The 61,152-nt window shown below is 39.6% G+C and overlaps 1 protein-coding gene and 1 long non-coding RNA gene across 4 annotated transcripts; one reads left to right on the top strand and one right to left on the bottom strand.

The window, feature by feature from the left end:
• The first annotated feature begins 7,455 nt into the window (after positions 1-7,455).
• On the top strand, positions 7,456-47,599 carry RCAN1 (regulator of calcineurin 1). 2 transcript variants are annotated; one of them, XM_075771421.1, is made up of 4 exons: positions 7,456-7,869; positions 41,983-42,156; positions 43,163-43,322; positions 44,860-47,599. In XM_075771421.1, the coding sequence occupies exons 1-4, from the start codon at positions 7,519-7,521 to the stop codon at positions 45,021-45,023; spliced, it is 849 nt and encodes a 282-aa protein (XP_075627536.1). In that variant the 5' UTR covers positions 7,456-7,518; the 3' UTR covers positions 45,024-47,599. The 2 variants fall into 2 exon arrangements, with proteins under 2 accessions (XP_075627536.1, XP_010309944.1); XM_010311642.2 differs by lacking the exon at positions 7,456-7,869 and adding an exon at positions 39,648-39,899.
• LOC142604506 (uncharacterized) lies at positions 35,546-39,521 on the bottom strand. Of its 2 annotated transcripts, none has more exons than XR_012838367.1 (3): positions 39,297-39,521; positions 38,979-39,045; positions 35,546-38,167 (listed from the first exon to the last, which is right to left on the bottom strand). It is a non-coding gene; the product is annotated as an uncharacterized LOC142604506 (long non-coding RNA). The 2 variants fall into 2 exon arrangements; XR_012838368.1 differs by having other exon boundaries at positions 35,546-37,417.
• Positions 47,600-61,152: the final 13,553 nt, after the last annotated feature.

Raw genomic sequence — 61,152 nt, 5'->3', positions numbered from 1 at the left:
AATGCTGCTTTTCTCACATTGACCTGGTTTATGAAATTGCATATGAAGTCCTAATTACATCCATCAGAGCATTTTACTGTGGAACTTGGAAATAACTCAAAGCTTTTTCTAAGGTCCAAGAGATTTTCTTCACTTTTAATAAAGTGTCTAGATTTTCTTGAACTCTTTTATTAATTCCTATTACATTAAACTGTAATTTATTTTAAATTAGTTTCCTATTTTACTGTGCTTGTTGCATCTTGAAATAATTTCTTAAAATATAATCCCTAATCACAGCTCTTTTGATCTTTTTCACATTCTTGTTTGTTTTAAATTTCAGTTTAGCTTTCATAGCTCTTAACAGCTTTTTTTTTTTCATGTAAAACAGAGTGACATTCTGTACCATTTCCACTTTCTTTTAATACAATTCTTCTTTGCAAAACTCAGAGAGCTTTTAAAACTATTATAGCTTTAGAAATAATTATAGATTTTGAGAATAAACCTTAGAATATTTCAAAATAGTCATAAAATTATTTGAGTTAATAGCTAGCTGATATAAAGGTAAGTTACACATACATTCAAGATGTGCAGTGATCATGTCTTTTATTACCAGTCTTGTGGTATTTGCAGATTGACTGTTCACTTACTGTTAACTACTCACTTCATTAGAAAAACAGATCACATCTATATGTAGTTCTCTATAAATTAATACATAGCTTTCACTTCAGCAGAATTTTCTGAAATATTTTTATACACTGTAATAATAGCCTTGAAAATAGCTTTTCATATCATCAGTAAAGAAATCAATGTTTTTGCAGCCTTGTAGGGAGAGGCAGCAATAGGTGATCTCCAGAGGTCTCTTCAGTCCTACTTTCCTTATGTTTAATGCGAATGTGGAATTCCCATGACATCTATGCAGCTCTTTTTTTCTTTATTTATTTTTTCTTTTTTCTTTTCTTTCCTTTCTTCTCTTTCTTTCCTTCTTTCTCTTTCTTTCTTTCTCTTTCTTTGCCTTCTCTCTCTCACTTGTTTTTTGTTGTTATTTGAGGGGGTGTTTAATGAAGCTGGTTTTGGTGCATAATGCTCTGGAAGTGATGATAAAGGATAGGAAACTGTAGAAAAAGGCAAGCACCATCTGCCTTGGGATAGAATTACACACGGTTTGTTCTGTATGGGCCCAGGTTCATTTTTTACTAATGTTCATTGCATTTTATTTTATTTGCATGCAGGTTAATGCCACAATCTGTTTCTTTGTCTTTTTCTTTTCTTTTTTCTTTTTCTTTCTTTTTCTCTTTTTTCTCTTTTCTTTTTTTCACTTCTCTATTCTTTTTTCTTTTTCTCTTTTCTTTTTAACCTTTTCTTTTCCTCTTTTTTTCTCTTTTATTTTTTAATTTATTTTTCTTTCATTTATTTTCTTTCTCTTTTCCCAGCATTAGGAATCCAACTTTACTCTTTAATACTCTGTTAATAGACAGCTTTGACACAGTTTTTGTTGAAATTGCATTATATTTATTGTTCCTTTTCAAAAGTGCTTACTGACAAAACCCATTTGTTCTACAGCACTTGTAAATGAGCTCTACAGTCAATCAGTAACCAGGCTTATTACTGACTGCTCCTGAAATAAATGTCTCTTTTACTTCTACTATGTATTACTCTTTTCTACCTAATTTAGGAGCTGACTTACCAGAGCGTAGTTTAAAAATCGGTAAGAGGTACACAGTAACCTGCTGCGCTCCTGTAATGAAAAGCGTAACATTGTTAGATCTGGGGTGGCATCCAAAGGTGGCAGTGACCTTGGGAGTCCAGCCCTGCCAGGCACAAAGCAAATATAGGAAGACGCATTCCAGAGCAACGTACCATCTAACTGAGGACAGCATCCGGGAAGGAGCATAACGAACCATGGGAGAAGGGGGAGATACCGTAAAAGAGAAGAGATTGTGCCGATAGACATTGAACAAAGCAACTGATCTGAATCAGTTATGCGAACTTTGTACATTACCTACCACTTTAAAGACTCCTTAACAAGCCTTAGCTTCTGCACCTTGAGACTTTTATTTAGCCTCCTGCCAATACCAAGGCAAAGAAACCTTAGCTTCACTGTACTGATTTTATCTAACAGCATTTTATTTGTATGCTGCTTCTCTGCCCTGGGACAACTCCTGCTCTTCCAAATACTAGCAGTTCTTCTGAAAAACACTCCACCTAATCTTACCCCTTCTGTGGGTGCCAGGTCCTCCTACAAAAGACCCGTCTGCACAATATGGGATAGAGGCTATCACTCTGCTTTCTCATTCTCGCTGCTGTGGTTTTGAGACAAAGGGGATCAATCTGCACAAGTTAAAGAAGAAAAAAAGAAAAAACAAGTGTATTGTACCAGCAAATGCAGTGCACCAAACTGCTATCAGAAATAACCCTTTAGGTTGTGATGTTAAAGATTTTTTGCTATGAGGGCCAGAGCTATGAGATATTTTCAGTCAATACAGCTGGAAATAGCTAATATTGATGGTTGATATACAGGCTGTAGCAATTCCTTGAAAGCCGTTGGCTACAAAGACCAAAAAACATATAGAAAAGTGATCTACACAGAATGTTCTAAGCCACCAAAAAATCAAACCTGTGGTAATGGTGTTTTAAGCTGTATGTTTGCCTTGAGAATGCTTGGGGAAGGCTACCAAACTGGAGTAAGTGCGCTCAAGCCACCTGGTTAGTGTGGTTGCTGCAGCTATCAGCGGACAGAGGCCGAGCTAAGCAAGCAGCTGTGAAGATGGCAGGCATCCGGGGGGAAACGCTGGGGGAACACATGATGCTGCAGAGGCACGGCCGGAGCTTGGTGAGCAGCACTGGATAGCACGCAGACTTTTGCAGGGCAAGGGTGATGGTACTCTGAAAAGGGAATCCCTTGGGATGTCTGGATTAAGTCAAGGGAAGGAAAGGGAACATGATGGGAAGAAGTAGGGACCAGGCATGAAAGCATTTTCAGCAGCTCTGTGAGGAAAAACACTCTTGAGAGATTTGCAGGACTGGATCTGCTTAGCTGAACAAAAAGAAGAGTGAGGAGGGACTCCAACATAAAACATCAAGCACTGGGAGACTTTTTATTACAGTGGAGAAAAACATAACAAGAACAAATGGCTATTAGTGAGACCCAGGCAAATTTAAGCTAGAAATAAAACATAAATTCAACAACATTTAACATCAGAACAAACTTAAATAATGCTGGAGATTTTATTTTTATCTATTTTCTTTTGGAGGCATGTGCTTTGCTCACATTGAGTTTAAAGTAAAAGTAGTGAGGTTTTGTGTCCTTTATATACTCACTTTAAGATGACTGGCTTGCTTTGAAGAGGGTCAGACCTATGTCTGTCTATGAGAGGCTGTTTTAAGGGGAACAAGTCTATCTGTCAGAAATTAACCCAGAGGGGCTGTTTGGCAGATAATAAGCACTTGAAAGACGTAAATAGAAGACCTGACTGAGTAGAATTTTTAGTGAAACGTCCAAGAAAACAAGGCCTTTAGGATGGCTGTAGGCCATGTAGGAGCTAAAGCTCTTTGGGCAGACTGTGAAGGAGCCAGCACTGTGTGGAAAGGTCCTCCAGGCTCTGAGAAGGAACCAGGGATGGGCATTTTCCCTTCCAACAAAAGAACTGGATTGAAAAGTGACTGGCACACTTAAGGTATGCCCTTCCACATGGGAGTTTGAGAATCCCTTCCTTGAACCTTGTTAATAAAGAAGATCCCCACAAGTCAGTGATGTTGAACCAGTCAGGCTTTTATGAAGTTTGTATGGTCTAACAAGAGAAATGAAGTGAATATCTAAAATGCCGTATCATACACTGGTTTGCTGTGCTTGACTGTGGGGAAAGCATGAGTATGGATCAAGTTCTTTCGACCATCTTTGAGATTCAACTGGATGGTTGGGTTGCTTTGAGCTTTTAAGTGCATGTGTTGGACATTTGTTATCGTAAATCGAGGTGGTTATTTGGTTAAGGTTTAAGAAGTCAAGATTTTTGGTTACATATATATGCAAAAAACCTGATTGTACAAATATTGCAATATGAATGTAAGGAAGCAACTGAAGACATGCGCTTTTTTACTTGCAGGATGTGGGAGTAATTAGAGAAAATTTATTTTAATGAAAACAGTGTTACTGATATCCAAAATTAATCTGCAAAGTTAATAATGCATATTTTAGATATGCATATCCTTTGTTAAAGTCTGCAGCCAAGGAATGACTGCAGTGTGAATAGGCTTCCATGCAGGAAAAAACCTCAAAGTCTTTTGAAGTATTGTCACTGATACCAATGCCACGTGTTTAAACTGCTAACTACATCTGCCTACATGCAGCCATTAAATAGGTGCAATGAAAATCTATTCTGATGAATATTAAATAAGCCAGTGGTTTAAATAAGTGTTTAGGAAGTAAAGTTGCCTATAGGGCTGCATATTTGGCCTTTCTCCAAACATTTTCCATTTAGTTATAATCAAGTTCTGTGTAGTCTGATTTTTTTTTTTCATTCTACTACTATTCACTTGAGAACTGAGGATTTTTGTTGCAGATGCATCATGCAATAAAAGTAGCCCTTGAGATCCTTCCTGCTTTTCTTTCTACCACTAGATGGTAGTGTGTGTTGTTTAAAACATTTGAATGGCTCTGTTCTAGTTTGCATTTAGCGACTTATCTGCGTGTAAAGAAATCATTATCGTTAATCATTGTCACTTACATTGAAAGATACATTCTGTCCCCAAAGCTGAACATTGGGGTGAAGATCTATTTTTCTCTTGCCTTCCCAGCTCTTCCAGTCAAAAGTGTACATTGCATTCCCTTCAAATGTAACAAAAAGGAAGGATGAATCTGTCATTAAACCCTAAGATTAGTGAGATTCAGGTTTAATTTTTCTTCTGCTATGACTGAGTTAACACTGGGTGGGGGTGGAATTCAGAAAAAGCAATGCTTTCTTTCTCTGAGTTGTCTCTGAACTTTTAAGCTCTTCGGACAGAAAGGTCCTTCGGCTGTGGAGTACTGCAGTGCTTGGCAGGATGCGATAATGATCTCTCAGTTGAGCTTTAGGTGCTGTTATGATACACATATAATTCATAACTTATTTTCACCCACAAGTCTGACACCTGAGTTACAATAACCAGCTGGAGGGGGTGGCTTATGCCATTAGACCAGTAGTGGGTAGATGAATATTTTTCAATGGTTTTCATAATAGTGAGATGGCAGGCTGCAATTACAGGAATTTGTTGTCAGCAGGTTTTGCTTCCTGTCTTGAAGTTTTTAAATATATGTAACAGCAGATTTCCATTCAACTTCCTCAGGTGGGATTTCTGTAGGGGGCTAGAGGTCTTGATGAAGAGAATACAGACAGACAGCTTCTTCTCAAAGAGGCAAATGTCACCACTCCTGTGAGGAAGCAACTCTGAGGTCAAAGAATAAGGTTAAAAATGGCATTAGCTTGTCTGAAGGTTTTAATGTTAATTTAGCATTAAAAAGTTTCAGCTTGTTCATATGTGTGACTTTTCTTTTAAGATATTTGTCTGAATTTTTGTGAAGAATGCTGTGAGAACATACAGACGTGTGTCACTTAGCACAACTGATCATGAAAATATCCTAAATCTAAGAAAAGAGCTTCTCTCTCCAATAAAGGCTTAAATGGTTCAAAACAGATTAGAGAGTCTGAAGAAACCTCTTATAGAAGAGGAGGGAGAAGGCAAACAATTCTTTCTTCAAATGGTATTTTTCTCCTTCTTCGTGTATCCTGCAAGATCTCATTAAAATTGACTGAGATCAGTAATTCATCAGTTTCAAGCCTTTGATCTCTTGGAGGAAAAAGATCAGCAGTGCTAATTTAAGATAGGGCAACAGTAGTATCTCAAGGAGTGTGGCTGTTGCCTCTGCTGTAAACTTTGCACAGTGCAGATCAGTAGGAGGTACAGCATTTGCAACTGTCGAAATTAGTTTTTCACTTAGTTTAGTTTTTCATGTTGCTGCATATTGGAACAAAAGATCTGTAAGAGTATTTTACTTTGAACACCATTGAAAATATTTGCCATACCGAAGTGACCTGTCACAGCCTGCATCAGTATGTTTGTAGTCTGTACAAAATCCAATCCCATATTTGGCACAGTAATGTTTTCCAAGTGTGCACTAACATGTGTTAACTGCAAAAATACAGTTAAAAACCTGTGATGTAGAATACCAGACATTATGAAATTAAACAAATTTTTTTTTTCAGTCTGTGGATAGATGACACCTGAAGACAGGATCACTATGCACGATGAAACGTTCTTTCTTATGCAGCCTTGCAGGGGTAAGGTATTAGGTTAGTATTTTGCCAACTACTGCCCAGCATCCTCTCACTCCTTATGGTCTTTTACCATTCTGCATTATCCTTGTACTAGTATGGGACGTTTGAGATAGATGTGGGAATGTCAGAATAACTTCACAAAAAAAACCCGTGGCCTTTGAAGCTCACTTTTGGGCCTTCCCCTGGAAGGTGATGCTACGTATACATATGGAAGAAAAGTGTTTGTCTAGGTCACTTAGGTCGGACTAACCAGCTAAGCACATTAGGTAAACATTATTCTTCTATGTAGCAATGTCTGACACAAGGAGCTTCTCAAGTGTAGCGAGGGAAGACGCAGTTGTCTTTTACAGCCTTATTGACACAGGTGAAAAAGAAAGGTTGTAGGAAAATGTCTCCTTCATGTCCAAACTAAGGAGGAAAGGACAAAGACATTTCACAAATTTTAGTCGAAACACTTTTGGTCTTGGCCCAGCAACAGGATTTGTGACAAAAGTACAAAGGAAGGGTGAAGATTAGCTGTATCAATTGCCAGCAAGAGAGATAACTGTCCAAACAATGTAATGGCTTCCCCCCCCCCCCCCAAACTTCCTTTCTGTTGCCTGCTCAGTGTACCGTTTGCAGAACATCAAGGCTCGGTTGGCTTGTCCTTAGGGCAGATAAGGGATGCAAGACGTACAAAATGGCAACTTTTGACTGATTTATAAGTGTTTGAGTAAGGGGTTATTTTAATTCGTCTGCTTGTGGCATAACATACCTTGTCCTTTAAATCAAGACGTGTCGTTCCGTGCTCCAGCCGTGCTGCAAAACACAGCTGTGCCACTGCAGCAGGCCTTGGCCACTCACCTTGGCCCTGGGTTGCTGCCATCATACCTGACGGTCCAGCCGCGCTCACCAGCCGTGTGCCCAACCTCAGCTGCTGGAGGTCACCTCGCCCCCCCACCCCCGCTCTGATCGCCCGGCCGCCGCTCGTACCTCCCACGCGTGTGCCGCTGCCCCTCCACCCGCGGGCTCCCTCACACCCCGCAGCCACCCGTTTGCCCTCACTCAAGATGGCGGAAGCAGCGCCTGACTCGGGCAGGCCACCTGTTGCTGCTGCGGCGGCGGCTTCCTATTGGCCGACACGGCGCCGTGCACCCTGCGCACGGGGTGTGTGTGTGTCACAAAGGCGCCGGTTGAACCGGCGCGGGGGTTAAGGAAACAAAAAGGGCGAGGGGGGAGCTGTAAGTTTTGTATGCCCGCGCCAAGGCGGCGGGGGGAGGAGCGGGGGAAAACCGCCGCCGGCGCGAGGCGCTCGACGTCGCCTCAGCGGCCGCCGGGCCCCGCCCCGCGGGGCCTCCGCTCGCTCCCAGCCATGGAGAACGGCGGCGGCGGCGGGAGGGGCCCGGCGGGGCAGGAGGAGCCGCCGCTGTCGCCCGGGGAAGAGGAGGAGGAGGAGGAGGTGGCGCTGCTACTGCCGCCCGAGGCCGAGACGGACTGGAGCTTCGTTGACGGCGAGATGGAGGCGGTGGCGCTGCGGGACCTGCCCACCGCCACCATCGCCTGCAACCTAGACCCGCGCGTCTTCCAGGACGGCCCGTGCCGGGTGAGCAGGCCCGCCCCACGCGGGGGGACCGCGGGCAGGGCCGTGGGCCGGCTCCCTCTGCCGGCCAAGAGCCGCCGTCGCTCGGCATGGCCGCCTCCCGCCCGCCGGGGCCGCCTCAGGCTGCTCTTGTGGGGACCGGCGGTCCGCGGTGGGGGCGGGCGCCGCGGGCCGGCGCCGTGCGGCGGCGGGGGAGGGGAGGGGGTGAGAGGCAGGGGGCGGCCCGCCTCCGCCCGGGTCTCGGCGGACGCCTTGGTCTCCGTGGCCGCCCCCTCCCTTAGGCGGTGAGGGGGGCCGAGGCTGTGGCTTTGCCTCCCCGCCCGCTCTCCCGCTGTGGAGCGAGTGTTGGGAGGCGCGGTGGCTCTGCCCCGGCTGGCCGGTCCCTCCGCCGGCGTGGTGTGTAAAGCCTTCTCTCCGGTCCCTGTCCTCGGGTGTGTGATCCGGCGGCTCAGTCCGGCCGATCCCCCGAACCCGCCGGTGAGGGCGCGGAGGTACATAGACCAGAAGGGAAAAAACCACCTGCCCTCGGCCGCTCTGTTCAGGATGTTGCGGTTATGGTTTAGCGAGGAAGGAGGCGGAAGGCAGCGTTTGGAGAGCTGCGAGCCTGGCCGCCGGTGGGCAGGCAGGGCGCCGAGTGGAGGCAGAAACGGCCTGCGGGCAGGCAGAGGGGTTGTTGGGCAGCACACGCACGTCTGTAGCGCTTGTCTGAGCTGAGGACTGATTTGGTTAAAAAAAAATAAAATAAAAAAATCAAAATTACCAACCGTTGTTCCACTTGTACCTTTCTCTGGTAACAGCAGCTGTCAGGAATACTATAAACTGAAGTACACTGCAGCTCTTGCAGATATATGCAGTGATGTTTCAGAATTGCTTATGTTATCTGTGGCCTTCTTGATGAAGAAAGAATTCAAATCAATCTTAATTTTTCATCCCTCTTCTCAGCCCTGGCCAGAATGAAAGAATAAGTAAAGCCAACTTTTCTCTTGGTTTTTGTAGTTGGTTTTGCTATCAAGCTCTTATTTTCTAGTGACTTGGATACTGAAGGTGATGTTTAGTTTTTAAACAGATTGAAATTAAAGAGACTTGAAAAATTGGGCAATAATTGTGCTGATTTAAAGTCCTATTAAAATAATTGGCTGTCTCCTTGTGAAAAACAACTTAGAGTTGTAGTAGTAGTCCAACAGCTCAACCCTGCAAATAGTTATAATGCATTAAAATGAGCTGGAAATAGGAGATGTAGCTATATTATCTTCCAGTTACTTTCTAAGGTTATATAACTCTAAATGGCAAGATACTTTTGTATCGCTTTGGGCACCTGCAAGTGTGATGGGAACGGCAGCTTTATTGGGATGTACCGTATTTACTTGAATTCAAGTTCACTCCAAGTATGCTTAGGAAAACACCTATGATCAGTTCTATGTAGTGTCATCCGTTGCATGTAGTAATAGTATTTTTCTCAGATGGATTCTTGTGATCTTGAAGTGCAAAATAAAACCAAAATGTTCAGGTGTTTGGGACCTGATGTTTTATAACTGTGGTAGGTATACACAGACTTTTAATAGCTTGAAAAAACAGCTTAGACTTTTGCTAACTGAATCTCAGCCATTGAAATACATAATTAGGCTTCAGTTAATACAGTTATAGAGATAGCAAGAGCTAACTCTTTAAAGCTGGAAGTGTATGACTGCTGTGTAGGAAAACAGCAGATTGGTGGACTGGATACATTTTTAATGTGTGTTGGCCAAACATCAGGCAGTTGCAAAGAGAGAAAAGGTGGGATGAGGCACTAAGGCTGGATCTCAGACTCTTTGGATGTGTGAGAGGTGGCTTCAGAATACTGCTGTTGGATGGTATGAAAAGAACAAGGTTATATTAAAAGTAGGGAAAAGAGTACAGAGTCTTCCATGCATGCATCCAGTTTTACCTTAGCATTTACTGATTGTAGTATCCAAGAAAATGAAGGTGTTTTGATCTAGGGTGACAACTTAGCATCTGAAAATGATTCCGAGATAACAATTTTAACTCCCTAACGAAATGCAGCCTTTTAATTTTAAGAAAATTCACTTAGTTTACTATTGAGTATATACAGAAAAATAAAATTTGCTCTCATTAGTGTAGCAAACAATTGTGTGGAACTTTGTTTCTGTGAGGATAAAGGAATGAGTAAAGGTATTGTAAAATATAACATCACCAGACATAGTGTTTTATAAATATTCTATGAATTTTGGTGGGTGCAAAGTGTTTTCTTCTGTTTTGTGAACTTCCTACTTTTTCCAGTCTATGTAATACTCTTAAAATACCTTGTCTACATAGTTAGTGGTATGTTGTTTGTTGTTTTTTTTTCCTCTTCAGTAGGCCCCTTAATAATCCTGGATTGCCCTATTTGAGGAGGGTTGATCCAATCAAAGGTGAGATAGGACAGCTAGGGGATGGCTGACGACAGCTATTTCTATTTTGCCCTCCCCCTTCCCAAACAGTGATTTGCACTTGAAAAGTTGGTTGTCTGGGGTTTTTTATCTTTATTTTTATTGAGGTGTAGATGTCACAGTTGAGAAATCTGAATAAGTTTTATTAGGTTTGGGATCAATCTCTTAAAAATAGACCATCCTATCAAGTAAAGTAATAGTTCTAGTAAGTGACAGTTTATTCTCTACTTTATTCTCATAAGAAGAAAATCTGACTTGCTTAAATACCTCATGGCTAGTTTTTCAATGTCTGTTCCGTAATCTTCCAGAGAACGCTTAAATACTTACTCTCAAGTTGCACATTTTGGAGGAATACCTATAGATTCTGCATCCTCTCTTGTTTTCTCTGAAGTACAAGAAATTATCTTAAATGAAAACCCTTTATCTGATCTTCAGGTTGGCTAATTACCTTGGAAGACTGCTGTTCTGATTTCCTGAAATGTCTTCTACCTTTAACCCCCAGCTTTTTGGTAGTTTTAGTGTTGATTCTATGCTCGAGGAATTGTAATTCTTTCTTAGAGAAAAGCAGTATTTCTTCATACAACATGCAGATGAGTTTGATCTATTGTACCTGTATTCCTGTGCGCTCATTTAAAAAAAAAAAGTGTCAGTAGCTAATTACCAGAGCCAGCAATTATGCTTTCGCATATTTCCATCCTTCTCAACTGGTATTCAATTTTAAGAGCCTTTTTATGTCAGTAGATGACACTCGGGTTTTTTTATAGAACTTGTACTGTCAAATGGCAAGTCCAGTAGGTAATACGCTTGCTTGTATCTTGTAATCCTGAAGGGATGTGGCATACTTCAGTGATGACTTTGAAGTTCTGAGTATAGCCACAGGGGGGCTAAGTAACTTCATTTATGCCCTGGTAGTCTCTTGCTAAGTAGGTTACCTAGGTCTGTTCTAACCGTCAGGTTTCCATTTCAACTTAATTGTAGACAAGTATCACTCATTTTATTTGTGAAGAGTAAAAGAACATAAAAAGTATCTAGAAAGAATTCAATTTTGGGCTACTGAGAAAATAATTTTTTTTTAGGGCCAAGAGGTGAAAGATTTTTGATGCAGCTAATTTTCCTTAGAACAGGTCGAGTTCCTTAAATTACTTTAAAATATCTATAATTGCCTTAATCTGCTAAATTTTGCAAGTTACTGCAAACTAACAAATGTAACAGAAGATGGCCGGTAATTAACAAAAACTTATGTTCATAGATAAGTCTTGAAACAGGCTGTTATATCAGAGTAACAGTTTTTCTTTGGAGCTTGCTAGGGAAAACTTCACCAAAAGCTGGATTTTTAAAGAAACTTAGCTTGATTGCTTTTAGGTGCGTTAGGAGTGAGCCAGTCTCCTACAGTACTCTGTGTCCTCACATAACCTCCAGTGACAAGCAAAAGTAGAACTGGCTATGAAACAGTGTCTGTGATTATTTATTTAAAAAAAAAAAAAAAAAAAAGGAAGAAAGATTATAGCTGTGTTTGAAGATAAGGCCTAAATAAGATCAGAAATCTCTGTGGTAGTATAACCAAAAAAAAAAGCAGTCATGGCAGGTGTATTGCATCTTGTTAATGATTATCATAGCTTTAAAATTCTACTCTTCCTTTAGCTTTATATAGTTTCAGTATGGAAAAACTTGTTTGTGAACTGATCTGAAAATAAAGCCGTTGTTAAATGAGCCATGCTTTTAGAAAATTGTAATTGACTTACAGCCTACCAGAATAATCATGAGATGTTGAATGTATTTTATGTTTTTTAAATTCTTAGAGAATTACTTCTACTTTACAGGAAGTTTGTCAAATTTCTCAGGAGTATTTACAAAACTTTCTGTACAAAATAGTATTTGGATTTTTATGTTAATCTCTTCCTGTCTCAATCGCATGCCTCATTAATTCTTTTACTTAAAGTTTGTTAATCCTCTTAGATCACATTAAAAAAAAAAATTATAAGTAAATTTCAAAAGAGTGAGTGTTTTCACGTGTTTATATTTTTGTGACTACAGCTCTGTGTTTGGCAAAATGTTCCCTAATGGGAATGTAAAAGTTACTTAATGGCATCTGTACTTTTCTGCTTTCATTTTGAAGGTTTTCATTTTTTCTCTGTCAATGTCTTTCTCAAATAATTTTTCGTCACAATGTTAATAGTTCTTTTTATGCTATTGCTTTCCAAAAAGCCCAGGGTTAAGATTGTTATTCAAATTCATATCCCAATAACCTGTTTCCACACTGAACAGTAAAATGATTAAGGATGATTGAAGGAAAAAAAATTAAAAATCTTCCATTACGAACATTTTTGCAATAAAATTTTGGACTTATTTAGCTCCTGTACATTCAGACAATGCAGATTTCTTCTGCACTTATTAGGAGGTTAAGGCAGACTTTTGAGTGATTTGAAGTCTGGAAGCCATATAAATATAATGCTATGGCTGACGTAGTAATCTTTGACGTTACAGTAGAGCATAATACCATGCTAATGCAGTTTTATGGCTCCTGGGATCCATCCAGTCTGCCAAGTGCACAAGCAGAACTTGTTCATATCTCTGCACCTGAGGACAAACATGAACTCCTGTGGGTTGTCGGGATGCCTAACCTCCTCAGCTTCAGAAGGTCTTTGGAAAAAGTCTTCTTTGTCTAAAAAGATGCCATCATCTATGAATAATATGAAGAGTTGTAACACTTTATGCTGTGTATGCGTTCTGTATGGAAACAGGAATAGTCATGAAAGGGTGAAATATCCAGAGAGTGAAGTTAGAGTATTCATCACTTTGAAGACAAAAGCTATACACTTTACAGACTCAAAGTAAACAGAGATTTTAATGCTTGTAGTTTGCTTTGTGACAATGCTGTCCTGTTTTTATAGTCCATTCTTTCTATCCTAATGCCTTAATAAGAAAATGGAATTAAAATATGAGTAGTATTCTACATATTAACAAGTATTACAGTTGTATTCAATCTTAGTGTGTCTGTCTAGTTTAAGGATGGTGTCTTCAGTCTTCTCACTTGAGTACCTTTTTTTTGGCCTGTGAGCCCAGAGTAGGTTTTCTGGTTGCTCCTTCACAGTTCTCATGTGGGATGCTGAGAGGTGATTTGAATAAATTTCAAATAAATAATTCAATAAAATTCAAATAGCAAAGGTGATTTGAATAAATTTTGAGCTGAATACTCTATTTTCAGCCATAGTAGAAGGATTTGAAGAGACTGTACAGTATAAAAAAATTTTTGGTCAAGTAGTGCTTCACTGTTTTTTTTGAAATACTTAGACTTTGAGGCATTGAATAGTGATTTAGGTGGCTTCCTGTAACCATTGTCCACTTGTTATGCTTGTGGAAGTACAGATAATACCACAAAACTAGTAGAATGGCTGATTTCACAAGGGGAGGGAGAATTATTTGCATTTCTGTAGCTCTTCGTGCTTAGGGCATTTCAGCGTGTGTCATAACCAGTTGAAGCCTTGATAAAATAAGGTGCTAACAGAGAACCCTCATGCTGCAGCTTTGGGTGTATTGGCCTTGTTAATAGGAGGTATTTGAGAGCAAGTTCAGGTTTACATCACATTTGGACTCTGTGTAGGTGTTCTAGGTCAGGTAAAAATAATGAAATTCTTAATTCTGTGTCAAAAATCCACTACTATTTAAGTTCTTAAAGTGTGCTGATCATTCTTCAAGCAAGCAATGCAAATACCTTTATAAGTAGAAGTAAAATGGGAGTATATAATATTTATGTAGTATGCTAAGTCAAGTCATACTTAGGGGGTGAAAATAAAAGTCAAGTTTCTCATTGTTTAGAAACAATTTCAATAATGCTGCACATGATGGTTGTTAGGTGGCTTAAAATACCTAAAAATAAAACCAGATATTGTAAAATTGTCGTTAATAGCATAGATGTTGGAGATATTAACAAAAAATATTTCCATGTGATCCAATGTTCTAATCATTAGCTCAAAGTCATGAAAAAAGATCATCAGTAAGATCTGTACTACAAGAAGATTAAGAGCTTTAACCTTCCTGGAGAATCAAATGGAAACTTGGAAGAACTTTGTCTGGTTTAAATCACTGTGCTGTGGTCACACCAACAAGTCTAGTATACGTTGGAACGCTGTGGAGTGCATTTCCTTATATTCTTTGCTATCTGTCTTTTTTAGGAACAAATTTAGCTTTTTTTTCTCCCAGAATACTGGCACATACATACCCATGTAAAAAGAAAAATATGAAAATAACTACAGAAATTTAGATGTGATGCTAACTTGAAACTTACCCCAAACACCTCTCAGTAGCATAAGCAATGATTAAGATCAGCAATGACTCAACTGTCTTATGCAGAATAGGCTTAAAGTGATAACAAGACAGTCTTTTTGGCAGGAATAATATAGAAAGCTGAATTCTACAGCAGTTTGCTACTGAAAATGCTTATTCTGTTGGACAAGTTTTAATAAGCAATGTTTATAAACTTACATTTATAAGTAATATTGGTCATAAATAATATATTTTTTAGTCTCATAACAATGTCAGAAGAACTGAAAATGAAAAATGAGGAAAATAATGAAGTGGTCACACAATGTTCATATATGGTACATTAAATAGAAATTACATTGTAGTTTGCGTTTTGTTCTTATGTGTGTGAAAACACACTGGGGATCTGGATGTGTAGTTTTGTTTTTGTTGGATTTTAAAATGGTATTCTAACAAAAATGTGTCACCTACCTCGACAGGTATGTTAGGTGGTTTTAATTGAGGTTGACTTGGGTTTTTTTGTCTTGCTTGAAGTATGACCAGGTCCAGAGCATGGTTATATATTTCATACTTTTTATGAAGATGCTTCTTAAGTTAGTGAGGAAAACCTAAAATTTTTGTTGTTTCTGTTTCTATATCTGCTGATAAATAATCCAAGAGTTGTTTTGATGCCAGTGTGGCAGGTAAAACTGAATATGAAGAGTTGGTGAAGCTTGTTAATGTTTTCTTTGTACTAATTTATTAAAAAAAGTAAGAGAATTCAAAAGCCCTGCTTTTCATTGAAACTTCAGCTTGGTGAAACAAAAATCCCACAGCAATGACATGGAGACTGTGGGTGGTTTTGTGTCACTTTTTTTTTTTTCGTACCTCAAGACTTCGATACAGCTGATTATAGAAGTGTCTGAGGGATGGACCCAACTGAGACTTGTAAGGACTTAACTTTGTGACGAGGTTTCTAGGCACCTCTGGCCTAAAAACAACTGGGAATGACTTTGTAATTAGTGACATTTTTTTCCATTCAGATAGCCAGAACCTGTCTCTGTCTACCAAGGGAAACCATTTTTTAAGCCTGAAGAGATCAATCGTGCAGTTTGAATTATTGTAACCTAGTATGATGAAGGATTTTTCAGGCTTGGATTTTTTTTTTTTTAGAGTCTCAGGCTCCATCACATTCTACAAAAAAAGTTTGATGAATAAAGGATTGTCATTTCTATGAGAGAGGGCAGGTGTGGGAGTGAGCCAGTGTGAAGTGTTTGTACTCCTATTTTGCTCATAGAGTATGAGAATATGCTGGAAATGCATTAGTGAAGCTGAAATTTTTGCTGTCTTCAATGAACCTGAAGTTCATTGGAATGAGGTCTAAAATATGATATTTTTTTTTAATATGTGTAATACATAATTAAACTGTGGAAGCCATTGTCCTAGAATGTTTGGGAGTCCAGGAACCTAATATTAAAAAAGGGGTGGGACTGATTAATGAGTAGTATCTGTCAAGCACAATGATTAGGGTATAACTTAATCCTCAGAGTTTGTGAAGTGCTATTGCCAGGATTGGATGGGAGAAGGGTAGTCTATACGTACCTGGGTTTATACATTCTGTCTCTTCCTCTGAGCATTTGTTACTGCCAGAGATAACTAGAATGACTCTCTTCATTAACTGAGTCATTTATTACTGGTCCTACAGTAATAAAAGCAGAGCTATCAATACTCATAGTGTGTACAGTTGATTTCCTTTATTAAAATGTAACCTCATTGTCAAAGATAAACTTTCCTCTTCATTTTGCAGATTTTCAGATAGTTCAGAAGTTAATAGTTGCATTGGAATTCTTTTTCTTTTTTGAGGTTGTATTTTTTGGAGTTACTCTGATGTTGGCTGACTTCCTGGAAGGAAAATGCAATCTTAGCTATTGAGCTGACAGTACATTGCAAACCTAATGAGTTGGATTTTAGTTACTTCTTGTTCCTGAAGTACAAAAGGTATTATGAAAATACAACACACACCACAAACACCATAAACTGTGAGACAGTATATCTTTTTGATGCAACAGTAGTTTTAGGAGTGGTAAATGACCAAACTGCCCTAATATGAGAGTGACGTAGGAGGGAGTTGAAAGTACTGTGGTTACTTTTTCCTGTCTGTACTCAGCCTGGCTGAAGGATGTTTCTGACAGGATAAACTTGAGTCATTTGGCAGACGATTGGCAAGGAGAAGAATAAGGTGCTTTTGGCACTTCTCTCCTGCAAGCTACATTGTAGCTGCCCTGTGTTGAAGCTGCAGAGGGCTGTCTGGAGGCATACATAGAAACTGCGGTAAAAGCTTAATGCTGTAATAGGTGTATGTCCAGTTTTTTAGCTGTAAATATGCTGGATTGCTTGCTGGCTTTGAGTGGCGATTATGATGAGATGAGGATGGTTTGAAAATGGATTGAGATATATATGTGTGTGTATCACTCTTAAAAAAAATAATAAAAAAAATTGGTGTCCTTAAAAAAAAAAAAAAAGAAGTCAGACTTTGACTGTTAGAGGCTGTATAGGTGAGCAAAACAAAATCACTTTAATTTCTTTCATTGATGGAATACCATTCTGGAAGCTTCCGTGAAGGTTTGAGCCTGCTTTCAAAACAAGGGGCTGTCTGGATGAAAAAGCCTCTTAAAAATTGGGATGCTTTCCAAATAAAAACTGGCTGAAAGGCATGGAGAATTGTTTCTCTTTTTCCTAGAGGTACTGTTTCCTTTCCTTGTAGAGATAGGAAGCCAGTGTAGCTGAGCTGGTGAACTGCCAGAAGATGCAAGATGTATTGTTATAATAAATTAGTTTTTTCCTCTTTCCAGTTTTTGTAGATGAAGAAGCAGGTCATAATCCATATAGTTAAATAAAACACATCTGTGAACTTTGAGTGAAAACATGAGAAAGACAGGGTGTAACCCAACAAATGTAGATAACACATGCTATGAAATGTGTTAAGAACAACTCCTTTGATATTTCTTTATAGAATTTTGATAATTTATTCAGGGCTGGTAGTTTTGCTAGGAAGCTGCAGTACTAATATGAGCATTACTATAGAAACCTGAGGCTACTTTAAGTCCTGCTTTTTGTCTAGAAGTGAGAATATGTATGTTGCAGACTGGCTTGCCCAGTTCAGGGAGGAGAATGAAATTAAATATGGGCAAAAGATGAAAATATTAGATAAAAATTAAAATGTGTATTTCTTGCAAGTTGTGGTATTAAATAAGAAGAGATGTTTTCTTGTGTCAAGCAGAATATAAATACTTGTGAAGCATTGTGGAGAAATCTTGTGTGAGTGGCTTGTGTAAGCAAGAATTGGGATTTGTCCAACTTCTGAGGTATGTGGATGCTTCTTTGCAGGATGGATTATTTTTTTTAATCAATTTCCTGTAGTTAGACCACTTGGCACTTTGGCCATATCGCATCAAGCTGATAGCAAAGATCGGTTGGCTAATGGAAACAGTGATTAAGGGCTTGAATTTTCCTGAGGCTCCCGGGTGATAGTGAAACAGCTGCTGTTGCAGGCAGTGGAAAGTATGAATAACTCTTGCCTGGGGTTGTATAACCAAAAGAATAATCGGATCAGAGAGTAGGTTAAATCATTGTGTCTTCTATTAAAAACGCTGTTAGCCTATGTGTTCACGCCTCATTACAGCATATAATTTAAGGACACTAAATAGAAGCCACCTTAGGCATGAATAGATAAAGCCTTCACATCAGGAGTCAGATAGTTTTCTCTTGAGAAAGGAGTGGGGGAGGTTGTTTGCCTGAGAGATGTATAATAACTTTGAACACATTTTAAAAGTTTTTTTTTTTTCTTTGATATATGCCAAACAAACTTTAAGAGCAATTTTAGGAACCTAGCCCATAGCAGATTAAGTGCAGTAGTTCTTCACAGGAGACAATTTCAGGAGAGATTGTTCCTTAATTAACTACTTGAGATGCAGCTATGTCTTGTGTTTCTTCCTTAGTTGCCAAAATAAAGCTCTGTTCTTGTCAATATTAGACTGTAACAATGAAGTTTTCATCTCCCCTGCTGAAAAAAATGAAAACCAAAATTTTCTATAGGAAGGGTGGGGGAAGCAGAAGATAGAATGAAATGCATAACTGTATTGGTTTTCAGCAATGTTAATTGAAGCATAAGTTCATAAACAAAAACTGTTGCCTTGAATATTCAGGAAGTTATAATGGTTTCAGGAGTTATTTTCTAGTAGTGACCTTTTTTCCCCTTCAATCAAAACAGATGTGTTCTTGCCATATGAACAAATTAAATGCATCCTGAAAGGTCTACTGTTAAGTACCTCAAAAGCTTTAAATGCCAGTGGTTTTTGTTACCAGTAGTGTTTCAACAGCAAAATTACCCTGAGGCATCTCCGCTTAGGTCAGATGGTCATATGTCTATTTTGCTGGAGGTTTTTTAATACCAAGATATTTCCACTAGCTTTTGAAGTAATTCAGCCCTTGTGTTGCTATTGTGTGGCTACTGCATCAAAAGGGTTAGTTACATAGAAAGCCTCACAAACTTTGCAGACAGGCTATTCGAGTGTTAAAAAGCTCTAACTGATTATATTGTACTACATCTTCAAATACAGGTTATGTAATTTATCACAGTATGTAGTATGTCACTGAACATACCTGAGAAAATCATAGTATATTAGACATTACCATTACCAAAAATGCATGTGATTTAGGATAAAATCCAAACTCTTTGGTGGCTCCTTTTATTATCCTTATTAGTATATTTTTAAAATGCTTTTGAAATTTCCATGTGCACTTAGTATGTTCTTAGAAGTACAACAGCTACTAGCAGTTATATTGTTCTTCTGCTACCCACCCAGAACAGTCTTTAAAAATATTTTGAAACTATATTCCATTCTTCCTTCCCTGACTCAAGTGGAAAATTTCATTCTTTAAAGTTCACAAAAATACCAGACTGCTTCTGAACAACTACTGTGGTTCTCCGAAAACTCCTGTGTTAAATTTTTTTTTCCTTGACTTTTGTTTTTCCCTTAGAGAACATATCAGAAGAGTGGTGAGAAGATGAACACTGTAAAATATGTAACTTTTACTTGGCTATGATAATATCTTTCATACTTAAGCTAAACAAATACTGTTGTCATCTTATAAAAAACCAGTCATTAAAAAAGCCCCAAAACACATACTGTATGTTTTCATACAGTTTAGTCCTTATCTTCCTTCTAAGTTTGCATTCCTTCGGATAGTAGTTTTGGCATAATATAGTTGCATTTTTTAATGACAGTAAACACTTAATTGCAGACGTATTTTTCATTAAATTTCATCAGAATTATGGCCATATCTTCACTCACTGTGACAGTTCATGTACCTGTCATAGCTGAAAGAACACCATAACAATTCAGAAAAATGTTTTGGGGACAACTCCTGCTTTACTTTTTGAAAATGACAGTTAAAGATCCAAAGAAAAAAAAAATCACTAAAATACATATTCATGCTGCAAGTTTAAAAAAAAACAAAAGTCAAGGTAATATCTAGATTTAGTTTTACCTGTTAACCATCTCTGTCATTTAAAGGATAAAGTGGGTGACTTAGACAAAATTTGGCACATGTATGGAGACTGAGTTTAAATACAAGCTATATTAAGTGCACCAGAATGATAGCTGACAACATGCAGCGAAGAATATGAACAGAAGTGCCCCAAGCTCCCACTTTGCTTTTAGAAAACAGAAGCAGCAGAACTGAAAGCGAGAGGAGGAGGTTACTCCTGTCTAGTGCTGAGGGAAGTGGTGATGAGGCAGGCTACTGCCAAGGCATCCTGGCGACACCAGCCTTCCACTCTCGGAAGAGGCCACTCTTTCTGAGCAGCTGCTCTGCACTCTAGTGCCCTTATCTCTAAGGCAGGGACTCACAGGGCTTTTGAAGGCTCTGAAGTGGGCCAGCTTCAGAGTAGATAACAAGGCTGCAGCTGGATAGTGGTTGTGGGTTGCTTCTAATAGCACAGTTCACAGTTTCTAAGAAATGCAACTTAGAATTGTTACCAGATTTTGCAGCATTCCTGGCGTTAGGTTATGCACAAGCTTGTCGGATGTTCTCAAAATATCTTCGCGTTCTGGTGTGAATGAACTGGATTTGTGTAAGAGCATTTCCCCTTTATCGCTTATGTTTGTTCCTTCCCTTCTGAAAATGCCAAGTGTACTCTTAAAGCCAATGACAATTCTGAGGTCTGTATGTGTTCAATGGAGGAAAAAAAAAAATTGAAGTTGCCAGCTTCTTTCTTGGGAACCTCTGAAGAGCTGCCTTCTAGATACTGCAAATGACAGCAAATTTGCTAGCTGAAAATAACAATATCTACTATATTAGCTACTAAATAAACCTCTGACCCCATAGATGATGCAGTCCTTAAGGTGTGTTTGAAGCCTAAAAGATATGCAAATGTTTTCTAGGCAAAGTGAATTAACCATTATAAAATCAACAATAAGCAGCTGCTTAGTTCTTAGTCTGTTTTTCCCCTCCATAATGCACAGAAGTTCAGGTGTTACGGAGCACCACACTGATTTTGAAGCTTTTATTTCTGAAAGTGTTCTGAACTAGCTTTTTATTTAACAGTGAACTTTTGTTAAATTAAGAATATTTTAGTGACTGTCTCATGGTAGATTCCTTGTAGAAGTCGTCAGTGCAGGAAGTAAACAAAAATACTGACCAGTCAAGCTCCATTGTAATTTGCAATACAGGGCGATGAAGAAGAGTCTTATGTAACATAGCTGGGGCCTGAATTGATGCTATTTAGGGAGTCCTTTGGTGGGGGAAACAGATTACACTGGTGCCAGTTTTTTGGGGGGTGTTTCTTTCCCACAGTTATTAATGTTATTTGTAGTAGATCCATTCTTTTAAATGCCATGGTGAGTAATGAAACAGAAGGCGTGTGATGCTTTAAAAAGTTAAGTCTAATATCACTTCTAAATAAATGAATTTTAAAAATCCTAGATTATAGGAGAAACAGGTGGAGTGATAAGAATTAACTTTGATCACTTAGTGGTTGATTGTAAATTGGAAAGTAGAAGTTATTTAAATCTGTGCATCTGTGCTGTCTTTGCTTCCATGTCTCCCTTTCCTAGACTAAACCTGGTTTAAACTCCTGCAGCTCAGTGTTTGGGACTGTAGTTTAACCATAATTATTCGGAGGACAGTTGCACCATCATCTTGTCCTTAGAATTGCCAAAGTATAAGCTTTAAGTACAAGATAAAGGATCCTGTGAAAGCCAAGTAGCAGGAGAACAAAAGCCAGTCGCAACACTTCAGTGCTTCGAAATGGCAATGCAATGCAGCGACTTCCAGGTAAGCTGTCGGCAGTTTGTGCTCATGTCGTCCAAAAGCTGAGGCAGTATCAGCAGAGGAGTCAAGGTCCCTTTCAGGCCCCAGGGCAGCTCTCTGGCAGGAGGTCCTGCTGCTTGTGGCACTGAGGAATTGGCACAGCGCTGGGAACGGTTATGCTGAGCAGTGGTGTTGGCGTGGAAGGTCAGCCACGTTCTTTCTGAATAGTTGGACATATCTAATAGGAGTAAAGGCTGGGCAGACTGAGAAGTTACCTGTGTGACAGACTATGAGGGCTTATACGGAGACAGTAGTTGGATCTATAAATCTAAAACCAAAGAACGACCGTAAGCAAATAAGTGCTGAAAAGTCTTAAAGTGTCAACCCAACCAGGTCGCCTTAAATCTTGAAGTGAGTAATCTTATTTTTTTAATAGATTGGATGTGAGACACCAGACTTTACTACTGAACAGACAGATCTGATTGTATTTATTTTATAGTATATTGGAGCCTCATCCATATTAGACAGAAAAGGAATTACAGTAATTGCCACATCCTGCAATTGTGTTTAATTGTAGAGCAAACAATGCATTACAGCAATTTAAAAGAGAATTGTTCATAGTTTAGCAGTGTGGGGTGATTTAGTTGGGTTTTTTCCCCTCTCCCCTATAAAGAAAAACACATCCTGGAACGCTGTTATTGCAAGCTGATTTATCTTTAAAGTAACTAGTAGTTTCTGGGCCTCAAAACAGGCAGCTGACTCTTTCTGGTAGTTGATAATGTAGCTGACCATGTTTTCTTAAGGGAACTGCTGGTAAGACTTTTTTTCCTTTTTCCAACACACTTAATCTTTTCATGTATTTGCACATTATTGCTTAATCTCTCTTCTTCCCCTCCTCCCTCCTTCCCCCCAGCTTGTCTAAGTATCACTTTTTTGCTGACTGTTCTGGTTGCTTTGCATTGCATATTGTCTTATTTGAAGAGTATGTAATTCTTTTGCATTTACATCTGCAAAAACCTTGTTGTAACACTTAGGTTGCATAATGTAGAACTGGAAATGCTTGTTGTAAGCTCTTTTTTGCCCTGCTTGGCAGGTTTGAAATGTCAGCTAAAATTTTTTGGGTTGGCTTTAGCAACAACCGAGGTAGTGCTTTCCTTAGAGGCTGTAAAAACCAGGTGACTTTGAGAAGAAATGACCAGTCTGTGGTGTTTCAAAAATAGTGTTTATGAAAGTCTGACTCCTAAAAGAGTATGCATTAATCATACACAAACTGTTTTTATAAGAACACCTGAGCACATTAGTGTGTTTTCCTTATAGTCAAACTTATGAAATAAAACGCTTTATCTCCAAGCTTTCTACAGAAGTAGTTCAACCAAAACCTAATTCATCTGGAAAAAATGATAAGCTTTAACTGTTCACATGGGAAGGATGTCTTTATTTCTGCATTTACTTAAAGGCTAAGTATACAATAGTAGTCTTTCCTTTGACTAGGACATTATTGTTGCAGTAACTTCATGAAGTTCCTCAGAAATACCTTGGAGAGTGGCATTAATAGCAAACAGCCTAAGAATAGCTCAGGGCAGCACCCCGAAGAGAGCTGTCTCCCTTTCTTCCTTGGCTAGAGAAATGGCTTCATGGTTGTATTTTCCAAAACAGGGTTTGGGGGACTATGATAACAAGTAAACAAGAAATTTGAAAGCACCAGGGAAAACTGAGAAATTACATCCGTGTTTAATATCACACTGAAATTTCTTTATTATTTAACCTTCACTGGGAAATAGGAACAATTTTATATCACTGAAAACTTATTTTGATAGCACTGTTTTACTTATGTGTGATAACATGTGTTTCTAAAATTGGTAAAAATGAATAGAGCATATAGTGTAAACACTTTAAGTAATTTCAAATGGGGGCTTAGTGGAAGTCCAGCAGAACTTGCGTGAAGCAAGGACTGTAAAGCTCTCATCAAAATGAAATTTGTAAGTCATTCAAGCCATGAGAAGTGTGAGCAGTGCTTTGTGAGTCTGTCTGGGAAGGCAGGAATTGAGTAATCAATTGCCCTTTTAAGCAGGAAAGAATGGTGAGAGAAATCAACCTGTTACCCTTTGAATTGCAGAGAGGCAGCAACCCAGATACAAATAATGTGAAATGATGTTACATGTAGTTTCACTATACTCAGAGCTTATCTGCATACTAAACAAATTAAGTTCCCTTAAATTTCATAATGAAAATGGGAGGAGATGAGGGTCCTGGGAACTACTTTGAAGACTCATTTGTTTAAGTAGTACCCTCCTGACTTGGGCTTGATCAGACAGAGGGTAACCAGAACTTTGATCAAGTACTGAAGTCAGCCTCACTGTTGTGTGCTGTGTTGAACTAACACCACAAGGGATTTTAGAAACTGGTTGGTCAAGTAGTTTCAGGGAACTTGTAATTATTTCTCAGTCCCTCTATGTAAACAAATTCTTTGTAGTGTTGTGACTTCCAAGAAAAGAACAAACTTTTAATAGAAGATGCAGGTATTCAGGGAGGCTCTTTCTAAATTTCCTTACAAAAAAAAAAAAAAAAAAAATCCTGTTTCCTAGGGCATCTTTGGGTGGAATTCTAGTAAATGGGGACATATAGGAAATAGTGAAAAATATGCGTATGTATTGGGTTTTTTATAAATTTGGGGGGTAAATAAGCATTTGGATTTCTTTTCAAAATTTTTAAACAAAACCAAATTACACACACCTTCACCCCCCATCCCAACCTGCTCTCTTTCCCAGTTTCTCAAGACTTGTGTCTCAGAGGATTTGGCAGAGAAGGTTTTCTCAGAGATGCTCCTCTTAAGAGGCTGAATAAATTTCTCACCGTGTGGAACATAATTTTCACCTAAACTTTGAATCGGGCCAGTGTTTATAATTACCACCCTTCTATAAAGAAGCAAGAATTGTTTGGGAAACTCCAGTTCTGTTCATGAGTTTGTCTATAGATTTGGAATTCAGGTGTATATACTTGACTGTTCATTTTCTCTTCCCACATACACAGTGATAGAGGATAAGTATCCTGCTATTTAAACACAATAGCCCTTTCTGGATTAATGGAAAATACATTAGATCTGCTGACAGCTCTGCTCTTTGAGGTATCTTTTTGCAGGAACTGTTTGTATTTTCACTGAAGCCTAACAGCCTCTGGCTTTCAAGGTTGCCATAAAGTCAAATCTTTGTAACCTGCCCTCATAGTCTTACCTGCAGTTGTATTAAACAGGTAAATTTATTGATAGTTTCAGGGTTTTGTCATACCATTTTTGCAGCAACATCTAAACAGTGATAAATCCCTTCTAAGAGGAGCTTACAGATAAGGACTTGATCCTCCTTTCATTTAGGAAAGTGACAATGTTATGGCATTAACTGGGAACAGTATCAAGACAAAATAGTGATGTCAGGATCAGGACGGGCAAGAGAGGATAAAACGGACTATTAAAGGATGTACTAAGTCTAGTTATATGTGGAAGTAGAACTGTGTATAAGACTGGAGTAACTTGTTCAGGAAATCAAGCATGTGCATGTTTGCAATGGCAGTTATTCAGGGTACAGGAGTGCTTGAGTTAACCAAATCATGTTTGATAGAATGAAGTCACTAGAACATGCTGTTTGCTTTTAAAGAGAGAGTCTCAAAGCTTCACAATTAGAAACTAGACAATGAGAATATACTACTTTACATACTGTGCAGACTTTGTGAAATGTTTTCCAGGAAAGTCAAGTACAGCCATGAATCAGTTGTGGAAAACCCAGTGGAATGAATTAGTCAAATATTTGAGTGACCACCCTTTGCCTTCTGCTATCAGGAAATAGTGCAGCTTTCCATGATTTTATACAAATCATGTGGCATAAATAAGCTATAGTTAGAACAGCAAGCAATTACAGTTCCTGCTCCTTGACTTTCTCATAGCTTTCTAAAAATGCTTATTTTGAAATAAATATGAAATTTAATATCAGACAAAAGGTGTGGGTATTTTGGGGGAAATCTTCAAGTTTTTAACATGCTCAAGGAATTTCTCTACTCTCTTCCCTGAAGTTGCCTCTTCTACCTGTGTTTTCCTGCTGGCATAATTTGAAAGGGAGAGCCATTTTCACTCTCTCTTCTGAAACTGCTGCTTGTCTTCTCTCCTTTGACTGTCACACTTAAACTTTCAAGGTAACAACTAAGCAAAGTCAAAGACTGCACAATTGAAACAACTTAACTATAGAAGTGAAGGCTTCTGCATCAGTATTCCCCAAGTTACATATTTGATAATGTATGCACACCACAGTATTGATTACTGTTGTTCAGAGAACTGATGGAAAATGGTATCCTCTTATGCAGTAAATTGATCAAATATTTCTTTACTGGGTGGTAATGATTTTTTTTTCCTCATGTTGTCAATGTAATTATCAGCAAAGTTTTATAGTCTGTTGTGTGTTTCACCCATGCAAATACATTGAAGTGTGTGAACTTTCATGCTTTTTTGCACTAGCAGGTATGATTTGAACAATGTTAATGATTATGGCATTGCAAGACTGAAAAAATATATCAGAAATGCCAGAAAAAAAGTGCATGGAGTGAAGGAGTACAGCTTTCAATCTTCCTTGGAGCAAATCCTGCAGTAGTTTTTGTGACATGGGATGTTGATCCAAAAGCCATGGGGAGTTCGTGGTGTTTGGAAGGGAGTTGGTTGTACTTACTGACATCCTTTCGTAGACATGAAGCTGTGAGTATTGCATGACTGACAAGTCTCACTTTTTGCTGCTTCCTCTTCCTTGATGAGAGCTGGTTCTGCCAAAGACGATTGCATCCAGTTCTTGTAGGGAGCTGCATTGGAAGTTGGTTTGTGTTTTGTGTTTTTGTATTTTGGAGTTGGTTTTTTGGTTTTTGTTTTGTGGGCAACAGCTTGTGTGTGGATATAGTCTTGATTAGACCAGTTAGGTCTAGTGGAAGAGGCTGAATATTTTGTTATTTAGTAAGTAAAAGCTGCTGCATTCACTTGTTCAGCTGTACTGAACTGTGTCTTGCTAACTTATTGGTCTGTTATTGAAAGAGGGCAGTGTAAAGGAATGGCACTTAGTCAACTTTAACTTTTAATTTCTTTGGAAAGTGGATGGGTGCCTCATTTTCACTTAAATACATCTGAAGAAATTTAGCAACAAGCAAGAGCTTTTAAAAGTTAATTCTCAGCCATACCATTGAGCTGAACACTGTCCTCCCCTGCTCCATATACAGAACCAAGCTTGAACCTGTCACTGCAGTTCTTCACCCAATTGGATTCTTTTTTTTTCTTGTCAACTCTTGTCCGCTTTACTATGCCCCAGGTAGCCACTTGTAATTATTTGTGTCTTTGGACTCTCATCCTTAAAACCAAAAGCATACATGCTGTGCCACATAAACTTTTCAGATTCACATTGCTTGCTCAATATGCATTTCATCCTTTATGTGCAAGCTAGGAGGTGGTCCTTCTAAATTATCCATAGCCCTCACTTATTCTTAACTTTAGTTTTGAGCTCTGGAAACTCCTGGAAAACCAAGACAATTTTGTTTCCTAAGATAACATCAGTGATTTTTATTTTAAAAATTTTATTATAGCATGTGGATTGAGTCCCTAAAGCTTGCAAATTCCTTTGTACACTAAGGATGTTTCACAGATTGTGGAACAAACATCCATCTTTGCATTTGTGTCCTTGGCTGTCACCTTCTACAAAGTTCTGAATTCTCCCTTCTTTACATTTTGTGGCATATGCTGATACTTGTTCTAGCTTGTCTGGAGGCCCACGTAAGCGCCTGGCTGGCTTCTGCCAAGCAAAATAGCTGACGATAGAGTTCTGCATGCTTCTTCCTTGGTCTTCCTACTCTGCCCAGTCCCTGATACTTTCACACATCTCTTTATCACAGATGCTGCCACTTAACCCTTGATCCCGGTATCATTCTTGATTGAAACTTGCTAAGAGGCTCAAGACAGTCCATTTTTTGCCTGCTGTCTAATGACTTCAAGAATATTTCCCCTATCACTTTAAGAGACATTTTTCTTCTGTGGATTTATACTTGCATGAAGGAGCTCTTTCAAAGTAAAACACAATAAACAATGCCTTTTTTTCCAGATCATTAGCAGATTACGTAATGCCCTGAGGAGATTATCCCTGAATGGTGTCTGAATATAGGGTTATAGGCTCTTAGTAATCCTCTGAGTGAACGTAGAGTGCTCCTCAGAAATTCCTAACCTTTTAAGATGCTATTTACTAATGACTGTTTTCTGCATTCCAGGTGAGAACAAACTTTATAGGCTTTCTAACATACTTCCTAGGTATACAGCAGTCATAAATATTCTTTGCTCTGTTCTTATGTTTTCCAGAGACACCAGCTACCTTGGACTGAATGGTTTGTAGTTTCCAAGTGTAGGATGACTTTGAGGTGTAGATGAGCAGGAAGGAATTCTAGTGCTGATCAGACTTTCAGGTGGCATTACATGAATTGGTGATAACTGAGCATCATGGTTGCTCAGTTTAGGTTAACACCTCTGTTTCAAAATGCCACCTCTTGAACAAAGTAGAGAGATTTCTTGGAGATTTTTCTGTCCAGGACTCCATTATTTCCTCTGCAGATCTATTCATGATCAGTTTAAGATGCTGATTTACTCAGGTGTTAGAGTATTTGGATAGCCTCTTGTTGTATAATTTGTCCATACAGACTGACAGAATGCTATGCAGTTCTTATTTACTTGTTCTGGTTTTGCATCTTATTAAAAATATTTTTTCTCAGTGAAACTTAAAGACAAGTTGTTTATCTCTTCTGAAATGCTCTCAGGCTATAAAACCTAAGATACTTTTTTTTTTCATAAGTCCACTATTCTCTTTAGTCACTGCAATTTTGCAAACTTCTGAATGCTAGTTTTTAGCACTTAGAAGTAATTTTTTCCGAGTGGCATGGTATTTTTAATATGAATAGAAAAATAGATGCCAGTAAATAGACTGTATGAAAATGTTTATTTCCGTCCAGAATACTTGAATGAGGTCAAAATTGTAATCCATTTACTGTGGATAATTTGAGTAAATTCCTTGCAGGAGTGGAAACATGCTGAAAAAAGAGTTTAAATTTTGGAATATACTTGCCATATTAAAAAGTTTTCTAAATGAGTCTAGTTGGTTACTCAAATATTCTGTAGTGGAATTTCCAAATTACCACTTTTATGTTACTAGTCAGTGAACAGGAATTTAGTGTTTAATGCTTGGAAATGGAAGTGTAAGTCATGGATTTTTCCAAGGAAGGAATAAGCACATTGTAGGTATTTATTTTTCAGATGGTTGGCTGGAAAACTGTCACACGTTGAATCTGTAAATAGCCCTTCTGTGATACAGGACAACTCTTTATTCTGTTTGAAAATATGTAGGCTACATAATGCAAGCATGACAACAGTTTATATATTTTAAGCTCCTATTTAAAAAAAGTCTTGTAGGAGTCTATTCAGTAAAAACAGCTACTTTCCTTCTTGGCAGTGCTTTTGGAATTTGTGTTTAAAAAAAATCATCAGTGGGTTATTTGAATCTTTTTTTAATCCCTCAGTGGAGTAATTGTGGAGTGGATGGCTTCTATGTGCAGAGAAATGGCTGAATTCAGCACTTGGCTTCATAGAAACCTCACTGACGTGTAGAGGTGATGCACACTTCTGTGGTCAAAACCTTGGATCCCTTGACATTATGGTTTTCTGCTGAAAGGACATACAGCTTCAGGGTACAGTCTGTAGTTACAGACTTCAAATAAATGTTTGTAATTGCATTAAGAACTAATTTGAGTAGGATTTCTTCTTTATCCTCCTTTTAAAATAATAGTAATAGATGCAGGTAACCTTCTGGACGTTATGTGGGGGTTTTTTTTTCTTCTTCTGTCATGTGAAAAGCTGTTGAATGAAGATCAAGAAAATTAGTTAACTAGCATTCATTGGAGCAAGCCTGGGTGGCAATTCATGTGTCTTTAATAGGTGACATTAAGTGAAGGGAGAAGAAATAAGGTTGGAACTTTCAAGAATTATTGATTAAATGGTAAGCAAAATTGTCTCACTGGTTTTGGAGATCCCACGACAAAAGACTGACTCACTGTTCCAAACCATTCTTTACAATTTTTTTTTATTCAAAAGAAAGCACTCCAAAGTTGCTGTAAAGTAATCCAACTGTGGGCACGCCAGTATGCTACTTCAGCAAATGTCATCAAAGAGTAATAATAGCTCTTGGAGTACAGCTTATTCAAAATCGTCATCTGTGAGGGGGAGTAGTCCACAGAATGACACCTATGTATTATCTTTGGGTGTATGACTATACCCAAATTCTCAAAAAATCTATCAGAGCAATGTTGAGAAACAGCTTCTAGGAGGAGGGACCACCAAGACCACTGGTTTGAATAAAGGTAGCACCTTGGTGTTATGTTGAGGACGTCAATGAAGCGTTTATTGCAGTGGTGGCCCAAGCTGCCTTTTTTACTTTCATTAGCCTTTAGGAGCATGTCTGTTCTGGAGGAACTCCAGATTGCAGAATTTCAAGACCTTCCATTAGGAAAATACAGTTGGAACTGAAGAGTGAATACTGCTGTATCCTTCCCTACGTACTACTGTTTTAACTAACTAGCCATGGTGAACTGATTTGATTTCCCAAATGTGATCATGGAAGATTCATTGCAGCTCAAAAGCTCTGGTTCTGTTTGAGTACAATCACACAGGAATGACTGGATTTTGTTTTCCACCATCAGATGTCACTTACTTGTTTTGAAATTTTCACTTGACATGTAATAGACATGTGATATTGCAATGCAGTCTGGAATCAATGAGTAGAGGTAATGATGCAAGTCATACCAAAACCCAGGCTGTGGTGGCATGCTCCTAGTAGCCTCCAAAATCATCAGTAGAAGTGACATCTGACTTCAGCGTTTTCTTGCATTAAAGAACTTTAGAGCTTCTTCTCTAACCAATTGATCCAAAATACTCATCAGAGATCCTTGATGATAGGTCTGGAAACCACTAAAATACTACCTGACTGTTTCAGAACAGATTTGAAAACAAAATCTTGGTTGCTCAAAGAAAAAGCAATTAGGCTTCTTAAATTGGTTTATCTGAAGCTTTAATATGAAATAATTAATGCTTTAATAATGGTAACTCGTGATTTAGATGTTGAGTAGGGAGTAAAGATAAGCTGACACAGATTCATTCCTTCTGCTTTTTCTCCTCTGTACTGACCTTTTATCATTATCTCCTTAATTATCTAGAATGCACAAAGTGAGATAAAAATATCTTGACTTTTTGGTCCTTTCAGAAAAGTTTCAATGGATATGGAAGCATATTGAACCAAAAAAGCCATCTGCCTTTTAGTCCTGCTGGGATGATCAGTGTGTGTTTCATAAAGCCAGAGAGCCAGACAAATATTTTTTTTTCAAGCAATATTTACAAGACTAGGATGCAGACATCAAGCTTTTACTCTAACATATTATAAGATATATACATATTTATAATACATAGTCTTTAATATTTGAATCTGGATCATAACCCTGCCCAATCATCTCAAAATTTATTTTTAAAAACTCCTGTTTTCTAAAACATATCCTGTCTTCATCACTGTACTTATACATGTATGTATGAAAACAGGTCACAGCTTATTGGCTAGGGTTTTTAAATCATAAAAAAAAAAATAATTGGGCTTAATGTTCTGTTAGCATTTTTCATCTATGCTGTGGATGCTGCTTCTAGCTCCAGGGTGGAAGGCAGGAATTTTGAAAGAGTGTGCTTGCTACTGGAACATCTGGATATTGGGGACCTTTGACCACCCTGACTTCAATTTGATAGGGTTTGAATAAGATACAGTTGTGGGACTGGATTGTGACTGAGGTCTTTTTCCCTCTTACCATGAGAGGTATTTAGGGAAATTGGTTCCTGTGTCTTTCACTCTGCATCCTTTCTTGTAAGCTGTCGTGATTGTCTTGTGCAAGAACTTCCATTCCTAATGACTTCTTGTTTCAGCTGCTGAGGATAGTTCTACTTATGTCAGTGTCAACATTTAAATATATCTAGGTTAACATTAAAGGCCCATTTCTCTGAAATTTAGTCCCTGTTCAGTCTTCAAACATGGTATCTTTTAGATACCAGTGTACAAGCCCAGCACCAACACTTCATCAGTGCCCCTTAGCTCACCCTGATGCATGGGCGATGTGCAGAGGCAGCATCGGAGCGCAGTGCTCCAGCTGTGGTAAGTGTCAGAATATGTATGACGTGCTTAAAGAATGCATGAATCCAACTCTAAGCATGTGCCCTAGACCTCTCCCTCTGCTGAATCTAACTTATAAATAACTTTACAGCTGTTCGCTCTTCACAAAACAGTTTTCTTCATCTTCAGAAGGTGCCCCCTGACTTAAACAAAACCAGATAATTATTTCTTTAGTAGCTGAGGTAGCATGTCTCTTCTTTCTTTCTTAAATTGTTTCATCTTGCAAATCAATGTATCTGTTAATTACTGTCTAGATTTTTTTCCCACACTGGTATTCAAACAAATAACCTTGAAAAGGTCAGACTGCTGCTGATTTTTCCTAGTTAGTCGTAGGAAGAACACCTCATGCTTCCTTTATTTCATAGTTGCACAGTGATTATGAGATACTACTTTATATTTTGGGGGGGAACATTTTTTTTTTAACAAATAACTTCCTTCAATTCTGTTGTAAATAGTTTACAGCTGCTTTTCCTATAACATGCAAAAATGGCCTATTAACACATTTTGGTTTAAAAGTCCTTGTTCTTTTTTAGTTCATAATAAATATAGATGATCTTTGGAGAATTTTTCTCTTTCCCCTTTTTTAATCTCCACTCTGAGGAAAGGATTTATATAGATATCTGTATTTATAGAAACCTTCAACAAATTTAAGTTAGAAGAGTTGTTTAAGGATTTCCTGCCCTTCCCTTTCCATAGTTAGCCTTTTCTATTGTGGCATGTGCACCGCTTCCGTGATGAGTTATAGACTGTACTATTGTCCCTATCACCTTTTCTTTCCCATTTCCGCCTTAAATAGAAATAAATAATCAACGCTGCAACTGCATCCGGCCATGGAAATGACCTTGTTTACGTTTGTCTTGGTTAAAGTTTATTCATCTTGGTCTTTGACTTTTTTTTTGTGGAATATTTTTTTTCTTGCGGTGCCCCCCACCCCCCTCCCCCCCATGTAATGGATTGAACTATCATATTGCTGGACGGTCTTTTTTCAGGTATTTTCATACACTTGTAAGAAGCATCTTATCTTCTTGAAGAGTTTTTGATTATTTGAAACCAAATACTCTCTCTGTGGTGGGGGGTGGAACATCTACGATTGACCTTGCAAGAACTTTCTCCTCTTTTTCAATCCCCCTACCCAATTACTGCAAGAAGACTTGGTATTTCACAATATGCTCTTTTTTCTTTAAATATATTACCTGTAGATAACTTTGTAATGAAATGAATCAATTAATGAGTTTAAACAGAAAAAAATACAGGAGAAATAGGTAGAGTTTTTAAAAAAACTTGTTTTGATTGGCATTTATCCTTCTATAATTTTACGCATATAAATGTATTTGAGTCTTGCGTCTTAAGCATGTGTAGCATCTTAGTGAAGGTGCAGAATCTTCATAGTTTTTTTGCTTGCTTCTACGTGTCTTGCCTAACATATTAGAAAACCGTCACTCATTCCTGTGCTCTGTTTTCTGTTTGAAAGAGGAAAAGGTTTTCCTGGAACAGCTAAAAGTCTAAAATGGAGCTGGCCACGCATCTGGGGTGCGGTGTCTTTTAATTTTTATTGTCAACTGAGTCTTGCTGTGTATCTGCAATAAGTATCTACACTAACATACAAAGTATGCTAGTGATAATTGTGCTGAACTAGTGCTCTGGTAAATATTACTGACAAGTATTCAAGCTTTATTTCTGTAAAGTTCCTTTTTAAATGGGAAAATATTGTCCAATAGTTCAGAGATTTACAGCCATTGAGTACTTTTTTCAAATTGCACTCCTATATAGTATTTGACACAACTTGAGGTAGTACAGGCAATAGGCTTTTCTTTTGTGTACCCTACTATATGGAATCAGATGCTTGAGTTTTGCTAAAACTGCACAAATTCTTGTCTCTGCTTTTATGACTGGAAATTCAGTGACTAAAATATGTAAGCATATGAAATAGTGAATGGTTATGTGTTTGCTGTTCCACATTATAAACAAAGTTAATGAGAGGAGCTGATGATGACAGTCCTAACTCCATGCTTCGTGCCCCTTTTTCCATTTTGTCATTTTGTGGGTGTTACCTTGACTTAATACACTGCACGTAGCTCTGTGTAATTTGGAAACCAGTTTGGGTACTTGTCTTGCTGTGCTCTGTGTGATTTCATTACTGTAAATAAATTTGCAGATATTACTTGTGCAGTTTATTCCATAATACTAAAGAATCTTCTTTTGCTTGTAAAAGATGTGTTTTGCTGCAGATTATTTCTCTGCTGAGGTACTAAGTGTATATACTTATTTATCTTGTAATATCTTTCTGATGATCTGATGAACATGAATATAAAATTGAGTACGCAACTTTCAAAAACTTAAGGTTCTTCATAACCACAAAGCAGAAGAAATTGTCCACTAACATTTTGAGTTATATGATAATTCTGACTCCCTCTTCTCCCTGGGTTTCTGATCTGGGTTTGCCTGGTATGGGAGGGATTTGTACAGCTAAGTTAAGGGCTGTGTTATTGCCTGGCTGTGTGAGTAGGTGTTTATCCATTCCAGTGCTCTGGGTTAGATGTCAAGGTTGCCAGTCTCCCACTGCTCAGGCTGTTGTCAGGATTTTGAGGAGAAAAATATACTCAAGCATGTTTGGTCTGTCAGTTAATTTTACTTCATAACAAACCCTGTCAGACTTTCAAAAAGAAATAATTGATTATATCCAGGTTTCCTTTCAGTTGTCTTTGTTTTGGGGGGAATTCTTTGGTTTGTTGTGTGTTTTTTTTCATTGTGGTTTTTTGGGGGGTGGGGGGGCGCAGGATATGCATTTTTAGCTAGTAAAACGAGACTAAGAACTGTGCAGACATTTTAAGGCAAGTGACTTAACTCTTCCCTCACTCATGGCTCTTTGGTTGAGCCACCAGTGTCGATGTGACTTCTCTTGCTCATCAAGTAAGTTTCAAGATAAACCCCACAATACAAAGTTTCACATAAAAACAACCCACTTCTTGAATCCCAAGGGCAGGAAAAAGACTTTCCACTGATGGAGAATGTTACTGTTTCCTGACTGCAGTGTTAGTTTGCAGAGCATCCTTAAAGGCAGTTGAGAAAAATATACACTGTCAAGGACATGTGCTCATTAGCCCTTCGTGTGTTAGACCCACCGAAAAAGTAAGGAAGTTCGAGTTCTGGGGAATTTTTGTTTTTACCTGAATGCATGCTGAAGGAATACTCTAGATGAGTGTTAAGTTCTAGAAAGAAACTTTTATTAGCTTTTCCCATTCTCTCCTTCATCTCTCCTGTCCCATGCAGAGACGTAGCAGCCCCGTGTCTGCGCTGACGGACCAGTGCAGATTAGAAGGTTGCTTGAATTCAGGTGTGTGCTGGTGCACAGAGAGCAGAGCTTACTGACCCGAGGCATGCACGGGTAGCTCTGGAAGCTATTGGTACTTTACTGTCTGCCCCTCCCTCTCCCAACCACTCGGAAAATGAAACCAGTACGTGTGATTATTCATTCTAGATAACTTCAAGATGTTTATCCCTGCCTTAAGTAAGGGCTAAGGCAAGATAATTAATAAGACAGGAATAGAAACTATATGTTGATAGCAAAAGATCAGCAAGAATATATAGTGGGAGTACAGGGGTTACATAAAGAGCACCCTCCGAGGGCAATTGTAAAAGTCTGCCAGGGATGAGAGAAAAGAATGGACTATATTGTTCAACTTATAGCTCATAGGTGGTCATTTTATTAGCTTACAGAATTACCAACACAGTTATTTTCATGTTAATTTTCTTCCTCAGATTGTTAGCTTTGCTAATGCAGTTATCAGCAATGAACAGTCATTTTTTACATGCTTTCTACTTCTGTGGTCTCATCTCCTCCTCTTCTGTGCCTTACCTATCTTACCGCATGTGGAGATTAAATTATAGAACTATTTACGGCATTCAGTCATTTTGTGTTCCCATTATTCCATATGCTCATTTGACTCCTTGTTTCTCCTTTCACCTCCAAATGCATCCCAAAAGTGGTCTCTGACAAATTTCTGTGCCTGGAAGGTGCTACTAGTGGAGGATCTGTCAGGTGCTATTGATGATAGGGGGTACTTTAGGTCATCATTGAGCATCTTGTCTGCAATTTTTATAACTCAACTTTTAAAACTTGAGCTCCAAGTTCTGTACCTTTCAAGAGAGACGTGAAACCTGAGAAAGCAGGGGACCATGTTGTCGTGTCACACTGTTCTTTGCCGTCTGATTTCCCTGATTCTTGTTACCCAGAGTACAGCAGCATCCTGTTGCACTGATGAAGTTTGTGGTCTTTAGTATCGTACATTTTTTGGTATCTGGATGACAGCATATATCATTAAGCAGGTGATCTCCTTGACCTTGTTCTCTTTCTGTAGGTCACTAGGGAGTCTCGGAGAAGACAGAAGCAGCAAACTCTCTGAAGACAGAGAGAAGAAAAACTGCTCTGATAGTATCAGAACATCGAACCAAGAAGTTTTGATAATCTTGCTGTGCTCTCGTTCCAGACAGTTTGTTAGCATGTGGTTAACAAATGTTACGGGACATGAACACCACAGAAGAAACATTGCAACACTGTCAGGATTTTGTAATGGTGGTTTTGAAACTTTGACTCTTGGTTTCTACAATAGATCTCCAGGGCTCTCAAAGTGATGCTGCTGCCTGAATAACACTTTATTAAATGAAGAAGGGGTAGTGAATTTTTTTTTTCTTTTGAGAAAGTAAGTCTTTCTGTTTGGGTTTTTTTTTAAATTCAAGGTAGTTTATTTAACCTACGAATTAAGATGTTGTAGACTGTGTTTTTATTCTAATCAAGTGTAGCAGTAAGGATATTAGACCACTTCAAAGTGATTTATTTTATTTTTCCCAGAATACTAGTTCACAGCTTATTCCATGTTGTGAATGGACTTTTAGTATGCAACCATCTTTTTTGCCTGAGTTGTTTCTTTAAGAGTGTCTGGTGATACAACCTTACCAAAAATAATGATGATAATGATAAAATGGAACAGACTAGGACTGGTTTCTTTTCTTTGTCTTTTTAAACAGACAGGGTAAAAACCTAGTGTTTATCAGTAAAAGACTCAATGTTTATTTTAAATCTGGAGAACACAATGTGGAAAAATTGTTTTGTGAGGTGTTGAATGTTCTCAAAAATAGTTGGTTTGTTTACATCTAACACAGTAATACAGCAGGCTATAGTCCTGTTTTAGATGACAAAGTATATTTGAAAGATGGCTGTAGTAAGACTTGTAAAGTCTTTTTCCTTGGGTCTCAGTAATGTGTAGGTGGCCTGGAGGATAGCAATCAGAGGTATTTTTAATGTCTTGCTCCTCATGGTATCTGGGCATAAAAATGCAAGTCTAGAGTTACAAAGGGGTGCAAGTACCTAGGACCTACTTGTCCTACTTCAAGCTGTGAAGTCCCAAATAGGGCTTTTGAAGACTTTTACAGTCACTGGACTGCTGGGAAGCTTTGACACGCTTAGCTTTATAAAGGTCTACAGCTAGGCTGCCAAAGGCTTCATTCTGTTGAGCAGCTCAAAGTGCCTCCTGTGTAGGCCCTATGAGGCTCTACAAAAGAAATATTCTTTCCACCTGTCACCCACAGAGATGCTGCAGTCACCCTGGTAGCCTCAGAGTATGTCAAATGACTCTGACTCATTAGCAGGTTCTAGGGAGGACCTTCTTTACTTTCTTATCAGTAGCTGTAGCATTCACCTAGGATGTGGAAAGCCTGTTTTCCTTTTATGCTCAGGTGATTCATGGCCATGTTTTCCAGATGAGCATCCTGACTGCTGGTCTATGGAGTCATGCTTGGTGCTTCCACTTCCGAAGTCCTTAAGACACTTGACGACCTAATTCCTGGGCAAGGGCAGGGTTCAAGACATACTCGGCATGATTTTCTGTGTGAGCTCAGGTGGTTCGCTGCTTGGCATGATGGTTGTTTATGAATCCCTTCTTAAGCATCTGTGTTTCTGGGTACAGGTCAGGAGCTTGGGAACTCAAACGTCTTCTCGCTGTATGTGTGCCCAGTCCACATCTTGGCAGTGTTGAGTGGCTGGATAGCCACTGCATCCCATCTTCCTGGGAGCTTGGGGAGAGGAAAGGAGCTGCTGTTTCTCCCTATTTTTCTGTCCTTCAAGCACCCAGTAAGTTAGGTGCTCCTGGAGCACTGGAGGCTTGTTATCTGTTTAATTCTTTCAGAGTTGAGTTTAATCTCACTGACACCACCAGTTGTTGAGTTGTCCTTCAGAGCACCTTCTGTTTTCCTGAGCAGAGCTTACTTTTAAGTGAGGGCTTATAAGGAAAGGTGCTAGGAAGTTGATCTGAGTAGTTTTTCAGGCTAAGGTAACTTTACAATAGCAGAGAGTTTGACTACTAAATGGAGATTTTAGCCTGTGGCACAATAAGCACCCTTAACTTTAAGCAAGTATAGCCCATGGAAATCGAGAAGGCTGTTCATGTGAATAGTTATACATGATTAAATATTAACTTATGACTGGCTATTGTTTGCAAGTATTTTGTAAAACTTGATGCTTCTATCATAGCCCCATGTTATAGTAAAACGAACTAAATGCATTTACAATTTTGACTTCATTATAAATTTTGATCTGAAGCTGCATAGGAGAGTTCCAAATGGATTGTAAAAGCTTCAGCTTAAACTTAATGAATTCCTTTAAATGGTAATGATTTTTTAAATGGTTCTTCATTAAAAAAGAAAAAACCACCACCAAACAAAAAAAAAAAAACACAACACAAAAGCAACCCCCCGACTCACTGCCACCCCACCCCCGAAAAACCCAACCACATCCAAAAACCGGTGTCCTGTCCTACTTTTTGGGAAATGTTCTGAAACTGGGATACAAATAAACCAGAAAATGTCAGAAATGTAGGTTTCATACCTCATCCCTGCCGTTGGTAGTTCAGGTTGTCTCTTAAAACCTTGCCAGCAGATTTCTGATGAAGCTCCTGTTAAACAAAAAAGCCCAACCCCCAACCATCCCAAAAGAAAATCCAGAAAACCTCAACAGTTTATGAGGCTTGGACTAAGTTTTTAATAAAATGAGAATGGTCATTAATCCATATAGTTGCTCTGAAGAAAACTTCAAAATGAATTCTCACTGTAATGGGGGGAAAAATATTTTCCCAAATCAATTCCTCCTAATCTCTAAATTTCAATCCGTGTATTTTTTCCACAAAAATTACTGAAAGCTATTGACCTGAGGGATTTGTTTTCCGTTCTGAAGTCTTGAAATTTTCCTCCTGGCTAATTACAGCCTATTACTCTAGACTTTGGTCCTTTAGCAGTAACATTTTCCATCTTAAGATGGGTTGTCCCATTCCAGTGAAGAGCATGTTGTCTGAGCGCTGAATGGAATTACTACCAGTGGAAACTATGCTGCAAGAGGCTCGATAAAGCAGCTGCTGTGCAAACCTCAGCTGTTTTTTCCATCCTCCCGAGCGCTGGTAATTAGCATAGGGAAGCTGACTAATGTGCTGACGTCACCTCTTTCCAGTTGCAGCTTACATTTTGTTCCTGACTGCCTCAAAGCATGCAGGACTTTGTTCAGGAATTCGCTGTCACATACAGGATGCTCTGAAACCAATTTTTTTTTTTTTTTTTTTTTGAGGGGCTGGACTTGTTTCCCTTATAAACGCTGCCTGCAGGACCAACGGCTTCCTTAAAAGTCATTGGTTTCTGTGGAAGAGCAAGTATTGCTTTGGCAAAGCACAAAATGCATTTTAGAAATTTTAACTACAGTTTTAGTTCTCTGATTGCCTGTGTGGCAGATAGCGATGTCTTCAATCAAGCAGAAACAAGGGTATGCTTTATCTTTTGTGTTTTCTTTCTGTGAACTACTGGAATACTAAAGTATGTAGGTGCTGTTTCAAATTGTTTAAAATATGAATACCTTGATAGCTTCTTGACTTGCAAGAAAATTTCATTTTGATATGAGGGTCTTGGGTCTTACAAGTCTGCAACAGTGCGCTCTGATATGAATGACTCTTAACTCTGGAAATTATTAGATTTTAAGCTATGTGTTCTTGAAAATGATCAGAAGTTTAACTCCAAACTTCCTTGACTGGCTGTATGGAGTATTCTTCACTTGCCTATGCATTTTCAGCAAATGTTTAGATTATAGTTTTGGTAGTAAGATTCACATAATTTATAGTACACTTTATACTTTTCAGGGGATTTTTTTTGGCTGTTAAGAGCATAATCTTAAAACCATAAGCACTCCCCTCGGATTTATGCTAAACTGATTAGAATTAATATAATGTAAGTAATCCAGTCCTGACACAGTGAATTGTTGACTGCTAACATACCTTAAGGACAAAAATAACATTTTGTTTAGTGTCATGTTGCTAGTGTGACATTTATGACTTCTCTAATCACACACATTTTAAAAAACTACGTATATTGCACAAATCTTGCAGGTGCTCTCCGAGTTTAAATGTTGAGCGTGAACTTTGAAATGCAATGCTGTCTCTGGAGTACAGGAGGCTAACAAATAGGGGCTTTGTGTGTGGAGAGTCCTGGTCTTTTTTCAGAGCTCATTTTGAAGAAGCTTAAATGTGGCTCAGCAAGAAGCAGGACAGCTCTGATTTTTAAAATATCTTTGAAATATAGTGGTTATGTACAGAGCTGTGGGAAGACTGTGAAGCAGAGTTTTTCAGAAAGAAAAATGAAGTTTTGAAGTAATCTCTACTGCCTTATGTAATCTTTATTGCTTTTTCTACCAATTCAAAATGTAACAGTAAGAAAAAAGACAATGTGATTTTACATACTTGTTTATTTTGGCTTTGTATTGAACTTCTGGTAAGCTATTATGAAGAGAAAATATCTGAAAATACCTGAAATCTGAATGCTTGATCTTTTGCCATTAACGCTTGTGACTGGTTACTGTGTTCTCAATATGAGCCTGAAACACTTTGCAAGAGCACGGCAGCTTCAGAACCTCCTGCTTCTTTCTCCTCCTTTGGTCTGGCATCCTGAAGTAAGAGTGGAAGCACCCTTCATATAAATGATTTGAAAAATAGCCAAGTCAGGTTTGCATAGATGCCCTAGGAGCACAAACCCAAAGTGCAAAATGGAGATAGCCAGCTGTAGGTAAAGGTGCTTCAGTCTTTTCACACAGATGGGACAGCAAAGTAACTCGGCTGCAGATCTATGAAGGTGTATGAGGTTTTGGTCCTGTTCCTACTCTTGCCACACTGTCAAAACAAAGTGTGTCAAAGGCCCTTCAGGAGCTATAGGGTTAGTACTTAAGATTTTTTAAGAAGGATAGTGGGAACCTTTTTAGAATTCAGTTCCAGAAATAGAAGAGGCTATTAAACTAGAGTTCAGTAATATGATGTTAATTTTCCTAAATGAAAGTAGCAGCTATTAAAACAGTAGATGTTAATGAACTTTATTATCCATGCTGAGTCACTGAAGAAAATTACACTTAGCTTGCAAATAATGCTTTTTTCATTTTTCTCTATTAAAACTGTTGTATTAGTTTCCTTGAAAATTACACACTTGGAGGCATACTTGGCAGACTTTTTTCAAGGCCTTTGGATATTAATTTTACAAGACAAGCATTTCTTTTTAATGGCTTACAAATACTACTATTTTAATTATGTCACCAAATCAGAGTATCATTTCCAACACTTATTAATGATAATAATCTATTTTTTTAATAAGGAAGAAAAAAGCTACTGTAGAGAAAACAAGTGATAGGTTAGAAAAATTCATTATAAAAAAAGAGAGAAGAAGAAAAAGAAATCTAAGCTGTTATAAATGCATCAATATTCAAGAGTGGTAGTATACCCCTACTAGTAACTGCAATTTATTTCTGTATTTCTTCAGAGAAAATGTAGAGTATTGTATATTCACCTTCTTCTCTGGTCCTTTCTTTTCAGGCCAAATTTGAATCACTGTTTAGAACATACGACAGAGATATCACCTTTCAGTATTTTAAGAGCTTCAAAAGAGTACGAATAAATTTCAGTAACCCTTTATCGGCAGCAGATGCTAGAATCCAGTTGCACAAGACAGAGTTCCTTGGAAAGGAAATAAAACTGTATTTTGCTCAGGTAAGTCTTTTTCTGATTGTCCTTACAAAGTGCTAAAGCATAACTTACTTGCGATAAGCTTCCACAGGTCTTCAGTCATGCTAATGAACACTGTTAATTTTTTCAGTTTGATTAGAGAATCACAGGTTGTTCCAAAGCTACAAGTATTTGGATGCTGTTGCATATTTTGCATTTATGTCTCCCTCTGTACTGTTTTGATAACCTTGGGGAAAGGGAGTAGATGATAGTAATCAGCACAGCCAAAGATAGAGTTTAATGGGGTGGGGGAAGCCAAGTGTGCTCTGCCAGCAGTACACATGCACACACATGTGCACTCAAGTAGTATCTGAGGGAATCCAAAGTGTAGAACTGCACATTCAGAGCGCTGCCTGTCAATTTTGCTCTCACTACTGCAGATTGTTTGTTTAGTGCACATTTGCATTTGGAGATCACCATCCGTGCAGCTCAGTGCACCTGGTTAGTGTCTGCTGCTAAAGATGTGAAACTCTCAGGTTCTGGTAATCTGGGTGCTTTTTGGTAGCTGCTGTGTGTTTTCCTCCGTAAATTTAATGGGAAAATTAATCTATGTGTGTCTGTTTCAGATGTCCCTAGGGACAGTCCTGAAGGAGCCAGTTTATTTATATACCTTCTAGAATTCTCACCACTCTCTCTTGTGGTAATGAGTTTCAACACCATTTGTCATTAGGCCTTAAAGCCCATATCCAGCTTCTTCCTACTTCAGTATTTTAAGGACAGATATTTTCTGGTGAAATTTTTGTAAAACTCCATACTGAGAAGATGCGGATGTGCATACTTCATTGCATGTTTCATCAGAGTTAATGAATGTAGTGGCTTGTCTGTTATTTGTATCCTGGGTCTGTCATATAGCTCTCTTCAGTTATATAGTTACATGCTGCCACCTTGAGTGCCTGTTACAGCATAACATCTATCCAAACCTTAAAATTCCTCATGAATGATGGATTCATTGATGACAGTGAAACAGCTTTGGCTTTTATGCTTTTTTCAGACTTTGCACATTGGAAGCTCACATTTGGCGCCACCAAATCCAGACAAACAGTTTTTGATTTCGCCTCCTGCCTCTCCACCTGTTGATTGGAAGCAAGTAGAAGATGCTACTCCAGTCATTAACTATGACCTTTTATATGCTATCTCCAAGTTAGGACCAGGTAAGAAGGAGTAGAAACACTAGAATTTTGGTTGAGTATAACACCTTTTAAATCTTATCCATCAAGAAATACTACTGACATACTAAATGTTTTTATCAAAGATTGTATTTTCCTGAAATCAGTTTTAAAACCAGAAGTCCCCTAAGACTATGCTTGTCAGAATAAAAGTTTTGATTAAACACATGGAATTAATAAATGACATAACAGCTTATTGATTTTTATGAAAGTTCAGAGCTTGCTCCATGGGTGCTGCTTTCCTTTGAAGTTGCAGCAATAGCAAAAAGAAACCTGCAGGCCTTAAAATAGATACTTAAGGGCTTACTAAGCAGTAAAAGTTGGTCTTTTTTCCCCTGAAAGTTATGTTACTGAGATGCCCTGCAGTAGATCTGTGATCCCTCTTCCCATGAGATTTTTCAGCTATATATTGTGAATGTTGAGCCCTGTAAAGCTCTGCTGCCTCTTGACTGTGATGTTCATTGGACAATGGAGTTAATGACTTGATACCAAGGAGCAAGCAGGGGTTACTCTAGCACAAAGACTTGTGTGTTTCTGGAGAACTGGAGGCAAGAGCCTTTTCCTCTGGATCTGCTCCTTGTGGCAGTTCCCCTTCCTGAAGTTCTTCAGGAGACAGAGCAGAGACCACTTCAGAGCCTCGGCACACTAGTGTGCTGCTTGCCACAGGTTTAAGCTCTTCTGAACAGCTCATGTGCAGATCGCTGTAGTTGTCTTAATGGAAACTGTTCTCTCCACTGAGAGGTAGTGAGTGTAAAGTAACAAGAAAAAAAAAATTAAGGGGAGCTGATCAGGGAAGCAGTGAAAAGAAATAGTTTGTTCTTTCCCTGACGTAATGTAAGATTACAATTATTTGACACCTGGTTAGATTTAAAAGCAATTCTTTATATTATGGAAAAAACAGATTTCAGATCAGTGGTCAATAAAATCTATATCATAGCACTTCTACACGCTGGCTGTATTATATCTGAGTGTTTCATATTATGTATACATGAAGCCTGCTGTCTAGCTCTGCTGTTCCATGCAATGCTAGAACAGCGTTAGAGCACCTCTGTGTGAGGTGGGAAGAACTACATCCAGTTTTCTTAACACTGGAAGCTTTCTGGGGAAAGGAAGATCCTGTCGTTTTGCCATCATTCAGGAACAAAAAGTCTTCCTGAATGTGGTACAGTGGATATATAGATAAACTTGTATGTTTTAAAATGACAAAAACCCACCAAGACGACTTATGACTGGTCACGTGGAACATTTTCTTGAATGCGTAGGGTAATTTATGTAAACTTGCTTTTAAGACAGCAGCTGAGCTATGTTGCTTTGAAAACAGAACCTAAATACTTCTGGATGGTAAACATGACTGTTGGCAATGTACCTGCCTGCACCATCTAACGCATTGTGGCATCAGGCTTTCGTTATCAGTGTCTTTCTTACACGTTTTTATGTGTTCCTTTCTTTTTAGTAATTTCTTTCATACTTTTCTACAGAATGGATCCTTTTTAACCAATTTTGCTAATATTTTAACTTTCAGGAGAAAAGTATGAGCTACATGCTGCAACTGACACTACTCCTAGTGTTGTCGTCCACGTATGTGAGAGTGACCAGGAAAACGATGTGGAAGAAGAAACAAAGAAACCCAAACCAAAAATTATTCAAACAAGAAGGCCAGATTATACTCCTACCCACTTAAGTTGAACTGCTGTTGTTTTTCCAAGGGTTACAAGTAGACATAAGTAAGGGAAACATTTACTGTGGAAACAGCAGGTCGCAGGTTTGGTGGCAACAGCAGCAGTTACAGTAGGAGAAATTTCAATATAAGTTTGCTCAGAAAAAAAATACAGGAAGTTTCATCCTTATTTTTGATGCTGCGGGTTGATGGATGTCATGAGTGTATTCCCAGGTCACTGGGAATGAAAGATAAGCAGAAGATGACATTTTGAGACATAACAGGACAAACTAGGTTTATTTTTTTGGAGTACTGTAGGCTGTTCCATTATAAAGCAACTGGGGGAAGCTTGCTTTCTTCTGACTCACGTAAATCCTCAAACTAATAGACTAGTCATTGTGTGGAGTACATAGCGATAACAGGTGGTTTTAAAGATTAAAGTATGGGAATTGTAAACCTTTTTCTTATAATAGATTTTGTGCATGTGTATTCTTGGTCTTCTAAAGTAACTTTGCATTTTTTTCTATAGTTTCTCACATGTTTCTGGAAATCTGGGAAATTGTTTAAAGTATTTATTATCTCAGCATCCCGGACTTACTATTAGATGTGTATATACGTATATATTTATATTTGTTTTTATTGGCACTAATTTCCCAGCAGGCATACAATTTCTTCGGCACCATATTTTGGTGCTATGTAACTTGTGCTTTTAAAATTTTAACCTTTTAAAAGCCTATGTAGGGTTTTATCTGGCAAAGTAATGGAAAAATGTGCAATAGGAAAGTTGTTTAAATAAGTTGATTTTAAATTATTTGAGTTTAAATAATTTATATCTTCAATAACATTTGTTCGGTAGCTTTGACTTTCTCATTTAGAAAAAAAAGTACTCTTAAATGTATAAATCAAGTTAATGTTGCATATTCACAGCAATGTAATTTTTCAGTGAAAAAATGATAACAGAGAGACGTCAACTCTGCTCGTTATGTGAATCTGCATTGTTGTGAGCAAAGGTTTAACAGTGATTGAAAAATTGCACACAGTGTGTAGAACAGTGAAGAGACATGGAGTGCCTTTTCCTTGTTCATTCCTGATGTGAACTGTTCGAGCTGCACACTTGTATCTTTTTCTACTGGCTTTGTATGTTCATAAATATAAACTTTCTTAGCTTTGCTTCCAAAATAAGCTGGTATTTAGAAATGCTTAATGCCAAGTAATGATGCATACTGAAGTAAGGGGTATATGTTGGAGAAGCTTTAGGGTTTTTTATATGTTAGTGTTTAAAGACAGTAGCTCATGGCATACAAGTTTAGAGGAAGATGGCAGAAGTGTATTTTATTACTTGTTTTTTAAAACGGAAATCCTCACTTTGAGATAGGTTTCAGTATTTTTTTTAAGAGATAACTGATATCCGTGGGAAAATATCACTTGCGGTTTTAGAAAGGGTATGTTCGAAGCTTCTCAGCATGTTTTTAGAAATCAAAGCATGGGTCTCTGTTGGTTTGCTTTTGCCACAGGTCTGAGAATGAGTTTTGTAGCTGGAGTTAATATAAAGAAATCCAATCTGTGCCATTTGAAGCAAACATTGACTTAAATGCCCAGGTTCACACCTTGTTTTTTAAATAAATAATATATATTTTACAAGTAAGATTGTATAATGAAGCCATTCCAAGCTGTGGTGCAGTGTAAACATGGTGTTATTGAAGGTCTGTCACTATTCTAAGCAAAATAGAAATTGATATCCTGTGACTACAGCGAGGAGGAATATATTGAACTTGCGATTTTTGATCTTGTTTTGATTGGTATGCCCTGTAAATTGAAACTGGTACTTGGTGTCTGTCTTGGACCTAACTCAGGTGGCACTCTCTCCATCTTAACAGTGTTAAGAGAGCTAATGCCATGTATTGCTGGAGCCCTGTTTTATGGACATGGGGGTGCATAAGGTTCTTTTGCGTTACTAAGGTGTAATGATCAGCTGGATACACGTACTGCTTATTAACACAAAATAAATAAAATGGAGACAAAGTTTGTAGGTTTGCCACAACTGCCTTTAAGCCTTTCCAAGATTTTTTCCATGTTTCTCAAATTACTGCTGGACTTAGTGTTTCACTTCATTCAATTTAAAATTGTTGGAATAATTCCTGTTCTGTCCTTCTTCCGTCTTTCCATCATTACCAATCAAAGCATTAGCTTTGCATTAGAAACCCAAGTAGTTGCTGTTCTGTTTCCTAGCGATCCTAGGAAAACAGTGCTACTTTTCAGTTAAAAAGAGCAGAATGTTAAATACCAATATGGTTCTTCTCATTTTGCTACACTGACATCTGCCTAATAAGGTGGGCACTAGAAGCCATGGAAGTCTTGGGATGGTTACAGTGTGTTTCCCCTTTTGATAGTAATTGTAAACAAAGGTTGTGAGGCAGTAACTTGCCTGTGTTTCTGCTTGTATATCCTGGCTTGTGCCACCTTCTGTTATCATTACTATGGTGTGCTGCTTGCTTTTTCTGTTTGGCACTTTTTTAATGTTCAAATGAATGCTTAGTTGGTATTTTATACAGTTGTATAGTATGGGGCATATTTAAATTAAAATATTTTGTTGTCTTCTTGTAAATGTCATGGTATTTATGCATGAAACTAGTTGAAGATTATGCACCAGAATCTGAACTTTAAGCTTCCAAACACTTCTGACTTGAAAAAGGTAAGAATATTGTCCCAGGTCACAACCTTACCAACCAAATGAATTTATTCAGAGAAGCTTTCTGGCCTTCTGCTTAAGACTTGTATGATCTCAATCGAAGTATGAGAATCTACTAATTAATAAAATACAGCCCAGAATATTCCAGTTAAAAACTGATTCTTCCATGCCTGAAGTTGACATGCTTCCTAATAAAAGATATCAACATCTTACAATTCTATAATAATCCCTGTGCATTCATAATATCCTTACAGTTTTCTGTAAGGACACAACATGAATAACTCTATTTTTAAAGCTCTTGGAATATGAAAATATATCAGCATTTAAATGGCTTTACCAAGTAACTAAGTCTTTGCAAAACATGTTATGCAAAAATGCATTTAAGGTTTCACTCTCGATATGGATAGAAATCCTTTCACAGCAGAAAGGAGTTAACTGGTATTAATGCTCATTCTTCTCTGCTTATGACTGGGAAGTATTGATGCTTGTAAGAAATTGTTCTATGTGCAGAAGTGGTTTGAAATAGCATAGTGCTGCTGCTCATCAATAGCAGGCCCATTCAGGGGAATTCCTGCATGGACTAACAGAAGTAAGTTGGTCCTTAAGTGATCTGATGAAAGAAGGTGAAATAGCAGTTCTAACTGAGCTATCCTGCTTTACATAGAAGACCTTACTTCTTTCTGGAAGAATAGCTCATGTTTTATTATTTGCCTTCTGCATAAGGATAGCATGCACAATCTCCGTAAATCTGTAAGTGATCACTAGCACTTGTCATTTGGCAAAGTTTGTTGCTGGCTTAGTGATCCAGATTCCTATCGTTGGATTATGCATTTGTGCATGCATTACTGCATTAAGGACCTTACTTGTTACCAAGGTGAATTCAACAACATTTAAGACTAAAGTTTGTTTCTAATCAGGGTTTTGTTTTTCAGAGCAGCAACAAGTGTAGTAACTTTGAAATACTGGACAAATGTATTAGTAGTTGTTCTTGTGTAGTCCAGGCTTGTCAAGGGTGGGGAAGGAATGAACTCCAGTAGCGCTCTCATGTAGTTTTAACAGTTAGAGGATGGATTTTTCCCCTAGGCATAATCACCTGCCCAGTCAAGTTTTGCTTTGTCACACTAGAAAGAATGTCTTGGGGAAGACAAGTTCTTTAACTTGAAATTGTGATTTGTATCTATAAAGCTTGCTTGCTTGTTCTGGTATGTCCTGAACCCTCTCCCAGGTCCAAAGGTATGAAATGATAGCAAGGGGCAGACCTTTACTCTAGGCATAGACTAAGTTCAGAAATTCACTTACTAGGACCTGGCTTCAGTTGTTGCACTGCTTCTATCATCTGTGCTTTTATCCTGGCTTGCCCAACACACTTTAGAAACATTTTGCAGAAAATTATGTCTGCTTAATGCTTTTAATAGGTCATATTTTGATAGCTAAAAAGAGGAAAACAACCAGCTCTTAGAAAGATAAGACATCCCCCAAGATACCGTGCATTACAGTGAATAAAGCAAGGCCTCAAAGGTGACTCAAGTAGGTGACGGCATGGATCTGGCAGGACTGGATTTATCTTCTCTGACAAAATTTCCATGGCTAAAGTAGTGACTATCACACTTGAAACTTTTTGTCACTTACCTGATCTGTATTTATCTATCTGTGATGGGAGTTTAAGTGAAAGGTTGAACAGGTGGAGGAAAAGACAGAGGCTCCAGGTAGCACTTTGGCACTTCTGGCAATCCTGTCACCCCTTCTGTTTTGGACTTTCTGCCTCAAACACCAGCTCATAAAGCTCCAGTTCTTCCTAATGTTGCTTCCTCTTCTCACCCCTACCCTTCTTCCAGAAGATGGTATTCCGTATTTCCAAAAGACTGGGAGTCTCTGAGGTTTACAAGCATTTCCTAGGTCCTCTTTCTGAAATCGCTTTTTCCCTTATCCAAAGGTAGGCACAGCTGGGTGTCTGTGGCTTCAGAACTTTGTTACAGGTTTTGCAAAGGTCTTGTGTGCTGGTAGCACAGCATGGGGGGAGCACCAATGGGGAAAGTTCAGTAGTTGTCAGTCTGGTGCTGCTCTTGCTGCTAGATTTGGAGTCTGTCAATAATGACTTTCATATTGGGAGTGATTATGTATTTATATAGTTTGCACTTTGTAGTCTCAATCCTTTTCATAGAGTATGAATTTGTTGGGGACATGTTTTGGGGGGTTTGTATCTGTGTCTCATCTTGAAATCTTTCTTCCACTTTACCTTTTTTTATGTCCTTCTTTCTACATACTGGAGTTCATTGTGTCCCATCTACCAAGCAGGTCCTTTATCTCCTTAACTTTTAACTTTATTTGTGTGGACCTCCCTACAGTTTGAGTGTGTGCATGTTTTCTTGCCATTCAAGTTGTACAGTTTCGTTACTACCACATCCCACTTGAATGAAACCTCTAAGTGCAACTAAGAACTCTTCCTATATTCACCTAATGCCCCAGGTGTCATATCCTTTATTAATTCTAATGAAATTATACCTGATTTTTTGTTTGCTCTGTGTTGCCTATCTCCTACTGTTATTTATACATACTTACCCTTTATTTATTTTGCTGGTGCAGATTGTTGTACCATGTTCTGATGTCATGTATCTGTAACTCTGGCCAAGCCATAGTCTATTCCCTGTCGCATAGGGTTTGTTGTGATACCTTCAGTGCTTCTGTAGGCCTGGGACAAGTCAGACTCATGAGTGCGATGCTGGTTGCTTTCTACCGTTGTCCAAATCTGGAAAATTTGATGGTGTCTGTCCCATTCTACCACTTCCCGACTCCAGTGAGGAGAAGCTCGTTCAAGGATCAATGAATGTACAAAGAGCCCTAGAGTATTGGCAGGAGTTTGTCTCTTAGCTCTTTTTTTAACATGTATCGCCCATTACTTTTCAATTTGTTATGCTTGTTAGTCAGGATAGACTCCTATCGCAGAATACTGCATTTGATGCTGAATTTTGCTCACAACTCCATTGTTTCCAAATCCGTTTTGTTCACTTTCCTATCTGGAGCCTCACTATTTGAGTTAAAGGTTTTATGAAACAGGGCTTACTGAGGTACTGCAGAAATCTGGAGGAAGAGGTAGAAAATAACATCTGTCTTTCAGTCTTTTTGTGCCACTGAGCATTATGTCTCGACTGATTGAATATTTGGAGTTACTCCAATATTGATCCTGTAAGAGCACTAAAGAGGACAAACTAAGAGGTCCTTTAAGCATCATTCAGGTAGACATTACCACTGTTTGAATCAAATTTCCTTTGTGGGAATGCGTTGTGCTTTTTGGGGTGCCTAGGGATGCTGCTAGATTTAGGCGTGTTCTGGAGCTCCCCTTCGAGCTCTCCGCATCTGAGCGTTTCAGTGGTTGAAAGTTTATACTGCTAGGTCTCTGCCAAAATCCTGTCGTTACTTTCCCCTCTCCCTTAAGTCATAAGTTTATGTCGCCTGATTCTTAAGATCTTTTCAACTTTTTCTGTAATAATTCTTCTAAAGTTTTAAAATGCATTTTTCAAAACCTGACAGGCTTTTAAATAGATTTTGGTGAAGTCATCTTAGTGTTGTTTCCTTACAGTCTCTCTCTCTTGTCAGGAAAATTAAATAAAATAGTCTGACTTTCTCATGACTTTAAAAGAGTCAATCAATAGGAATGCCTTGGAAAATAAGGATGTAATCTTGTATATTCTCTAAAAAGAGATCCTGAATCTTTTTTATTGTTGTTGTTCCATGTCTAAGATGCAGTTGTCTGGGTTGCTTCCCCCCCGCCCCTTCCCTCATTCCTCTCCAATTTGTGTGCTGTATGATTTGAATAATAACTTACATCCGAACTTCAGCGCAGTTCTCAACAGAATTGTGCATCTACTTTTTTCTTTGGAGCTAAAGGGTAGGGGAGACTTGGGCGATTAAGAGCCTTAAACTCAATTGTTTCATTTCAGTGAAGTGAAAGAGGTATGTGAAGGTGCCCATAGGTGGAGCTAAATATCAAGCAATGTCACTGCATGCTACTGAATAAACCTCAACCTTCAGCTGAGGCTCCCATTGCAAGAGCAGATGTGGAAAAGAAATAATTTCACTACTAGATTACAGAAGTACAGTATTTCTTGTCTTTGATCCCTTTGAAAATAGCTGATTTGAAACATATCTGTGGCGTATACAAAATCTTGTAGCAAAATACTTTATAAAGGTAATCATAAGCTGTTTTAGCAAATTGCAATGTGACACACTGTGCTCTGCTTAATTTCATTGATGTCACTCATGAAAAAAAGTTCACATATGCAAAGTGTTTGAACCAGCTGGCTAAGAAATCTTCATTTTCAGAGCAGGTTAACTACTGGAAGATAGCTAGCAGTTAGTTTCACATCTCAACTTGTAACAAGGCCACAGGGATGCAGTACAGGTTTTAAAGACTTTTGTCTTTAAACTTCCTGCAGTTTATGCTTTATAACCTCTAAAAAGCACACTGGATGTGTATCCAATATTTCACGGCAAGGTTGCTTCCAATACTTGAGTAACTTTGTGCCTCTCTCTCTGGGTATCACTGTATGCAAGTAAGCATGCATACTGTAACATGGGGTTAATTGTAGACTGGTTTGGGTTGGAAGGGACCTCACAGATCATCTAGTTCCAACCCCGCTGCCATGGGCAGGGACACCCTCCACTAGACCTGGTTGCCCAAAGCCCCATCCAACCTGGCCTTGAACACTTCCAGGGATGGGTCCTCCACAGCTTCTCTGGGCAACCTGTTCCAGTGCCTCACCACCCTCACAGTGAAAATATTTTTTTCCTTACATCTAATCTAAATCAACCCTCCTTCAGGTTAAACCCATTACCCCTTGTCCTGTCACTCCATGCCCTTGTAACTAGTACCTCACCATCTTTCCTGTAGACCCCATTCAGGTACTGGAATGCGGCTATAAGGTCTCCCCGGAGCCTTCTCTTCTCCAGGCTGAACAACCCCAACTCTCTCAGCCCGTCCTCATAGGAGAGGTGCTCCAGCCCTCTGATCAGCTTCATGGCCCTCTGTCTGGAGGGCTCTCCAGACCTCTCCAGCCCTGTCTGGACTCACTCCAACAGCTCCATGTCTCTCCTGTACTGGGGCCCCCAGAGCTGGACGCAGAACTCCAGGTGGGGTCTCACAAGAGCAGAGTAGAGGGGCAGGATCACCTCCCTTGACCTGCTGGTCACACTGCTTTTGATGCAGCCCAGGACACGGTTGGCTTTCTGGGCTGCAAGCGCACACTGCTGGGTCATGTTGAGCTTCTCGTCCACCAACACCTGCAAGTCCTTCCCCTCAGGGCTGCTCTCAATCCACTCCTTGCCCAGCCTGTAATTGTGCTTGGGATTGCTCTGACCCACATGCAGGACCTTGCGCTTGACCTTGCTGAACTTCATGTGGCTCGCATGGGCCCACCTCTCCGGCCTGTCAAGGTCCCTCTGGATGGCATCCCTTCCCTCCAGTGAGTTGACTGTACCAAAGCATTTTCTATGTGGGCCGTTTATGCTGGGGTGTAGCGGTTCAGTGGAGAGAAGTTATTTATCACTAAAAAGAAGTCATCGCTGCAATGCTCACATACCAGGAGGGGCAAGTTATAAAGGGCTGGCATGCATTGCAGGCTTGCGGTGATGGTTAATGCTTGTAGTTTTGCAGATGTCTTTATATCAAGCCTTTTCAAACTAGTGTTAATCTAACTTTCATATTTAAGCACACCAGCTCAAAGAAAGCGTAACCAGCAGTGAAGCTACTTGTTAAAAGCAGGATATGATTTTATGCCAGAGAATACCAGGGTGTAGTTCTGTTTGTATCACATTACCATTCGCTCTACCAGCTGCCCTGGCCTAGCTTTGTGCCATGTAAATGAGAGTAAGAATTGCTAACATTACATTGCCATTAGACATGTCTAAAGTGTTATGAGAAAAATTTCGAAGTATTTTTGTCAACTTTTCTTCTTAAAACCGTTTGCTTTAAAGGGGCGCATAGGACACCCACAGTGAAAACTGGCTGATTACAAATGTGAAAGGTGAAGTTCCGATGCCCGGTTCTTTGTGGCTGCTGTACAAAGTAATGCTGATTCACAGGGTGTATTTGACTTAAACAGGCAAGTTCATCCAAAAGCACTTCTTCGTGTGAGTTACTGTCAGGCTAACACAAAGAGGAACACCTACGTAAAATGCCGTTAACAGCAGCGGGGAATTTTTTTGGCCTTTTCTAGGGATGGAGCTGAACCGTGTTGGATTGAGCCTTTGTTATGATAAGTAAAGTAATGATCAACTTGTTGTTGTTATTTGAGCTGGGGAAATATATGACTTGGCATAAAAAGCAGTTGCACAGCCCTTTGTACCTTTTGTTTTCTGCTCTCTTAATATTTTGCCCATTCTGTGAAATGAGGTTTAATCAGAGTGGCCTGGTGTGGCTCGGAGCAGGAAGGTGCCGAGGCACTTGTTACACTCGGCAGCGGCTGACACGGTTCAGGTGCTGAAGCACTTCTCTGCAGTGGGCCAGGGCGACTCACCCCTGTTTTGGTTGATCCCCTGCTCAGTAAGGACAAACAAATCAGCAGTCAGCTGGCACTTTACCAGGGCAAACGTGGAGATTTTGTGTGCATTTACTTCTCCAGAAAGTGAGAATCTTTGTTAGTATCTTCTCGGTGTCCCTCTGGTATCTTATGTCCTGTTCAAATGTTTCTAAAAAGGCTGTTTCTGGTCTCTTGGGAATTGCAGCAGCAGCTTGCAAGGAAATTTTTGTTCAGCCAAGTAATTATTTCTCAAACATATCTTTTAGATGCTTTGTGTGTACTCTGTACCTCATTCAAAGGAGAGAGAGTATGCAGAGAGAATATACGTGCTAATATAGCTCTTATGAGAGGGAATTACAGTATCTTCCTTGTTCTGATACTGAAGGTCAAAACTATTGCATGTTGTAACATGCATTATTCTGGCTGAAGGTGAATGAGCTTATCTGTGATGAAGTACACCTGGAAAGAGTTTTTCTTCTTCGGGAGGGGGGGAAGCTGTAGGGTAAAGCCTTGCCTGTAATTGCTTTTCCAGTCTGCATAAGGTGGCTCTGTCCGAAACAAGGTAGCTGCCCAAGCTGTCTTAAGATGCACTTCTTAATTGCACTGGTATTATTCTAAAGACTGAAAGGGTTAGGCTTCTATTTCCTCAGCCATGCACAGGATTTCCTTCAAAGAGATGGAAAAGGCTTTCAAGAAGAGTTTTTGCATGCTGAAGTCTATTGCTCCAGATGTTTTTGGGGTTTTTTCATGAGATTTTAAGGAAGAGCAAGTGGCAGTCTGAGAGGGAAGAGAGTATGCTGTGCTGGAAAAGGTGGTAAGAGGCAGAGGGAGGACAGAAGGAAATCCTAGGAGGAGGTGAACTGATTTGGAATTAGGAAACTGGAGGAAGTGTGAACACAGAGCAGCTGTCACTAGCATCTTTTGCTGCTTTCCTGCTGTACTTGAGGTGGTTGTATGATCTGTGACCTCATCCAAGCCCTTTCAGGAACTGCAAGGCAGGTGTGTGGGGACAGGGGTGAGCACAGCTGGTGCACTGTCCCTCTATCTGGTCTGGTTCCTGGATGAGAAGATGGCCTTACCAGACCACACCTCGGACTCTGCTGCCAGCATTTCCCCTGTCTGGGCTAGTCAGCAGGGTGGCTAAGTGTCAAGAAACTCAGGTCACGCACTGGCATCTGTCACTCACTTCTGCCTGTGTCCTAACTGGGATGGCCAGCAGCAACTGCAGTTGTTGTTCTTGGTCATGAGGGTCACCTCACAGCTTGGAGTACGACGCAGCAGGATGCCTGCCCTGGCTCCTTGGCTTATGCAGGCCTGCATGAAACTATTAGGAAAAGGAGAGGCAAAAGAGATTCCTGAGGCTGAGATAGAGTCTGCTTAGAGAAAGGAACCAAGACAGGGAGAGTTTGACATGGACATCGGAGCAAGCTCGGCTCAGACTTCCTTTCCCAGCACTCCGCATACCCCCATGTATGCCTCCTCGCAGTGGACACAGCAGTCCTTCAGGTTCTTCATACCAAGTGGCAATACTACTGCTGTGGGGACCATCCCACTGATCCTCGTTGTCATAACACCTCTGATCCAGCAGCTGGACCTGTGCCCCGGCACTTCACCTTCCTCTCCCAAAACACATGCTCTGCAGCACCAGGCACCTCTCAACTCACTACCCTCCTCCTAATTTTTGAGGTTCACAGAGAGTAAGCCTCCTCTTTCTTATGCTCCAGTTGCACATCTGTATTTCATTGACCTTCCTTCACCACTTGAACTTGCACCAAGTGGACATGTCTAATGGCCTTACCAGTTGTGGTGTTGCGGATCAGGATCTCTGTGTTTCGAGGTTCAGCCAAGCACAACTATAGTATTATTTTTTAAAGTCCAAGTGAATATAATTTCTTAGATTATTTTTAAAGCTAAGGACTTAAGCATTTTCTGGGAGGACTTTTTTTTTTAATGCTTTAAGGAGAATACACAATTCAATCCAATAGCTGAGCTCATCTGAAGGACAGGTGTTGCTGCACCATAAGGAAGTCCTCTTGGATGCAGTGTGCTCACAATAAGCAGGGAAAAGCTAACCTGATTATGCTGGCGGACAAGTAGTGTGAGTGAAGACTTCTACTGCCTTGAGGAAAGGCAAGATGAAAAACTTCAGGGTCATGAAAATAATGCAGTTTATGCTGTGGGAAACCCTAAGAAGGGACATGTTGTACCTGACAGTAAGGTCTTGAATTCACTTGGGTGAGTCATGGCTAGCTATTCAGTTTAAAGTCTCAGATGTACTAAACAATTTATATTATTTTTTAAAAAAAATATTTTAAAAAAAACCTAAACAGAAGCCCCAAGCAATTTGATGGGTAACCATGAGTTTTCTATGTACCTTCAGCTCTGGAAACTCTTTCCTTCCAGGGCAGGGTTATAGAATGGAAACTTTGACAAAACCTTAATTATAGACTAGTGCTGCTATAATGTTGCTCCTGTAGGTGGGTCAAAAATCTTCCTGACCGTGGTCCAGTGTTCCAGCATGTACTTGTCAAGGAGCAGTTCTCGTGGCTCACTGCTGATTAAGGAAAGTGGTTTAGCAGTCAAAATTTTTACATGAGATTAAAAAGAAGGTGCAGTATATTATGCTGTTAATCTCTCTGGCAAATGGTTTTGTGTGGGAGAGACATTTAGCAAGAACTTTCCGTGCTTTGTCAGCCTGTGGAACCATCCAGGGAAGGAACTAGCACCATTTTGAGGGAGTGATGTGGTGGTTAGTAGTAAATACCCAATCTTTCTTCTCCATAGAGCATGGCAAGGAATTAACACATCCATGTGTCCTGTAACTTCCTTCTCTTCCCAAAGGTTTCCAAAGATTTACTGCTCAGTACTTGATCTCTCTGCCCTTACCTCCTTTATACATCCAACGCGCTGCCAAAGCCATTTTGGGGCACATTTTATGCATAGCCCAGTTTCCATATTGGAGAATGTCAATACCGAAGCAAGGTGTTGCTGTGTTGCTTTAGGGGTACGTTACTCATGAGATATCAGGGTTGCTGAGGACTGTGGCAGATGTGTGGGCTGTGAGGAGGAGGGAACAACTATGGCTCAGGTTAAAAGCTATGATTAATTGTTGTTCACCAAAGTTCATGATGACACATGCACTTTGTGAACACCAGGCTCCAGGTGGTCTCAGTCTCCAACAGCTTCAAGCTACAGTGTGAGCAGAGAGGACCAGACACCCAGGCAGGTGTGAGAAGGCACTGAGGAGGCCAGAAAGAATAAGTCATTGAGCGCGAGTGAGGTGTTGACAGAAACAGCCCCAGTCTATGGCTTGGCCCTGAGCTCCCTGGCATAGAGGAAGCTCTCAGAGCTATTGAAGAGAACACTTAACAAATGAAGTCCTCAGGCAGATGAGAATTGATCTAAATCCTGAGAAGTTGTGCCACCTCTGTGGGCTGGCTGGCATAAGGTGGTGGTGAGCAGCAAGAGGGATTGATGTAGGCAGCAGACGCCAGCGCTGTTCATTTCCTCAGCAGTAGATGCCTTCACTTGGCCAGCTGAGTCATGCAGAATTGCTTGTGCATCTAAATAGATGCCGAGTGCTGGCAGAGAAGGAAACGTATTGGAGAGATGCGTTTGCTCTGTCACCGACAGGGTAACTCATTATAGCCTGAGGACACACTAGCAGAGCTGTCACCTACTGCCTAGGGTGAGTGGGAAGTGAGGTTGCCATTTTGCTGCAGTTAGTCAGTCCGAACAGCAGCATGGTCACCAATTATCGTAAAAACACGTGCTTTCCTAAGCTGATATTGCAAAAACACTGAGCCTGAATCTGGAAATGGCAGACTTCTGCCGATGACACCACAGCTTGGCTAGCTATGAGGCTGCTTGCAATCTGCAGATGCTAGCTATTTTGCTTCCAAACATCTCAATTTCCCTGTGCTCCACTTGATTACACGCTGCCAGATGGTGCAGCAAATTCTGCACCACCTCCACAAAGAAACCCCCCAAAGAGGGCTTCAGACAGAAACCACCTGGAGAGCTTGTACTGCAGGTAATCTTGCCATCTGGCCAGGTACATGGGACTTCCATGAGAAGCTGGATGCAGGAGAGATGCCTGCTAGTACCTCTAATGAGGACAAAGGAATAAGGAGGCCTTTTCTTAGTCAGAGATCAGAGAATCAACGTGGAGCTGGGATGCCAAATGAGGGAGAGAAATGCACGCAAGAAGTGTCCTGCCTTCCTGGAACACATCTGCCATTCTATGGGTTTTTTTGGAGCACCAAAAAAATCCAACTGTAGAGTGGGTAATCTGTAAGTTTCCTTCATCCTGCTGCTTGTAGAACAATGGGTTTAAAAATATCTATTACAGGTAAAAATTATATTTTGCAGTGATAAAAGTTTTAAAGCGCTTTTAAAGCATTTAGTAGAAAATGTAGGATGACTTTTTGATGCATGTACAAGGTCTGTTCACAGAGGTCCAAATTCTTTTCAAGCTTTGTGTCCCAGTCTGTCCAACCCGGCAGTATTTCAGGGTATTACCAGAGGCCCATAAACACAAAAAACTGACTGCATTGAACACCTGAGCTCACCTACTGTCTTGACACCACAATGAGCTGCCTCCAGCTCAGGCCAGTCTTTTCATTTGGGTGAAGTCCAAACCTGGAAGTGTGTGAGCACCCAGACTCTTGTGATCATTACCTTAATCAGCAAATCAGACACCCATGCTGAGCATCTTAAAATGGGTGTCAAAGCTCCACATGGTGCAGCAGATGGATCCCCAAGCACAAACAGCTGCTTGCAAATTTTCTTTTTCCATTATCTCCTAAGCAAGCATGCCACTTTCCCCTTGGGGAGGTGGGAGGGAGAGGGAGAGTCTGTACGCTTTGCCAGGCCCCTGGCAGGTTTGGATTCCCCAGCTAGCACTTTTAACCCAGCAGGCATCAAGCTCTTACAACTAGAAGCCACTCTCACAGCTGCCCACAAAAGTTTTTCTGGTAGCGAAAGCTGGACTTGACTGCTTGAAAGCCTTTTAATTGTAACTTGTAGATTTGGAGCTGCAAAGCGTTACTTTTTGCCCTTCCCACCAGTGCAATCCAAGTCTATGACTATTAAAACTGGAATTAAAAAGGTATTTGGATAATTTCCCCCAAAGGTTTTTCCAACCAGGGAAAATCCATTTCCTTTCTTTCTTAGCACTTCAAAGGGTCAGGACTAGAAACACAGAACTTACCCTTCCTTGTCATCTTTGGCTGCAATGCCCTGACTGCCAGGTGAAGGAGTGTACTGGGAGCATCTTAATGGGAATTACCCCATATCTTTTGTTTCTTCTTTTCTTTATAATTATTTGTTGGTACAGAAAATGGAACAGAAGAGATGTCCCTGTGCAAGCGCAACCGCAGAAATGGTGATAGATGGATGCTTGGAGTCCTTGTGTTCTAAATCAACATATTTCCATGGTTTTAATCTCAGATAACAGTGTATTATCAAACAAACCGAAATGCCAGGGGATTTTTGCTTCAAACACTGAACAGTAGGCTTTTGTGTTTGGTTTGCTCTAGGTGGAGTTGAGGGTGAGGGGAAGCACTCTTTCCCCTCTTTAGCTGAAAACCCCTCCCCAATTATTCCATAGGATCATAGAATGGTTTGGGTTGGAAAGGACCTCAAAGCCCATCTAGTTCCAACCCCCCTGCCATAGGCAGGGACACCCTCCACTAGACCAGGTTGCCCAAAGCCCCATCCAACCTGGCCTTGAGCACTTCCAGGGATGGGGCCTCCACAGTTTCTCTGGGCAACCTGTTCCAGTGCCTCATCACCCTCACAGTGAAGAATTTCTTCCTAATACCTAATCTGAAGCTACCCTCCTTCAGCTTAAACTCATTACCCCTATCACTCCATGCCCTTGTAAACAGTCCCTGTCCAGCACTTGCCTTGCTCTGAATGCAGCTTGTTTTGTTGGCAAATTGATGTTTGGGCAGGTAGGTAAATTCTGACCCACTTTGAAAGAAAAATATGTTTTGGTTTGACACATCTGACTGGCATTCTACAAAGAACAGTGTTGGGGTGTCAGCCTGTGAGCTGCCTGGTGCCTGGAGGCTGGCCGGTGGGTGTTTGCTGAGGGAGGCATGCCTTGTGATGGGTGGCACAGGCACCCAGCTCGGAGTTTTGGAAAAAAAACCAAAACATCAACTTTTGTATTTTGCAGACTACTGGATCAGTTTGTGCAAGTGTAGCATAAAGGGTCCTTGTTGTTGTTCAGAGGTACCTAAGTGCCTGGTGTCCTGCTGGGGTTCCTCTTGTACAAAGAGAACAAAAGGATCATCTTTCTCCAGAAAGCTTTGTCACACCATGTTTCCTTGCTTGACAGTTGCTTTTGCCTTGCCATGACCTTTCTTTCGGTGGGAGTCGTGCCTGCTGAGCCTGTGCTGAATGCAGCAACTCATAAGTGAAATCCACATAAACACCTGCTCTTTAAGTGTATTTTTATAATCTGATGATGGTCACGTGGCAGAAACGAAACCCCTAAACAGGAGGACTAAGTCATGTGAAAGCGCTCTGGCAGAATTGCAGCAGCTCTTGGGACTGTATTGCCTCAGCACTGCGATGAACATACACTAGCTTGACCCAGCCTGCGGTGGAAGATGCTGTGTTGGTTTTACGTGGAAAGGTTTTGGTAGCGGGGGGGCTACAGGGGTGGCTTCTGTGAGAAGCTGCTAGAAGCTTCCCCTGTGTCTGACAGAGCCAATGCCAGCCGGCTCCAAGACAGACCCACCGCTGGCCAAGGCCAAGCCAATCAGTGCCTCTGTGATAACATATTTAAGAAAGAGAAAAAAAAACAGTTAGAGAGCGCTTTTGCAGCTGGAGAGAGGAGTGAGAAGATGTAAGAACATCTGCAGACACCCAGGTCAGTGCAGAAGGAGGGGCAGGAGGTTCTCCAGGCGCCAGAGCAAGATTCCCCTGCAGCCCGTGGTGAAG

Source organism: Balearica regulorum, chromosome 1, assembly GCF_011004875.1.
Source record: "Balearica regulorum gibbericeps isolate bBalReg1 chromosome 1, bBalReg1.pri, whole genome shotgun sequence".
Lineage (NCBI taxonomy): Eukaryota > Metazoa > Chordata > Aves > Gruiformes > Gruidae > Balearica > Balearica regulorum.
Note: the sequence above shows the minus strand (reverse complement) of the source record. Positions and strands in the feature narration are given on the sequence as shown.

Bases quoted from the DNA above. Each gene is read 5' to 3' on its own strand.
- RCAN1 (XM_075771421.1), top strand. From the start codon at position 7,519: ATGCCCGCGCCAAGGCGGCGGGGGGAGGAGCGGGGGAAAACCGCCGCC. The intron at 7,870-41,982 runs GTGAGCAGGCCC...CTTTCTTTTCAG, and splicing joins TCCAGGACGGCCCGTGCCGG to GCCAAATTTGAATCACTGTT. The intron at 43,323-44,859 runs GTAAGAAGGAGT...TTTAACTTTCAG, and splicing joins TATCTCCAAGTTAGGACCAG to GAGAAAAGTATGAGCTACAT.